At 47.1% G+C, this 72,089-nt stretch overlaps 1 pseudogene; it reads left to right on the top strand.

Moving 5' to 3' along the window:
• The first annotated feature begins 41,836 nt into the window (after window positions 1-41,836).
• LOC140913311 (up-regulator of cell proliferation-like) lies at window positions 41,837-46,545 on the top strand (annotated as a pseudogene).
• The last annotated feature ends 25,544 nt before the right edge of the window (window positions 46,546-72,089 follow it).

Raw genomic sequence — 72,089 nt, 5'->3', positions numbered from 1 at the left:
AAGTTACAAAAAGACACAAAAACAGGAATATACATTTCCTTCAAAGTTAGTAACAGCCCGTTTGTTGAGCCATTTATGAAACAGATTTGTTATTTGGTTTACATAAGCCACATTAGGTCAGGCCTCTTTTTAAGGGTTTGAAATTTTACTTTGTAAGTTTTAGGTGTAAATTGAAATTGGCAATTTGGCTGTATTGCGCTACAAATGGCCTGTAATATCTGGCCAAGCCTAAAAAGGATTGGACCAGTTTTTTTGTTTTTTTTTTACTTTGGGACAGGCCACTTTTGGATAGCATTCACTTTGGCCTGTAGGGGGTTGATAGTTTCTTGACCCACCTGATGTTCAAGGTAAGCTACTCTGTTTAGGCCTATTTGACACTTTTTAGTCTTAACAGTTAGTTTTGCCTCCCTTATGCGCTTGAAGACTTTTAATAGGTGTTCCAGGTGTTTTGCCCAGTATTCCAAAAATATGGCCACATCATCAAGGTCTGCGAGTGCACATTTTTCCAATTCCGCTAGGAGACCATCTACAAGTTTTTGGAAGGTGGCGGGCGCATTCTGCAGCCTGAAAGAGAGCACATTAAATTCATACAGCCCGACATGTGTGATGAAGGCTGACCTTTTCTTGGCGGATTTATTTAGCGGTACCTGCCAGTACCCCTGGGTTAAGTCCAAGATAGGGATGAACTGGGCCCGTCCCAGTTTCTTCACTAGTTTATTTGTTCGTGGCATTGGATAGTTGTTTGGGAGCGTTACAGCATTTAGCTTATGGTAGTCCATGCAAAAACGTATTTCCCCATTTGGGTTGGGAACTAGAACCACTGGAGATGCCCATGCACTGCCAGAGGGGCGGATTACATCCATCTGTAACATATCCTGGATCTCCCGTTCTATAGCAGTTTTAGCTTGAGAAGACACCCGGTAAGGTTGGGCTCTAATTGGGTGAGCATTACCTGTGTCAGTGGAGTTGTATGCCTGTTCAGTCAGTCCTGGGTGGCTGAGAACGTCGGCGTGTAGCTAGTGCACAGCTCCTTGATTTGCTGTCGCTGCATATGCCCAAGGGTCATGGAGAGGTTTACCTTTTCCACACCACCGTCACTTTTTCCTTTGTAGTAGACACCTTTAGGCCACTCAGCGTTATCTCCTCCCTGGGCTGTAAACTGACAAATCTTTAATTCTCTGGAATAAAAGGGCTGTAGAGAATTAATATGGTACACTTTAAGCTTTCGGTTGGAGGTGGGGAATGCTATGAGAAAATTAACAGCTCCCAGGAGCTCTTGGACCATTAATGGCCCTTCCCACAATGCTTTTATTATGTGGGCCTAGAGTGCCTTCAAGACCATGACCTGGTCCCCTACACTGAAGGAACGCTTTCTGGCATGTTTATCATACCAGGCTTTTGGCTCTTTTTGAGCATCCTGTAGGTTTTCTTTAGCAAGGGCTAAAGAGGTTCGGCAGGTGTTTTGCAGGTTAGTTACAAAGTTCAGAATGTTAGTTCCTGGAGAAGGTGTAAACCCTTCCCATTGCTGCTTTACCAACTGTAATGACCCCTTAACCTCGTGGCCATATACAAGTTCCAATGGTGAAAACCCTAAACTGGGATGTGGTACAGCTTTGTAGGCAAAGAGCAACTGCTGCAACACTAGGTCCCAATTATTGGAGTGCCTATTTACAAATTGACATATTATGGCCCCCAAAGTTTCATTAAACTTCTCCACCAGGCCATTTGTTTGATGGTGGTAAGGAGTGGCAACCAAGTGGTTCACCCCATGAGCTTCCCAAAGGCATTCCATTGTTCCTGCCAGGAAATTAGTTCCTGCATCTGTAAGGATGTCGGAGGGCCAACGTAATTACACTGGCAAAAATGTCTGCTAGTGCCTGGCACACACTTTTAGCCCTGGTGTTGCTTACAGCTACTGCTTCTGGCCATCGGGTGGCAAAATCCATGAAAGTCAGTATGTACTGCTTTCCTCTGGCTGTCTTTTTTGGAAAAGGAGCCAGAATATTTACAGCTACTTGCTGAAATGGAACCTCAATGATGGGGAGTGGCTGGAGAGGGGCTTTGACCTGGTCTTGGGGTTTTCCCACTCTGTGGCACACCTCACAAGACCGGACATGGGAAGAAACATTCTTGCCCATTCCCTCCCAGTGGAACGACTTTCCCAAATGGTTTTTGGTTCTGTTCACCCCAGCATGGCCACTAGGATGATCGCGGGCTAAGCTTAATAGCATTACCTGGTACTTAGTGGAACTACCAACTGTCTCTGAGGATGCCAGTTTTCCTCGTATCCACCAGAAAGAGTTTGCTTGTATCAAAGTCCTTTTTTTACAACAAGCCTGGATTGATTCAAAGAGTTGAGAGGCGGTGGGTTGTTGCGTGCCGCCGTCCAAGCTCTCTGGAGGCTTTGATCTGCTTTCTGTTTGGTCTGGAACTGTTCCCTTGATGCTGGAGACGTCAGTTCCTGATTGGATTGTGGACCTGGGCTTGGACCCTCTGGAAGCAATGCAGGTGATGGGGCTGTTTTAGTTGACTGTGAACCACTCTTGGCTGGTGCACTATGTTGGGGTTTAGGCTCTGGCTGAGCCTCTTGTGTAGGGTTATTTGCTGCTGCCAGTGCAGTTGGGTGGGGCCCTCTGGTGTTGGGGTTGCAAGTACTGGATTCAGTGCTGGCATTGGTTCTGGTGCTGTTTTTTTTGCCAGTTCCAGTTCTGGGACTGGCTCTGTCTGGGTCTCTGTGACTGGATTCACTACTGCTGTGGCAGACATTTGTATGGGGTCCGGTTCCAACATCTTTGAGTGGGTCCTGGTAGAAGTCTCCGGAACAGAGCTAGGTGTGACAGCTTGCTTAGCCTGGCTGCGGGTGACTATTCCCACCTTCTTGGCTACCTCCACATGATTGGCCAAGTCTTCCCTCAACAGCATGGGGATGGGATAATTATCATAGACTGCAAAAGTCCACGTTCCTGACCAGCCCTTGTACCGAACAGACAACTTGTCTGTAGGCAAGTCAAAACAGTTGGACTTGAAGGGTTGAATCGTTACTTGGAACTCTGGGTCGATTACATTGGGGTCCACTAAGGAAGCATGGATAGCCAACACTCCGGTGTCCCTCCATTTTGTGACCTTCTTCCTGCCCACACTCACAGTTTCCCTCCACTCTGAGGGTGTCTGGGAGGCATCTGGGCCTGAGGACCTCTGGTGTGATTTTGGTGCAATGAACTGTAATTTCCAGGGGTTCTTGGGGCAGTTGGCCTTTACATGTCCCGGCTTGTTACATTTAAAACTTTGCCCAGCTGACTGGTCACTGGGGCGAGGTGGGTTGCTGGAGAACGATGTGGTGGGACGACAAGGTGTCTGGAGTGTTCCTTGGAGTATAGTTGGGGCCTTGGGCTGCCCCTGGTAGTAGGGTGTGGTCTGAGGGTGTCCCTTCTGGTATCCGCTCCAACTGTGACCAGGGTTGTTCCTCTCTCCTCCCTCCACCCGTTTTGTTCCAGTTTGCCCCGCCTCTCTGGCAGTCTGGGACTGCTTGTATTGATCAGCATAAAAAGCAAGACTTCCTGCTGAGTCCATTATTTTTATCCCATAAACACTGCTTTCTATCATCCTTGGACATATTCAGGAATTGCTCCTGTATTATCAAATCCCGTGTTCCTCCAAAGCTAGTTACATCCTGTCCATTGAGCCATTTCTCAAACAGATCTGTTCTCTGGTTTACATAAGCCACATTACTTAGTCCAGGTCCTCTCTTAAGGGCTTTCACTTTTACTCTGTAAGCTTCAGGTGTAACTTGAAATTGTTTTAAAACCAAACCCTTGGATTTATTATAGTTCAAAGCCTCCTCAATCGGCATCTTATTGAATATGTCCAGAGCTCTTCCAGGCAATTTTGCAGCCGATCTGGTCATCTTGTGAGCTTCAGGGATTTGATAGAGTGTGCACAGTCTCTCAAAGGTGAGAAAATAATCAGCAATATCACTGGATTCATTATACTGTGGACATAGTGTAATGGATAGTTGGGGAAGGATTGTTAGGGTTATTTGGTATATTCTGCCGAGCCTTTGCCTTCTCCATCTCCAGTGTATGCTTCCTCTCTTTTTCCTTCTCCTCCTCTGCAAGCTTCCGTTCTTTTTTCCTCTCCTCCATTTCTTTTTCTTTTGCCTTCATTTTCTCTGTCTGAGTTCGACCCATCTTTTATGTTCCTTTTGTTTTTCCTCAGCCTCAAATCTGGCTAATTGCAGCTTCTGTTGAACATAGCATTCTGTCCTCCTAACCTCTCTGTTTTTAACTCACTTTACACCCAAGAGTTAGAAATAAAGCAAAAAAACCAAAAACCCTGACTTGTAAAATGTTGCTGTGCTGTAACCTGATACCTTTCTTCTTTGATAGCTGTTCTCAGCCTACAGAAAACTCCTACAGAAAAATTAATTAGGTTTTTAAAAGAATTTTAATTAAAGTAAAGGTAAAAGAATTACCTCTGTAAAATCAGGATGGTAAATACCTTACAGGGTAATCGGATTTAAAACATAGAGAATCCTTCTAGGCAAAACCTTAAATTGCAAAAAGTCACAAAAACAGGAATATACATTCCCTCCAACACAGCTTATTTTACCAGCCATTAAACAAAAGAAAATCTAACACATTTGCTAATTAGATGACTTACTAACTTAACAGGAGTTGGAAGGTTTGCATTTCTGATTTGTCCCCAGCAACAGCATTACACAGACAGACAGAACCCTTTATTAGCCCCCCGCCCCCCTCCAGATTTGTAAGTATTTTGTTCCCTCATTGGTCATTTTGGGTTAGGTGCCAGCGAGGTTATCTTAGCTTCTTAACCCTTTAGAGGTGAAAGGGTTTTGCCTCTGGCCAGGAGGGATTTTATAGCACTGTATACACAAAGGTGGTTACCCTTCCCTTGATATTTATGACACACCCTGTGCCCATTGGCTCACCAAGGTGCAAGGACTGAGCCACGGGAGCCCCACTGACACCAGTGGGAGTGGCCCAGCCACACTCCATGGCAGGAGATGCTGGGCAGAGTTGGGGGAGCTCCAGCCTCCCCTGATAATGTTGGGCGGGGGCTGATGGCCACGGGGCCCTGAGGCTGATGTCATCTCTGGGAAGGGCAGGGTGGGGACCTCGATGCCATGGGGTTCCTTGTTGAGGATGGGGGACATTGAGCCATTTCTCTACCCTGCATTCTCACAGCAGTAGCATAAATGATGCTTTTCTCCTTCTCTCCCTGGTGCAGAGACCCTCAGTGCCCAGCTGGAGGATGAGGAGGAGAAGGATGTGTCCCCTGAACAAGACACCATCAGGGTCATCCAGCAGCACCTCCAGGGCAGAGTTGAGGTACAAAAATCTTCCAGCTGCACTGCCCCCAAGACTGTCCTTCCCCTTGTTCCATCCCCACCCACATTCGGGGTCTTGTCCCAGAGAATCCATCACCCGCAATGGGGGGCACTTCTCCCCTGTTACCTGGCACCCCAAAGTGGGGGTGTTCATCTCATGCAGGCCAAGGTGTCCGCTCCCCGCAGACACTGCCCCAGTTACAACCCCAGTCTGTGAAGGGTGACACTGGTTTTGGGAAGAGGGGCGGCTTTCCCTGTCCAACTCCAGGGAGGTCCTGAGACCTGGAGCTTTTGTAGGTGGGGTGGGGAGGTCTCTACCTGACAATCTCTCTCTCTCTATCTCCCCCAACCCCACTCTTAGTGGGTGGAGGACAGGGCCAAACAGCTCCGCTTCCTCCATGCTGTCCCACGTCTGTGCTTCTCGGCACAGCAGCAGGGGTGGGACACTCTGGAGCTGCACTTCTCCAAAGCGGCCCTTGTGGAGAGCATTGCGGTGAGTGGGACCCCATGCCCGGCTCCTGGGGTGAGGGAGCCCAACATGGGAGGAAGAGTTAGTGGGGCTGGAGGGGGAAGCAGAGGACAGGGCTTCCTGGGGCTGAGGGCTGGGGAGCAGGGAAAGAGGAAATTCTGACACTGATGGGGAACTGGCAGTGGGGAAATTGTAAGGCCGGAGGGGCAGCTGAGGCTGAGGGGAGGGAAGAATTGGGTGGGAGAGGGGGAAGGAAAGAGTAAGTTTGATGGATGGGAGGAATGGGGAGGCCAGCTGGTTGGGGGTGGGGGTGCCACTGACTGTTTCTGCAGAGCACTTTGGCCTCCTCCCTGGGAAGCGCCTGTGGGTCTACAGGGCCTGAATCTCACATGCAATTTTATCTCCTTGGGGTCTCTCAGGAGCTGATTGAAGATCTGCCCATGGTGTCTGAGCCGAGCTCCATCATCTCCAGCTCCATGGCCGCGGTTTGCAGCCTCAGGTACCAGGACCCTCCCATCCAGCTGCCCTAACCCTGGTGCAGATCCTCTTGGGCCTAGATTAACCCCAGCCGTGGCTGTTTGCATCCCCCAGCAGAGGAGGTGGGAACATCCCCTATTTCCTGGCTGGGGGTGATTTCACTCCCGTAACGTGACAGTGGCCATAGGGAGGGATCATTGCAGGGGAGGAGGGTCATGTGCATGACACTGCCAGCGCTACTCCGGTGCTGCCAAGCATAACACGGGCTCCTCTCTCCCGCCAGCAAACTGAAGCCACCACTTGCCCTGGAGCTGGAGTCACGCCTCCTGCGGGCTCTGCTCTACACCATTTTCACCATGGGCACGGGGCAGGACACCACCCACTTCCAGGTAGGTCATGATCCTACTTCTCTGTCCCAGGAGCAGGAGCGGCCTCTGGTCCCTGCTCCCTCGCTTTGATGGAGCTGCTGAGAATAGGGGAGGGGTGAGCAGAGCGGGGGGCAAGCCCGGGCAGGGCGTGTGGGTTGTGGGGGGATGACACAAACTGCAAGGGAGGGCCCCTTCCCGCCAGTGAGGATTGCGTTACCCCTCTGTGGCTGATCCCAGCCTTCCCTCTTCTCCTCATTCTGTGCTCTGCTGCCTGGACTTTCCCAGGGATCCTACCTCCCACCCATTGCGGTTTGGCTTTTCCATATTCTGCTGGGTACCAGGCCCTGCGCAGAGAACTGCTAAGGGCAAGGATTGAAGAGCCAGCAGGCATCCAGCCATGAACTCTTGCTAAGTGTCCCTGCAGTGATGTGAATGGCAGAGGCCAGGATGTACCTTTTGGGTCTGGCCAGGGCTCCCCAGAGAACCCTCCTGGTCCCCTGAGAGGGGTAGCCCCATGTCCCATGACTGACGGGTGCTCCCTCTTCTTGCAGGCTGTCAAGGTTCCTTCCCCACTCTGAACTCTAGGGTACAGTTGTGGGGACCTGCATGAAAACCTCCTAAGCTTACTTTTACCAGCTTAGGTTAAAACTCCCCCAAGGTACAAACTATTTTACCCTTGGATTTCCACTACCCCCACCACTACACTTTATCTGGGTTTACTGGGAAAACGTAGTTTGGACACGCCTTTCCCCCCAAAATCCTCCCAACCCTTGCACCCCACTTCCTGGGGAAGGTTTGGTAAAAATCCTCACCAATGTGCATAGGTGACCACAGACCCAAGCCCTTGGATCTGAGAAGAATGAAAAAGCATTCAGTTTCCTTACAAGAAGACTTTTAATAGAAGTAAAAAGAAAAGAATTACCTCTGTAAAATCTGGATGGTAAATACCTTACAGGGTAATTAGATTCAAAACATAGAGAATCCCTCGAGGTCAAACCTTAAGTTACAAAAAAGACACACAGACAGGAATAGTCATTCTATTCAGCACAGTTCTTTTCTCAGCCATTTCAAGGAATCATAATCGAACACATACCTAGCTAGATTACTTACTAAGTTCTAAGACTCCATTCCTGTTCTGTCTCCGGCAAAAGCATCACACAGACAGACACAGACCCTTTGTTTTTCTCCCTCCTCCCAGCTTTTGAAAGTATCTTGTCTCCTCATTGGTCATTTTGGTCAGGTGCCAGCGAGGTTACCTTTAGCTTCTTAACCCTTTACAGGTGAGAGGATTTTTCCTCTGGCCAGGAGGGATTTTAAAGGGGTTTACCCTTGCCTTTATATTTATGACACAGGCTCTGCACAACACCTACTTAGAGAGCCTGGACACCATGCTCGGGGGCCTGCTGGCAGAGACCCCCACCACGGACAAGCTGCAGCACCTCTTGGAGGTGAGCAGAATGGGAGGGTCTGGGGGGGAATTTACCATGAACCCCGTGGGAGGGCTGCAAAGGAGAGTCTAGAAGAACCATGTTTCCATTGTGTTCTCCCAGCTTGGACCCAGATGGCCACGCTTTCCCAGAGCCATCAGTGCAGTTGAATGTTGGGACCCTTCCGCCATCTGGGGTAGCGGTGGCGGGGAAGGGACGGGGGAAGAGGGAAGGAGCTGGGACTGTCAGCCAGAGCTCTGCACAGTTCCATTGAGCACTAACAGTGAGCACCAGGCCTGGCTGTGGACTGACAGATTGAAACCCCTGAGCGATCTGGGACACAGGCCTCTGAGAAAAGTTACTGGCTCCTTTCTAGGGAGACCCTGAGATACAGGAGAAGACTCGGGGAATCAGCTCTTCTGTCCTAGGGACACGGCAGTTCCCAGAGTGATTGTCCCCACGGCCCCTCCATCCATCCTACCAAGGCCTCTGGAGCTGGGGTCTGGGGGCCCAGGGCATGTGCCTCGATCCTGATGGGCTGTTGATGGATCAGGGGTTCAGAGCAAATAGACCAGCCCCAAGGCTGAGCTTTGTCCCAGGCTGGAGAGACAGTGACAGCTTGTGCCCAGCAAGATGTGGGCAGTGTCATGAACCCCCACATGAGGAGTCAGATATTCCACCCTGAGCACAAGTTCTCCGCCCCATGTGGAGTGGGAGAGGCTCGTTTGTAGAGCATGTAAGCCTGCCGGCTGACCCTCCCCTGCCTTCTTCTCCCGCAGCACCTCCATTTCTGGCTCGACTCCAGAAACACCCAGGAGAGAGCTAGGGCCATACGGAGCAGCGCTGCCCTGCTCCGATTTGCCACCTCCCTCTCTGGATTTGACGTAAGTGACCTTTGACCCCAGCATCCTGCAGAACCAGGGCTTGAGTCAAGTTCCTCATCCCCTGGTTAAGTGGTCCCCCCTGGCTCCGTAAGGGACTGCGACATTCCATAGGCCACTGGCTGGCAGGGTCGTGCCTGGCCTCAGTGCCCTTGTTACTCTGGAGAAGCCTGGCAGCTGGTGCTCATAGAGGGCCCAGGCCGTGGGTCCCTTTGCTTCAAGCTCCCTTGGGGGCAGAGAGAAAGAGGGCTCTAGTTCCTCTCCCCCAGTGCCTCCTGCAGATGGATGGGAGCAGAGCTCTAGCCCAGGAGAGCTGGGGAGCTGAAGGCAGAATGTTGATGGATTCCCCCCTTCTCCTCCTCCACCAGACCTCCTCCGATTTCCCCAAGGCGGGCAACTTTGTGCTGCGGCTGGGTCTCTACATCTCTGACCCAGCCGATGACATCAGCCGGCAAGCCAGGGATGGGATCTATTGGCTGCAGAGGCTCCTGCTGCAGAGGAGGGGTAAGAAACCCAGCTGGGCAATGGGACCCCATAGAAATGAGTCCCTTGGAGACTAGCTCCAGCTGGCCATTGGGACACCAATAGAACTAAGGCCTCTGCTCTTAGACCAACTGCAGCAGGGCAGAGGGCCCCCAATGGAAAGAAGGCCCCTGTTTTGGGCCCCCCACTTACTGGCCAAGGGACCCTACAGAAAGAAGCTCCCTCCTCTGAGACTGACCCCAGCTTAGATGATGACTCACACTCATCTCCCTAATTCAGAGAGAGAGGAAGGGGACGAAGATGCCAGGGAAGTTGGCTGCTTTACCTCATAGCCTGGCTCTGTCCTCCAGTCCAGAGAAATCAGCCCCCCCCCCCAGGGGGCTGCCGGCTGGTGGGGGGACAGGAACGGACCTATTGAGACACATGGAGGGAAAGAGCCCATCATGAAGGCAGGGGCAGGGACCACAGGGGATGGACACAAAGCTTGTAGAATGTCACCAGTTGGGTAGCTAGGGCCAGATCCTGAAGTCAGTGGCTGTGGGGCGTTTTCAGCATTAGCAGCCACCATTAACAGGCACCCATGCCCAGAGCACAATGACCCTAAGGGTCACCTGATTACTGTGATGAATGAGACAAATCCCCCTTCAGGTACTAAACCACCTGGTGGGGACCCTGCGAGTCCATTGGGCCGTGGATGCCATGAGAACCCCAGCCAGTGTTCACCCAGCAAAGGGAAGAGAAGGAAACAGGCACTAAAGCCAGATGCCAAACCTCCCCAATGGGTGTGTCTTTCTCCCCCAGGGCTGAACATCAGAGAGGAGAGCGATCTGTGGTGTCGGGACGGGCTCCAAGACACCGAGCGCCTGGCGTACAGGAACATGGCCAGGGTGGGGGAGGTAAGGACTCTCCGCCAGGGCATTGCAGTAGCTCAGGTGTGGAGCTGTCTCCCCCTGCAGTGAGTGTGTTCTGTAGGGGGAGGGATAGCTCAGTGGTTTGAGCATTGGCCTGCTAAACCTAAGGTTATGAGTTCAATCCTTGAGGGGGCCATTTAGGGACCTGGGACAAAAATCTGTTGGATGATTTAGTTGGGGATTGGTCCTGCTTTGAGCAGGGGGTTGGACTAGATGAACTCCTGAGGTCCCATCCAAACCTGATATTCTATGATACTTATTTCCAGCAGACAGTGTTTGGCTGCAAGAGGCCGAGGAGCCTGGGCTGGACCCTTGCTAACGATCCAGGCTTGTGTGTGTTGCATGGATCCATGGTTACATGGCATAAAAGGGATCCTCTGGTGGGTTGAGTTAATGAAGGATTGTATCTCCAGGAATCTGGCTCTGCTCACTGCCTCCCTGGCTGACACCCTGGTGTCTGAGAGGTGAGCCCCTGGGTCAGTGAGTTGGGAAGCTCACACCAGCAATTGCTGGACCAGATCCTTGTTGGATTCCCTGCACCTCTGGAAGCACAGGCAGGGTGTGGGGTTTACCGAGCACCAGGGCGAATCAGGAAGCACAACCTGCCCCTGCCCTGGGCGTTGTGTGAGGGACACTGAGCTTCTTTCCTGGGCTGAGTCACTGCAGCATATGTAATCCCGCTCGTGGGATTGTCGGTGGGATGGGGAGCAGGAATGGAAGCAGATGGAAAAGGCCCCTTACCTCTAGCGGGTGAGCTGCAGGAAATAGCGCTGCTGGAAGCAGTAGCGGGTCCTTTGTTGTCTTTGTGAGCTGGGTTCCAGAGCGCGCAGACACGTTCCCAGCATGTCATGGCACCTGTGGTGACTCCTGCTCCAGAAAGAGCTATTCCTCAGTGCCTGCAACCTCTTCCTGAAGGGGGTTCCTTGGTCCATGGGACCCCAAAAGTTGGCTGCCCCAGGACTCTTGTCCACCTTGTGAGATACTAGAGGGATTTGGAGCCTGGTTCTGGACAATTGACAAGGGCTCTGGTGCTGTTGGTTTTAGGTCTTTGGAGAGATCTTCACGGAAGGCCAGAAAAGATCTTTCCTCCAGGCAGCGCTTCTGGCCATACATGACCCCCAGCTCCGTGTCAGCCAGGCTGGGCTTGTGCTGACATATTCTATCCTGGGGGAAGCCGGCCAGCTGATCGGGAATGAGGTAACCAAAGAAGGATCAATTGGGGAGGGACACCCAGGGCCTTTCACCTCCAGGCCATTGACAGTCACTCCCATCCCATCTCATCCCCTTGCACTGACCTGGGAGCAAGGAGAGGATGAACCCGAGCAGGTGCCATTGGTAGGTGTCAGCTTCTCCCCTGAGCAGCTCAAAACAGAGCAGACCCAGCTCGGCTATTTCCTAACAGGTGTCACATCAACATGACACGCTGCTATTGCTCATGCTCGGGGCTGCCAACTCCCCCTGTGAGAGTTTCATACCCCTCCGGGCCTCAGGCTGCTTCCTAGGGCCCTAGTATCATGTTTTCATGTATCATTTTGCTGGCTCCCAGTGCCGTTCATGCCCTTCATTGCCATGGGTGTCGGAGGCTCTGACCGATCCTTGTTCCCTTGCAGCAGGAGGACGTGACAGCGGCGATCATGGCGCACCTGTTCTACATCCGGTGCTTGCGCCAGGTGCCCAAAGCGCTGCAGGGGCTGTGCTCCGTGGGACAGCCTTGAAGGGCCCCCCCTTCCCATGCCCAGAAGCTCCCACTCCCTGCCGCAGGTAATGCTCTTTCTTGCTGTGCCTGAGGGAGAAGGGTTAGGGGGAGGGGCCATAAACCCCACAGCACTGAGAGAAACCCAGGCCGAGCAGCTCACTCTCACCACCCTGCCCCACTCTGACCCCTGGAGCTGGGGCCAGGCCACATACGGTCCCTGCCCCCATGCCCAGAGGCCAGTTTCAGAAGCATCAGGCTTTCAGGGCCATGGGACTGGCCCAGAAATGGGAGCATGGAGAGCCAGGGTTTATCCTCAGGAACCATTGCAGTCTGGGAGGGGTGGCCCGATGTGGAGCCCTCCCCTGTCGTCACTGCTCAGACCTCCACATAGCCCATGTTACCCCGTCGCAGTGAATGTCTGACCATCCCCCACCTGGCTCCCAAGCCACACACATGGTATCTGAACCCTTCCCAGACAGGAATGAAACTCCCCCCTAACACCTTGGGGCAAGGAAGGATCCTCCCCATCTGGCAGGTGGGGACTGAGACACAGAAGAAGGGCTGTGAACCTGGTCACACACTCCTGGGGGTAGATCTGGGAACTGGAGTGGATCCCAGGCTAGTCCCTTTCCCCAAGAGGCAACTTCACTTTCTGCCCTTTATTCTCCCCTCCTGCTGCGGGGGGCGGATCTCTGAGTGTGAAATGAACCAGAAGGTTGATGGGGTCCTGGCACAATGCTTGGGTGGGAGCTCCCCTTGGCTTGGACCCCAGGGTCAGAGACATCTTTGTCATCTTGCTCTCCTTCTTTTATTCCCAGGAAGGGAGTCCCCCGATGAAGGGTCTCTAGGGATCCAGCTGGGCAGTGCCTAGGAGAACCTGCAAGTCATCCTGGTTCCCGCCTGCATGCACCACCCTGCCCTGCCCTGCCCTCCGGTTCTTCATTGTTGACTCTGGTTTGACCCTTGGCTCCGGTCTCTGATTATGACTTTGGCGTGACCCTTCTTGGCTCCAGATGTTGCCTGCCCACCTTGATTCCATATCTCCTTGCCCTTCTTTAGCCCCGCTCCAGGCCCTCCACTGACCCGCTCCAGCATTGCCTTCTCCTCCTGATCTTCCCCAACCACTCGGACGTTGACTACCCGGCTTTGACCCTCGGCCTGTATCTGGACTCTGGCTTGACATTGACTTGGCTGATCTTTGCTCTCTGACTACCCGGCTATGACCTTTGGCATGGATTTAGATTCTGGCCCTGGTTCTACTTCTGCTTTGTCAATGGACTCTGATCTCGGTTTTGACCCTGCTGTGTCCCTGGACCTTGATTCTAATAGCACTCTTAGCCTCGGCACAATCCTGCACCTTGCTGCGACCTGTGCTCCCACCCCTGGGCATCATTATCAGATGCAGTACGTGACATTAGGTGGTGCAACTTTTTGGAGAAAAGCAGGATCTCTGCAAGTCAGTGGCCTGTATGCAACAGGGACACACCACACCAGGTGTGAACCAGGGCCTCACTACATGAGCCTGGCCCGATGAGGTCCCTGCTGGAGCTGCACAATGGAAATGACTGAAAATAATGTCGGGGTTCCTTGAACCAGCCTCTGCCTCTGGACCTACTCCACCTTCTTGACTCGGACACCCGGCATTCCTGATCAATACCCGGATTACATGGATACCTTTGAAAGAAATGGGGACTCGTTGCCTCTGCACCAGGACTATGACTGCCCTCTTGACCTGCAACCTTGGTTGAAAGTTGCCTTCACCAGTATTTACACATTGGTGGAACCAGAATTAGTGGCTCTCCCTGTGTACAGGCTTGAAAACCGGTTCTAAGAGTTTCTGAGCAAATTAGCGTTTCCCACGGGTGCCCAGGACCTTTTGGGGAAGAAGAAATGTGGGACTCTACTATGTCTCTCTTTAGACAATCAGCCCCTGAAAAAAAGGATCATTTGGAACCATAACCCCCTGTTGGGAATCCCACAATTGTTGGCTCGCAGGAAATCTGCAAAGTTGTTCATCAAACTTCATCTGTGAGGATTTCCAATCTAACACTCATTTGGGCAGGGGACAAATGGAAGGCAGATTTCAAAGCACACTATGGACATTTTAACTGTCAGACATGCCATTTGAGCTAACTAACGGTCCCCTGCCCTTGCAACACTTCATCAGTGATGTATCTGGGGCCATGGTGGATCTGCACAGTGTCATCTATTCACGTGACAGACTTCTTTTTTTTGGAGAACCAAGAGCAGCATGCGCACCACACCTGAACCTGGAGAGGTTTCGGCAGCATGGTCTCAGCACAGAATTGGAAAAGCGTTCCTCCGTCCAACTCTCCACAGAGTTTTTGGGGTACATCCTCTCCCCGGAAAATGTTACGATTGATCCAAATAAGGTGGAAGCCTTTCATAGATGGGACAAAGTTTGAAGTCCTCAAGAAGAGCAGCGCTTCCTTGACTTCACCCGCTTTACTGCTGCTTCGGCCTAGGGTTCTCAGAGCCAATAACCCCCACGAGAGCTCTCCTCCACATAATGGACACGTTTGTTTGGTCACCCAAGTTCCAAAAAGCCCACAAACAGCTCACAACTGCCTTCACTACTGCACCTATTTGGAGGCTCAGTGCTCATCCTGGAAGTAGACGCATCTACTATGACCACCAGGGCCTGCTTCATTTGCTGGTGCCAGATGTGGGCTGAAATACAGACTTAGCTTGACTGATGTGACTTCTGTGCTTTCACCAAGGCACCACGCACCAAACTCCTTGGCATTTCAGGCCTCTGGAGACCCTGCCCTGGCCATGGGCAGCCATTGCCAGGAATTTTACCTAATCAAATGGCCACATGATGGAACTGACTCTCATAGATCACCACGATGGTGTGCTTCATCCTCTTCTGAACATGTACCGTTGATTGATAGGACAGATCAGTTCCAAATTTGCAAAGGCCAATGAAACCTTTATTTTGCTAAATGTAGATTTCCCACTGATTTCATGTCATGCTACAAATGACGTCTCCGAAATTCCCACCTATCGACCTGGGTCAACGAATCCATCACCTGCAAGAAGAATGAAGGGAGCCCCTTCAGGACACTTGGAAGGAGTTCAGATACTGTATGGACTGCTGATGACAAGAGGGAAGCCATTTGCTGAAGGGAGGTACAAAGTCCCCGGCACTGACCAAATCCCTAAGCTCTGTCCATGGCAGCAGTTCCTGGCCCATCCCCCATTTTACAGACAGGGAATGAAGGTGAGGAAGTGACCTCTCCAAAGTCACATCGAGCAATGTGGGGGAGAGCTGGGAACTGACTGGGCTCTACAGGAGTGCTCTCGCCACAGGAGCGGCTTCACTTTCTGCCCTTCGTCCTCTCCTTTCCTCTTGGCCCATCTTCGAAGGGGGCTCTGAAAGAGAAATGAGCAAGGGTTTCCTCCCCGCTCTGTCTTCCAGGCTCTGGGATCTGTCCATGTCGCCAACAGCAATGCAGCCTGCAGCTGGCCCGGCTTGGGGAGCCATGACCGCATCCTGTGAAATCGAGAAGTACTGGCTCTCAGTGATGCTGAGATGGAAAACCACACACCCCACCCGGAGGTAGGAGCCACCCATTCCCAGGTTGTCCTGAGGAGCCACAATTCCTCCAGGAGCTGGGGAAGGGCACAGTGATCAGTTTATCAAAAGGTAGGGAAGGATCGTGTAAGAAGAAGGTCTAAGAGAGAAGGAGCATGAGCTACTCTCTGTATTTGGGCATGGCAGGGATCAAGAGAAGGGACAGGGGCTGTTAGAGGGCAATGGTGAGGTACAAGGGGTGTCAGAGGTGGGGGCAAGGCCTGAAAAGTTCAGATACATTAGAACAATTGTGCCAGAGAATCACCGGTTGAGGTGACTGAAAGCTCTGAACTAGGGCTGCCCAAAATCATCCTCCTCAGATGGGAACATCCCAAAAGTCTGCAGAAGCTCAGCCTCTGAGGTGAACGTTGTGGCCCCAACCTCTCTCTGCTCTGTACCTCACAGGATTCCCACTGGCTGTTCCAATCCAGGATGAAAACTATGCCACCGAAGACTCACAGCACCTGGGCAGTGAAGTGGCCACTTAAACCCACTGTGATGCACAGACCTTGCCCTGGCTGTCTGCACAGGGCTGAATTTCACCCATTCAGAGTGTAAGGAAATAATTGGCTGAAGGCCTTTTTCTGCTCGGATGTGGTTCTAGGGGGAAAGAACCATGGAGATTTTTAACCTGTATTGCTCCCGGGACTGGTGCTGCAGTGATGCAGAGAAGTGCTGATGCACTGGATTTTTTTGGATCCCTCCCCTGCCCCGCTATTAATCCACTCTCTTCCTCTCTTTTAACTGGTATTCTAAGGGCACCCCATGCTTCATGTGGGTATTCTTGGGTGGGCAGATTGCATCAGACCTGCACCACAATAAATACTAGTGAATGACATATGCAGACACTAAAGTTCTGCAGCCAAATTCTCAGAAACTTACCTCTTCAATGTAGAATCAGGATTTTGTTTTTAATTTATTTTTGAAGATGCTAAGCAGATGCTACCCTGTAATAAGAGGAAACAGAAGCAAAAACTGAAAGAATGTTACTTAAACCAATGAACAGATGCAGAGAGTGGAAACACAGGAAAGCAAATGAATGAATCCTGTGAGTAAATAACCTGGAAGCAAATGGGGGAGAAAACTTCATCCGGATAATTGTGGTTCTTGGGATAAACATCAGGTTCTGGCTGAGATCCTGCCTTTTCCCTGGATCCCAGACCTGGGCTTCACATGTCATTCTCCTTATTTTATTCTGAGGGAAAAGGATCCCCAAAGGAGGTGTGAGGATCTTCGACTCGAATGTCTGCAAGAAGCTTCAGCCACCTTCACTGGTAGAAGTCACTTTCTTTCCTACAAAGCCACTAGTGCCCTTTCTGCTCTCCAGGCCTGCTCCCTGCAGCAGGACAGAGACACCCCATAACTTCCCGAGTCCTGATTTCCTGCCATTCAAGGGGCTGGGGGATTGCATTTCCCCCCCTCCCCCGCCATCAGATACTTTTCCGATGGGAATCTCCCTAGAGCAGGAGAGAAATCTGTTCTTCCCTTAGAACCAGTCTGCTCAGTAAGTCAAGCCACACTGACCTCATCTTGGCTGCTTTGTTTATCCACGATTAGTGGTATCTTTGGAAATTCCTTCGCATGCGGGGGAGTGAGGTGGAGTGGGGGACACGGGAGCTCCAGCAGATTCCCCTGAAGAACACCACCCTGTCTTTCTCTGGTCAGGGTCGGACTAGCCGTCCATTGCAGAAGTGAAGACCAGATGGGAGCTGCTGGATTGACCTTGATATGCCATGTCCTTGTGTGGATGAAGGACCTACATCTCAGGGATGGCCAGCAGCAGATGTACCATGTGTCCAGGAATAGTCTGAACAACCTACACTGACAGGTAAGTAAAGTCATGGCCACATGCAGTGGTGAGCTGGAGCCGGTTCGCACAAACCGGTTGTTACATTTTGAAGCCATTTTAGAACCAGTTGTTAACCCGCTTCCCTGCAGGGGGCGCTGAGGCTTTGATGGGCTCCGGCCGGGAAGTGATGTAATTCCTCCTCCGGCCGCCGGGGGCGCTGCACTGTGGGAGCCATGTGGGCTGCCCCCTGGCCCTGGGCACGAGCCCTGGGGCTGCTGATGCTCCCCTGGCCCTGGGGCTCCCACTACTGCCTGCTGGGTCCCTGGCTGCTCTGCTGGGCCTGGGCTACGTCCTGCTGCTCTCCCTGTGAACACCCACCACCCTGCCCGCAGCCAGGCCCTGCCTGCAGCCACCCCCTGCCGCACCCCCTGCCCGCAGCCAGCCCGTCTCCAGCCACCCCCTGCTGATCCCACCCCACATCCACTGGTGCCCTGCTGTTCCCAGGGCAGTAACCCTGCACACCTGCTTCAATGAGGGGGGCAGGGAGCAGCTGGGACCCACACATGTGCACACCCTAGGGTGACCAGACAGCAAGTGTGAAAAATCAGGACATGGGGTGGGGGGTAATAGGAGCCTATATAAGTAAAAGACCTCAAAATCGGGACTGTCCCTATAAAATCAGGACATCTGGTCACCCTAGCACACCCCCAGGGAGTGGCAGGGACCCGCACATGTGAAACGGAGCTCATTTCTAGTACAGGCCCATCTTTTTTAAAAAGAACTTTACGCAGGGTTAATATAAATCCATATTTTCCCAGACAGGTCAGGCTTTTGGTTCTGAAATTGCCGTCTAGGAGGAATTTTTAAATTTTAAAAATTAGTCCCGGGAAAATACAGACATTTGGTAACCCTGCTGGTACAAAAAATGCATACTGGGGCACATCCCTTAAATCAGAACTTTTTATAGGGAACCGGTTGTTAAGATTTTGGCAGCTCATCACTGGCCACATGTAACCAGGGTCCTTCAGCACAAGCTCTGCTCACTCATTGTCAACCAATCCAGCTCTACCCACTAGACCTCGCCCCCCTTCCAGAGTCACAGAATCCAGGAGCCCTAAGTCTCAGATCCATGCCTCACATCACAAGGCCAAACCTCCTCCCATTATGGGTGCTGCAGAAGGGACCATCCGCAGAGACCCCTCTACATTCCCCATCAGAGACTGCAGCCACGGGTGACCAGTGAATGAGCAGAGATCTCCCCTGTGGGAATCAGAGGGGCTGCACATTTGGGGTTTCACAGGGAAGGCGTCTGGCAGCCATTAACAGAGTGACCCTGTGAAGAGATTTTCCATCTCTAACAAAGGGTTTCTGTTCCCCCAGATCTCAGCCGCTCAGCAGAATGCAGGAGAGCCGAGTGCTGATGGGCTAGAGGGGTCACAGGAGTCACCGTGCAGCAGCTGTGGTGTCTACAGTCAGCATGGGCCAAACCCTGTGCTCCAGGCTGTTTCTCTGGATTGCGAAGGGGAGTTTGGCTTGGGGAATCGGTTGCTGGTGCCTGTGTCCACAACTGGGATGTTTTCAGGAGGCTATTCAATGGTCCATGAAGCGCCATCCAAGCAAGTGGAGAGTGGACATTAAAGAGCGAGGCTGGAACCTCCGCAGAGCTGCTGCAGTCCAGCATCCACAGCCAGAAGAGAGACAATGGGAAAGGTACTGAGATGGCTGGCCACAGCAGTAGCCGCCATCTCATAAACCTCTGCTCATGCTCTACACAACAGAGGCAGGACAAAAAGCCACACAGTGAGAGCTTGGGTTGCAATGAGCAATACACGGTTTTTCAGTAGATTATGCTGCCCTGACAGTCTACTGTCTGTAATGTGCACATCCAGCCTCCCAGGCTGACCTCAGTGGGAGTTAGGTGCTCTGTGCCCACAGGAGGTGGACTTACTAGGAGGTGAACTGAGGTGGCCGCCTCAGGTGCCAGACTGTGGGGGGCGCCACTAGGACCCAGAGTGTAGAAAAGTGTGTCTGCTGCTGGCGCATGTGGATTCTCTCTGCTCGAGATGCACAGAGAGGGTGGAGTGCTGTGCTGGAGGAAGGAGGGCACAAGAGACATAACAGGCAGGCAGGAGAAAAGGTGCGAGAGAATGACAGCAAGCAGCAGGAGCTGCAGGGAGACAGAGGAGGAGGAGCCTCTTATGTACCTCTCTAGCATCCCCAGGAGCCTGGACTGATTAACCCCAGCTTCTCAGGGAGCTTCCTGTTTCCTGCTGCTTCCCTGAACCCACCTGAGGAGAACAGGAAGTCAGCTAAGGTAGTAGGAGCCAGTTAGGCCCTTAAGACGCTGATATCTTCCTTCACTCAGGCCCTGATACCAGCCTGCTTATTTGTCCCCTTCAACTGAGTGTTGAGAGCCACTATAGCTGGTACAGAACAGCAGTCGTGAGTGAAAGAAGAAAACGTCCCTCTGAGGCAGCATTCAGAAAAAGAGAAATGCTTCTTTTGCTTTCTTCATCTAAGCAGGAAGGAGCTCTCCTGAGATACGTAGACACAAATGTTCACGGAAAGGACTACTCCTTTTCTTTTTGCGAATACAGACTAACACGGCTGTTACTCTGAAACAAATGTTCACAGTGAGCCTTCCAGCCCAGTGAGGATGTGAGTGGTGAGGAGATGCCTGATCTTCCAGTTAGTCAGTGTGCAGGTGACCTGGCAGCTACTGCAGCATCCATATCTGCATCTCCAATGGATGTAACCATGCACGTTCCTGAAGAAAAGTGTAGATCAGAGAAGAGTGTGCTGGAGGCGCAAGAAACTGCTGCTGCTGAGTTGAATTCCTTGAGTCTAGATGATCCAGGACTGTGGACCCACTTGAGCAGTAGCCTGAGGGACTTCCTTGTACTGCATGGGCCACAGCAAGTGAAAAACTTCATGTTCCCCAAAGACAATGAAAAGAGTAGTTCCCATCCAACACATTACTGGCGTGAAATCCCCAATGGTGAGAAAGTGGAGAGGCCACGGCTTATGTATTCAAAAATTGAGAATACTGCATTCTAATGTTCCAGCCTCTTTGGGCTCTACAGAAACAAAGGACTGGAAAAATCTGGCTAGAAATCTGGCATGCCATGAGAAGGCAGCAAATCACCAGAGAGCATTCCATAGGTGGAAAGAGCTTGAGATGAGACTAAGGTTAAAGGCCTCCATAGATGATCAGCATCAAGAGAAGATTGCATCAGAGTCTCTTTCCTGGCAAAATGTTCGGAAAAGGCTCCTTGCCATTGTGAGAATGCTTGCTACCCAAAACCTAGCACTGCGTGGCATTTCAGATCAGCTGTATGTGCCAAACAATGGAAACTTCCTTAAAATTGTGGAGCTGATGGCTGAGTTTGGTGCTGTACTCCAGGAGCTTCTAAGAAGTGTCATCACCCAAGAAATGTATACACACTACTACCTTGGAAAACCATTCAAAATGAGATCATTCAGTTACTGGCAACAAAAGTCAAATGGATGATTGTGGGAGATCTTACGGCAGCAAGATATTACCCTGTTATTCTGGACTGCACACCTGACATCAGCCACACGGAACACACGCCTTTAATGGCGAGTGTTGTGTGCAGGCCACAGAATCTCACCCACCCACTCCCACAAGAAACCTCTCACCTGCGTCTGAGCTATTGAAGTCCTCAAATCATGGTTTAAAGACTTCAAGGTGCAGAGAATCCTCCAGCAAGTGACCCATGCCCTATGCTGCAGAGGAAGGCAAAAGAACCCCAGAGCTTCTGCCAGTCTGCCCTGGGGGAAAATTCCTTCCTGACCCCAAATATGGCAATCAGCTGAACCCTGAGCATGTGGGCAAGATTCACCAGCCAGATACTACAGAGAATTCTTTTCTGGGTAACTCAGATCTCATTCCATCCAACATCCCGTCCCAGGCCACTAGGCCCCATCTACCATAAATAGTCAAAGATCAATTAATTGCCAAAATCATGTTAACCCATCATACTATCTCCTCCACAAATTTGTCAAGCTTAATCTTGAAACCAGCTAGGTCTTTTGCCCCCACTGCTTCCCTTGGAAGGCTGTTCCAGAACTTCACTCCTCTGATGGTTAGAAACCTTCATCTAATTTCAAGTCTAAACTTCCTGTGGAAGTAACAAAAAGGGATTTAAGTGCAGCCATCTTAGTTCTGTTGAAAAGAAAGCAAAAGTCAGGCTAACTCTAATGCAAAACTTGTAAAGGCAAAACTGGTAAGCGTATAAAAATTGCAAAGCAAAGCTGGTTTTAACCTTGCCTTACAAGAACAATAAAATGTAATTGTTTCACATTTTTTGCTACAAATAAAATATAAAAAAGTATAAACAAAACAAAGCTTTATTATTACATAAATAATAAAAAGCTATAAATACTTGCTTTACATTTTTTATACTTTAAAAATTTGCGTAAGGACACTCTGTCCAAACGGACGTCTTCCTTCTTGCAATTGGCTAAAAATAAAACGGTCTCTAACTTGTTGCATCCAAACTAAAAGTAAGAACTTGTTTTCTTCCACAATTTGGTGCCGTGACTCGGATAACGATGTGCGGCTAAAACAGCAGCAACTACTACAAACCTTTCCCCTTCAAAGCCCAAAGCACCAAACAAAAGGTAAAAAAAAACCTATAAAAATCGATACTGGGGTATCAAAAAAAAAAATCCTAACCATGGGACTGTCTGTCCCTTTGGGCTCACGCCATGCAAACTTATTTATTATGCAACAAGGCCAAATGCAAAGTGGTGCTGAAAAACTTTTTTCCGCACCCCCAATATGAGGTTGAGGTCAAACCTAATCAAAGCTAAAAATTTTTGCTGCCTCAATAAGGGTGTATTACGTCCAAACATAAAACATTAAGGTTATAGATTAAAAAAATGCATCTAAAGATAAAAGTAAATAAAATAAAAGTAAATAATAAATGTGTAAAAAGTAAGTGCCGTTATCGAGGTCTGGGACTTAAGCTAACTTCAGGCACACCAGGGCCCTCACTCTCTAAGTAAAAAAGTTCTAAACATAAGGGGGGAGGGGTCAGCCAAACCTCATGACCCAGCAAACAGTGCAAAAAAGTAAAAGCCTTTCCTACTTATAAGCTGCTACCCCGCAAACGCTTTCCCTAAAGTATTTAAAAATCTTTTTAGCTTTTAAGCAGCTAACACAGCAAACAAAATAAACTGGGGAAACTATTTGATAAGCCGCTAAGTGAACAAAATACTCCCTTGTGTAATTAAAATTTTTACATAATAATCCCTCTAAACAATTCCCACTAAAAGGTACCTTCAATTTAAATAAAATCATACACGTCAAAAAAAAAAAAAGCTACAAAAACCTCCATAAGTATCAAGTGCAAAAGCCAAAAAACTCCCTCCCCAAATTAAAAACTCAAGTACAAAATTTAAAAACTAAATGTAATGCAACCAAATGCCTCCCTACCCAAACTATATTGTTAACCCTCTCAGCTCTTTCATATCCCCAATTAGTTAAAGCTAAATGAAAAAAAAAAAATAAAGGGGGGGGAGGGTTAATTTAAAAGTCAGTTTAGCCTAAAAATAAAAAAAGCTGCCCTGCATTCAAAAATCAAAAAACAGAGACCAAGCCAAGTAGAAAAAAACTGCTTTCACACCCAGCTGGCTGTAAAAAAAATATAAACACACATAAAACAAAAAGCAAATAAGTTGCAAAACTAAAATTACATTTGCAAAGATTGGCTGCCCGGTAAAACCCAACAGTCTGCCTTTGCAACCCTAAAGCCAGAATGGTTTGAAAACGCTAAAAAGGCCACAAACAGCCGGCCTAAACTAAAATACCAAGCAAAGATCCCTAAAAGGAACGCCCCAAAAAACCCAGGGCATAAAAATCCCTCCCCAAAGGAAAAGCAAGTTACAAAATTTTGCAGCGTACCTCTAAACAATCTATACACAAAACAACCTACCATCCACCTCTCTCTCTCTATCTCTCTCTCTCCTACCCCCAGGGCTGGCTAGCCCGGGCAGCGTGTGTACATGTATAAAAGTGGGTCAAGGTTTAAGTATTAACATTTTTTCTTCCTTTAAGTAATGTAAAAGCAGTTTCTACACTCACCACTGTGTTAGTTTATTAATGAAGATTTAAAATTCAGTCACATGGTGTGTGCTCTTCATCTCTGCCCCTGCGATCCTGTGGTCTTAGCCTAATTAACTAAGGCACAGGCAAATTGGTAACAAAAAATCGGAGACAGTTTAAGAAAAAATTGCAAAGGGAAAAAGCCCTGAACAGTGCACACCATCTATCTGTTTTATCCTTGTTATTTTACGTTTGCTTTGTTTGGCACTGTTGGTATTATAGGTTAAAAATTGCATAATTAAAAATAAGCCCCACTCTCCATTGTAGTATGCCTAAAAACCAAAAAATGGTTTAGCATTCCTCTCTCCACCCCGGGCTGCAAACAAAGGGTGCAGGTGGGTCTACCCCAAGTCATAGCAAAACTAAGCAATAAAAAAAAATTAAAAAATATGTGTACCCAACAGCTCAAAAAAATGAAGCAACTAAAAGCATAAATCACTCTCCAAGCAGCAACTCAAACCTCCGCCCAAAACAAGTTGCAAGCCTTAAAACAAAACTTCCAGGCAAAAAAAGCGGAACGCACACGCCTGAAGCCCTGGCTAAGCAAGTACCAGCCCTTCAGGAACATGTGAAAATTTAAACATGTGTGCTCAGCATATGCTGCAATGGCCGTGTGTCTGCCGTAAAAAACATGAAACAGTGAGAACGCCAATTGGCCATGCATTCTGCCCAGGTGGCCAGCCTCACACGCCACCACCCGGGTAGCCCTTGGAAATAAAAATGTTTCCAAAAAAATAACCCAAAGGGGTGGGGGCTAGTTAAAAAGCCCACCCTCCTTGCTAAAGTGGTAATAAAACAAGGCTTGTACCCATAAAAAGGAACGGTTCCGCAAAAAAAGCAAAATCGGGCCCAAGCAAGCAACACACAATTTTTTTTAAAAGTTAAAAACTTTAAAAGCATAGCTAATTACAAGCATCAAAAATTTAAATCCCTAAAACAATTAATTAACTTAGATTTTACTATTTTAAGTGTCATTTTAAAAAATAAGTAATTTTAAAAAAACTAAAGTTAACTCTATAATTGCTAAAAAAATTAAGTAGTTAAATTTTACAAAATGCTGGGGAAAAAAAGAAATTCTTGGTTTCTTTGCAGCCAGTCAAAAGGAAAAAAAAGGGCCCTTTTCCAAAAAAAGGTCTGCAAATAAATCCAGGCAAAAAAATGATTCAATTAAAATCATTTGGCCATAAACATTTTAGTCAAATGAGCTAAAAATACATAAGGGGTTTTATTAAAACCTAACTGCCGCAAGAAAAAAACAGGGGCTTAAAATGGGTCCAAGCAGCCGTAAAATCTGCAGAACACTGCCAGGCATTAATAAAATGTGTTAGGTCTCTGTATTCACAGGTAAGACAAGTCCTGCTCCAAGAAACCTCAACCAACCTGCCATTGGTTAAAAAACAGGTAACTGGGTCTACGTACAGGTCCATCAACACAAAACTGCTCTGGCCCCACACTAAAAAGGCCCTTAGCAAGTCCTGCTAACTACCAACACTGCTGTAAAGTGCCAAGAGCTCACTGCCTGAACCCATGCTTCTTTCTGCAAAAAAGTCCCTTGGCCACAAAATAACTCTACTTCAACTACTAATCAGCCTGTCCCTCCTTCTGGTATTGCTTTTCCTCCTTCTGGACAGCAAAACTAACAAACAAACAAACAAACTGAAGTGCTAGTAACCGCTCACTTGTCCAGTAATGAAATTACCACACAGCCAGCATTTGCCAAAAAAACCCAGACCACTGCAGGGTAACGTGCTGGTCACTTCTCCCCTACATGGTACTAAACCACAACTGCTTCAAACGAAAAAAACCCGCTCTCTCTGCTAAAACTGCCAAAGTCCAAAAATTCCTAACTACAAAAAATATTAAAAACTAACCCTGGTAAAAAAACAAAAAATTATACACTGGCCAAAAAAGCCTTGTAAAACCCATGCTTAACAAAGTGGTATTAATTAAATGTGGGGCTTTATTCCACAGGCTGCGCCCTGTGTTTTTAAATCAGTATCTTCAGCATGTATTGTCCTTTCTGATTGGCTGTTAAATAACAAATACCAGAAACGCCTTGTTGCCACTGCCCCCGCCATTTTCTCCACTATACTATCCCCCCGTAACACATCCAAGTACAGACAATACCATATAGTCTAATAATAGCCAAGGCCTTCCCACTTTAGTAATTTATTGAAATATTGTTGAAAAAATATTTTTAATGTTCAAAATATCCCATATAAGCAAACAATTAAATAAAACAAACCGGTCAGTAAAAGTAAAGGTATATCACATGACTACAAATAAGCCTAAAAAATTTAAAATGTAAATTAGTGGGTTTTATAATGGGGTTAATAGAATGGCCATTCCAGGGGTCTGTAGTATATATATAAAAAAATGGCTCCTTCCTGTTTTTGGTGACCCAATTAGTAAATAATCAAATTCATATTTAAAAAAGGTGTGTTCTGCCACCAAAAATTTACCTGTACTAAAATAGTCCCAGTTATTAATAACCTAATCTGTACCATATTGCAATATACCCCTTCCTATGCTATTCATGTCAATGCTTCTTAAAGGTACATGAAAAATTTTAAACAAATGTGGTATCGTATTTATTAAAAAAAAGTTTTAAAATACTAATTAACAGTAATTAATGTTACATTAAAAATTGTAAAATTTGTTTGGCCCTATCTCGTTTCACGTCAATTTTATATATCCAAACTGCTCCAAGGGGGCTGCTGTTCTGTTGGCACAACAAAGGCCATGGGTCTCCTCTAGAAAAAGGAAATCTGGTAAAACACCTGTAAAATGGTGCCAGGAGTGCAGCAGCAATTTAAAACATTTCAAGGCCAACAGCATAATAAAAAATTAAAACAGCTAAAAAAGGCCACTGGTCTTATTACTAAAGGACAGTTAACCCAGGTACAGGCTAAAGTTGGTAAATTACATGTTATCTCCACTCTTAGTTCAAGGACCCAAAAGCGGTTAACAAAAATGGTATTAAATATCACTAAAGCAAAAAAAAAAATGCAGTAAAATCTGGCATGTTCAAACTTTCAGAATTTCCCAGATAACCAGCTAACAGCCATTCAAAGTAACCTTAAGCATCAGGCTTGGTCCACTGCCCTTACTAGTGCTTCCAAAGTGCCATCTGATCTGTGGCCGTAAAAACAAACTTAAACGTTTTCAGGGTAAAGTTGCAGGCACTCGCAGTGCTCCTTCCAAGCCTACGGGCCGGTGAAAGGGGTGTGGGCTCCCACATACCAAATCCTGCAGGTCCGTAAAAAAAAATGCATAGAACATGAAACAATTCACGGGAACATTAAAAAAATTCATTCCCCTGGTATGCCTAGCCAATTTATAGTCAGTGCTCCTAAAATAACACCTAATGTTTAAGTAAAAATAAAAAATTAATAAACACTTTGGCCTTTAAAGCTCCCACAGCTTCAGTGCGTACAAAAGCGAAAGCCAAAAAAAGTCGTCACTGTTTATAACAATGGTTGTTAAAAAGGTAGAAAACAGAAAAGGATCCGAACAAAACACCTAATTTCCCAGTTAGTAACAGCCGTGTAAATGTTGAGGCCACCACTTTGTAAAATATACATTTTAATCTCATCACTGCTGCCAACAATTCCATTATTGGCCTGCAAATAAAGTCCTACAATTACATCTTAGCTTTCAAATACCTTTGAATTAAACTACCTTAATACCAAACCAATTCCAAAACCTACACTCACTCCTACCAAAGGTTCAAAAAATCTCTAAATTACAAGGTCAAATTTATGTACTTCAAGTTATATTGTATTTATGTACTTCATTGATGTACATATATATTTATGTACTTCAAAGTATATTATATTATACTTCAAATTATATATTCAATTAAAAACCATGCATTCCACAGTTTATAAAGTGTCTATCATAATGTCATGTGTTATGTAACTAAGGCTATATATCAACCCCAGCAGATTGTTACAATAAAAACAGTAATGTTTATATTGTTTTTCTGTAGTTTAAAAATATGTTGTTGTAAAAAATGTAATAACAAAAATACCTTTCATGTTCAAACAGTGTGCTTTGTTGTTATATCCAGTCACAGTTGATAAGGCTAACCATTTAATCTAAAATCAAAAATACAAAATCTAATAAAAATAAAAAATTTAAAATGGTAGTTGTGCTAAAAAATGCACAAAAGTGGGGGGGGGAGTGTAAAAACAAAATTAAAAAACATTAAATGTCGGCCTCTCAGTTGATTGAAAAACAAAGCAACAGTCAGGCTAACGCAGAACCATAATAACGCAAAATTTGTAAAGGCAGACCTCGTAAAGCGTATAAAAAAACTGCAAGCAAAGCTGTTTAACCTTGCCTTAAAATAAATATAAAATGTAATTGTTAACAAAAAATTTGAAAAACAAATAAAATCTCAAAAAAAGTATAAACAAAGACACCATCTTATATAATAAAAGGGTATAAATACTGCTTTATATTGTTTATACTTTAAAAAACTACTAAGGCAAAGGTATTCTCCGTCCATTGTATTTCTTCCCTTGCAATTGCTTAAAAATAAACGCTTTTTGGCTTGTTGCATTCAAACTAAAAAATATATATATATTTTTTTCCACAGTACTAAACCACAATTGCTCCAAACCAAACAAACAAACAAAGCCGCTCACTCAGCTAAAACCGCCAAAGTCCAAAAATTCCTAACTACAAAGAACATTAAAAACTGGCCCTGGTAAACAACGCGTAGCGTTATACACTGGCAAAAAAAAAACCTTGTAAAATCCATGCTTAAAAGTGTGGTATTAATTGGGTTTGGGGGTTTATTCCAAGGCTGCGCCCTGTGTTTTTCAATAAGTACCTTCAGCATATATTGCCCTCCCTACTTCGCTTTCAAATAACAAATACCAAAGGTGCCTTGTTGCCGCTGCCCCCGCCATTCCCTCCATGATACTTCTACCCCCGTAACACATCCAAATACAAACAACACCAGATATTCTAATAAAACCCAATGGCCAAGGCCTTCACATTTTAATAATGTCTTTAAATATTGTTTAAAAAATTAGGTTTAAGGTTCAAAATATCCTATCTAAGAAAACAATTAAATAAAAAACAAACTAGTCCATAAAAAGAAAAGTATACAATATCACTACAAATAAGCCTCAAGAATCTAACATTAAAATTAGTGGATTTTATAGCGGGGTTAATATAAAAGCCATCTTAGGGGTCTATAATATGTCATAAAAAAGGTCCTTATTGGTTTTGGTTGCCCAATTAGTAAATAATCAAATTCATATTTAAAAAAGGGTGTGTTCTGCCACCAAAAATTTACCTGTACTAAAATAGTCCCAGTAATTAATAACCTAATCTGTACCATATTGCAATATACCCCTCCTATGCTATTCATGTCAATGCTTCTTAAAAGTATTTTAAACTATATAAACAACAAATGTGGTATGGTACTTTACTAAAAGAAATGTGTTAAAGGAATAGTAATTCATGCTATATTAAAAATGATAAAATTTACCCTCGCCCTATTTAGCTTTCAGGTCACGTATATATCTATCTCAACTGCTCCAAAAAAGCTGCCATTCGGTTAGCAGAGCAAAGCGCCAGTGTCTCCTCTAAAAAAAGATTTGGTCAAACACCTGTCAAGTGGGGCCAATAGTGCAGCAGCAATTGAAAACATTTATAAAAGCCAACAACATCATAAAAAATCAGGGCAGCTAAAAAAGGCCACTAGTCTTATTACTAAAGCACAGTTAACCCAAGTGCAAGCTGAAATGGGTAAATTACATGTTATCTCCGCCCTTAGGTTAATAACCCAAAAGCTGTTAATAAAAATGGAATTAAATATCACTAAGGCAAAAAAAAATGAAGTAAAATCTGGCATGTTCAAAATTTCCTAAATAACCAGCTAACGGCCATTCACAGTGACCTTAAGCACCAGGCCTGGCCCACTGCCCTTACTAGTGCTTCCAAAGTGCCATCTGATCTGTGGCCGTAAAAACAAACTTAAACGTTTTCAGGGTAAAGTTGCAGGCACTCGCACTGCTCCTTCCAAGCCTACGGGCCAGTGAAAGGGGTGTGGGCTCCCACATACCAAATCCTGCAGGTCCGTAAAAAAAATGCATAGAACATGAAACAATTCACGGTAATATTTAAAAAATTAATTCCCCTGGTATGCCTAGCCAATTTATAGTCAGTGCTCCTAAAATAACACCCAATGTTTACATAAAAATAAAAAGCCAATAAACATTATTGGCCTTTAAAGCCCCCACAGCCTCCGTGCATACAAAAGCTAAAGCCAAAATAAAATGTGTCACTGTTTCTAACAGCATTTGTTAAAAAAGTAGAAAACACCAATCCTAACAAAACACCTGCTCTTCCAAGCTAGTTACAGCTGTGTAAACGTTAAGGTCACCATTTGCAAAACATACATTTTAATTTCACCATTGCTGCAAAAAATCCTTATCTATTGGCCTGCAAATAAAATCCTATAATTAAACCTAAGGCTTCAAATACCCTTTAATTAAACCACCTTAATACCCGACCAATTCCAAAACCTACACTCACTCCTACCAAAGGTTCAAAAAATCTCTAAATTACAAGGCCAAATCTATGTGCTTCAAAATATATATCAAATTAAAAAACATGCCTTTCATACCATCTATAAAGCATTTATCTTATGGACTAATTATAATTATATTGTGGTATGTAACTAAGGCTACAAAATAACTCCAGCATATTATTACACTAAACACATTAATGTTTGTATTGTTTTTGTTTAATTAAAAAATATGGTATTGTTGTTATAAAAAACAGAATAACAAAAATACTTTTCATGTTCATACTAATTATGCATTATCGCTACATCCAACCAAAAGTTATGGGGCTGATCCTTTTAATCTAATATCAAAAATACAAGCTCTAATAAAAATAAAAGTTTAAAAATGATGGTTGTGCTCAAAGCACTGAAGAGGGGAGTGGGAAAGTAAAAAAGGGCATTGAAGTGCAGCCATCTTAGTTCTGTTTAAAAAAAAAAAAAAAAGCAAAAGTTAGGCTAACTCTAACCCCTAAGAACTCAAAACTTCTAAAGTCAAAACAGGTGTAAGCGTACAAAAATTGCAAAGCAAAAACCTTACCTTAAAATAACAATAAAATGTAATTGTAGCAAAAACATGTTACAAACAAATAAAATATAAAAAATGTAGAGACAAAGCAGAGCTTTATGTAAAAAAAAGGTATAAATACTTGCTTTACATTGTTTATACTTTAAAAATTTGCATAAAAACAGACACCCTGTCCAAACGGCTGTCTTCCTTCTTGCAGTTGCCTAAAAATAAAACTGTATCTAACTTGTTGCATGCAAACTAAAAGTAAGAACTTGTCTTCTTCCACAGTATCCATTTGTTCTTGTTTCCACATTGGTACTGAGCTTAAAGAATTCCTCTCCCTCCATGGTATTTATCCCTCTGATGTATTTCTAGAGAGCAATCACATGTTCCCTCAGCCTTCTTTTGGTTAGGCTAAAGAAGCTAAGCTCCTTGAGTCTCCTTTCATAAGACAGGTTTTCCATTTCTCGGATCATCCTAGTAGCTCTTCTCTGTACCTGTTCCTGTATCCTTCTTAAACGTGGGAGACCAGAACTGCACACAGTCTTCCAGATGAGGTCTCACCAGTGCCTTGCAGAACGGTACTAACACCTCCTTATCTCTACTGGAAATACCTCACCTGATGCATGCCAAAACCGCATTAGCTTTCTTCACGGCCATATCACATTGGTGGCCATAGTCATCCTGTGGTAAACCAATCCTCCAAGGTCCTTCTCCTCCTCTGTTACTTCCAATTGATGCATCTCCAGCTTATAACTAGAATTCTTGTTATTAATCCCTAAATGCATGACCTTACACTTCTCACTATTAATTTTCATCCTATTACTATTACTCCAGTTTACAAGGTCATTCAGGTCTTCCTGTATGATATCCCGGTCCTTCTCTGAATTGGCAATACCTCCCAGCTTTGTGTCATACACAAACATTATTAGTGTACACTCACTTTTTGTGCCGAGGTCAGTAATAAAAAGATTAAATAAGATTGCTCCCAAAACCGATCCCTGAGGAACTCCACTGGTAACCTCCCTCCAGCCTGACAGTTCACCTTTCAGTAGGACCCTCTGTAATAATTTGTATTCTTGAACTAATAATTCCCCATGTGGCACCGTAACAAACGCCTTACTGGAATCTAGCTAAATTAGATCCACTGTGTTTCCTTTGTCTAAAAAATCTGTTACTGTCTCAAGGAAGGAGATCAGGTTGGTCTGGCACGACCTACCTTTTGTAAAACCATGTTGTAATTTGTCCCATTTACCATTGACCTCAATGTCCTTAACTACTTTCTCCTTCAAATTTTTTTTCTATACTACAGATGTCAAACTAACAGGCCTGTAGTTACCCGGATCACTTGTTTTCCTTTCTTAAAAATAGGAACTATGTTAGCAATTCTCCAGTCATGTGGTACAACCCCTGCGTTTACAAATTCATTAAAAATTCTTGCTAATGGGCTTGCAATTTCATGTGCCAATTCCTTTAATATTCTTGGATGAAGATTATCTGGGCCCCCCATTTAGTCCCATTCAGCTGTACAAGTTTGGCTTCTGTCTCGGATATGGTAATCTCTACCTCCATAGCCTCATTCCCATTTGTCATGCTACCATTACCCTAAGATCCACATTAGCCTCATTAAAGACAAAGGCAAAGTACTTGTTTAGATATTGGGCCATGCCCAGATATTCTAGGATTTGATGATTCTCCTTAACTTCCACTCAGTCCTCAGTGTTTAACTGTCCCACTTCTTCTTTCTTTGTTTTCTTCTCATTTATATGGCTATAGAACCTTTTACTATTTGTTTTAATTCCCTTTGCAAGGTCCAACTCTACATGGCTTTTAGCCTTTCTCACTTTATCCCGACATGTTCTAACCTCAATAAGGTAGCTTTCCTTGCTGATCCCTCCCATCTTCCACTCCCTGTATACTTTCTGCTTTGTCTTAATCACCTCTCTGAGATGCTTGCTCATCCAGCTTGGTCTACAAGTCCTGCCTATGAATTTTTCCACCTTTCTTGGGATGCAGGCTTCTGACACCTTCTGCAACTTTGACTTGCAGGAATCCCAGGCCTCCTCTGCCTTTAGATCCATAAGTTCTTCAGTCCAATCCACTTCCCTAACTAATGTCCTTAATTTTTTTAAAGTTAGCCCGTTTGAAATCAAAAACCCTACTCACAGATCTATTTTTTGTTATCCTTCCCTTCAGGTTAAGGTGAATTAGCTCATGATCACTGGAACCAAGGGTGTCCCCTACAACCATTTCTTCTAGGAGGTTCTCACAGCTTACCAAAACCAAATCTAAAATGACATCCCCACTTGTTGGTTCAGCAACTACTTGATGAAGGAAATTCATCAGCTATCGCATCTATTAAAATCTGAGCCCTATTCTTATTACTAGCACTTGTCCTCCAGTCTATATCTGGGAAGTTAAAGTCTCCCATGAGCACACAGTTCCCATGAGTATTTACTTCATTAAAAACATTAAAGATGTCTCTATCCATAGTGTGGAAGAAAACATGAGGTTTTCATTGTGTCCTCCACCGCTTGGGTCACCACCACTGCTGCCTCTGTGTCCGTCTTTGCCTTCTCACCTCAGTCCTTCTCCTCCAGCAGAACTCCCCCTCAAAGTCCCATGTCTCCAGCTCTGTTGGCTGGCTCCTCTGCTGCTGCAGCCACCTACACTCCTTCCGGCCAGATGAGGGGTTTCAAAACATTCTGAAGAGTGCGCAGAAATGGGTAGAGGAGCTTCACACTGAAGCTATTTCCCCACCCATTCAAGAATACAAGAGTCACCGAAGAAGACGACATTTTGTATATGAGGCACAGGATAATCTCATAAGAGGCCCCAAACAACAATTCAAAGCTGAATTCTTTAACCGGGTGCTAGACTGTGTGATACAATCAGTTGCAGAAAGTTTCATGCCGCTCAAGGATCACAGCAGCATATTTGGGATGTTGTAGGATGTTCCCAAACTCCTCACTGTACCTGAAGAAGACCTAAACCAGCAATGCAGGGCACTAGAGACCGTGTTGACACATGATGACATGTGCGATATTGATGCAAGTGATATAGGTGATGAACTGAAAGCCCTTTTCAGATACATTCAACAGGATCAACTCCAAAGGCTGTTCTGGAATATACATGCACAAATAAGATGACCACCCTCTTTCCAAATTCTTTTGTTGCTCTGTGCATACTTCTAACACTTCCTGTAACAGCTGCCAGTGGAGAACACAGCTTCTCCAAGCTGAAATTAGTAAAAACACATCTACGCTCCACAATGACCCAGGAGAGGCTAGTCGGCCTTGCAACCATCTCAATAGAGTATGAGTTGGCCCAGACTGTGGACCTTCAGGAAGCAGAAGCAGTTCAAGTCTCTGCAACCAAGAAGGCACGGAAGCACCACTTTGATTATTCAAACATCAAAATGCAAGTGTTAACTTTCAAATGCCTGAACAGCAAATGTAACTTTTCTTGTCTGCATAGTAAAGTGTACTGACAATTTTTGAACAAGGCATTTAAAGTTGTTAGTTCTCCTTTATTGGGGTAGGTAGCAGAGCAGTACCATGGGCAGAGTAGAACGGAAAGAAGGCAGAATTGAGACCTTTCAAAGTTTTGGCCCAAGCAAGGGGGCATGGGGGTGTCATTTGAGCTCCGCGCCTGATAGGGTGACCAGACAGCAAATGTGAAAAATCAGGACAGGGGGTGGGGGGTAATAGGAACCCATATAAGAAAAAGACCCAAAAGTCGGCACTGGCCCTATAAAGTTGGGACATCTGGTCACCCTAATGCCTGAGGTGCCAAAATGCTGTGGGCCGGCCCTGGCAGCAGGTGCAGTGTATTGAATAAAACAAACACATACAAAACAGGATGTGATTGAAGAGAATTAGTCATTAAACAACTTATTTCTCTTCTGTTTATCTTGATGGAGGTATTAAATCAGGAATCACAGACTCTGCAAGCCCCAAAGCTGTGGGAGAAAGGTGGCATAAATCCTGAATTGGAATTAGACTTTCAACAAACCAGAGAGCCGGAGGAGACAGACCTTCCCCAAGACAATGTCCTCTTATCGCCCTTTGTTCTATAGTGGCAGTGAACATGGTTAGAAGAGATTGGCACTGCCAGGTGTGAATGGGGCTTGTGAGAGTGAAGTATTTTCATTGTATTCTGCAGATAATATTGCTCAGATTCAAAAGGAGATGCCAAGTTAACTCGAGCTACACCTTATGCATTGCCCTGACTTGACTCCTGTCCACACAGAAAAACCCTTAAGATGTGCTGCTTATAACTCAAGTGAGCTGGCCCCTCGGGGCACAGGCTAAAGACTAAGTTAGCACAACTCACCAGCTAACATGATCTTTCTGTAGTATGGATGCAAGCTAGCTGCACTTGAGTGCTTCTAATTCTCCAATGCCTTCCCACCCTTCCCCCTGTGTCCCAAGAAAGGACAGACAAGTTCTCCCACCATCCACTGGGAAAGAATCCATAGAGTGGCTCAGCTCACTGCTGTGCAAAGAGCCTTGGGATGAGCTCCTAAAAGTCTTAGTGCCCCACCTGAGTGAGTGCAGTGCCAGTTTGGACACAGCAGGACCTTTGTTTATTCACAGTGTGGCTCTTCTCATGTGAGAGAGGCTGACTCAAGCGCAGTAACTGAGTGTAGAAAACTCAAGACAAAGCCTCAGCTCTTTCGGCTGACAGGGATCTATTCTACCACAGTGGTTCTCAACTGGGGGGTCTGTGGCCCTGTGGGTGACGGGTGTCACAAGCAGGCTTCAGAGGATCTGCCCAAATAAACCAGAGAGCATGGCTGGCCTTAGACTCGGAGGCTTCTCTATCAAGCCTTAAAACACACAGATTGTGTTAATCACTCTTATTGATGGACCTGGCGATTCCACAGGCTACTGCCCACTACCTCCAACTGTAAGACAAACTTTAACTGTGACATCAGCAACATTAAAATAAGCTTTCTAGAAATGTGAAGATACATGATCTATTCTTTTCGTGCGAGGGAAGTATGAAGTCAGAGTTAAGGTTTTGTGTTGCAGTTCAAGCTAAAGGCATTTTTTGTGTGTACTGTATTTCTTTATAGTGTTGCCTCTAGGCCCAAGGGGTTAGCAGTATTCGGGGCCTCTCCAGGTTGTTTCCATTAAGAGGAGAAATTGATTATAAATGTTCCATATTTCTTGGTACAATCTTGTTTACTTAAGAAGAAGGTGCACACAGCTCTGTTTCCCTGAACACAGTAGAAATGCAAACTTGCTTGTAGCCAGTCCTGTGCCCTAACAAAGGGCTTTTTCTTGGCTTCCTCCACAGCCACATTACCAAGGCTTCTCTGGGTTTCTGCTGGCGTCCTTATTCCTTTCGATAGTTATCTGCAACATAAATCCATTCCCCAGCCCCTGCATTTTTGCAATCAGTCCTAGGGTTCTCCTCAGCCTGCTTGTCTCACCAACTACTCAGGCCATGCTGGTCCATGCCTTGGGTGGTGGGTTCTGTTGTTTTTGCTCCCACTAAACCATGGGGTATTTAATTGCTCCCATATTTAGCCTAACTGAAAGGGTGCTTTGTCCACACCTGAACTTCAAAGGTGGCTATCAATGGACGGGATATATTTGACCTCCTTGTAGGAGGTGGAGAGAAGAAGAAACTGCTGTCGTAGGTGGGGAGGGAGAAAGAGCACAGATCCTAGCTCAGCTGCAAAGGCCTCCTTTGCCTTTCACAAAGATCATCAGTGATGGGGATCCCCAGTGATTGAACGAAGGATCTCTTGTACCATGGGCCAATCATCAGGGAGAGAACTCCTGACTAAGGATGCGTGACATTAATGATGGGGGCATTTACAGAGGTTATAGCTGCCCCCACCATTCCTTCTCTCCCATGGTCCTCCCAGATATTCCTGCTCCCCCAGTCCTTCCATAGCATAGGCCAGAAGGGCCTCTCCTTGTCCCCCAGTAACCTCCCTTTGCAGCTGGGGAGGTGTCCCATCAGCACTGGCCCCTCAGAGCAGGACATCCCTGCCCGCAAGCCGCAGGAGAAGCTCTCGGAGAGCAGAACTGGCACCTGAGCTCTGGAAACCGCTTCAGGGACAAGTTTCCTCTCTCTCAATTTGACAAGGGGGCAGGAAGAAGAGGCATAAATCCCTGGAGCTGTGTCAAGAGCTGGAGGAAAGGACTGTGTGTCCATGGCTGAAGGTGGGAGGAGAATGGATGGAGATGTGGTTCTCTGCTCTCTCACACGGAACATGTCAGCCAGCACAGCTGAGCCATCGTGGGGTTCTGCTAATTTTCTGCTGTTAGATGCCTGCCCTAAATTACTGCCTCCCATCTGAATGAAGGCAAAGCAAGAGGGGCACTGTGCCCTCACCCTTGTCTGGACTTAGGGGATGTCTTCACGACCAAGCGTGGCAATGCTTTAACGTGGCTGTGTAGTCGCAGCACCAGCGCTGGAAAAGAGCTCTCCCAGTGCTGCAAAAAAACCCACCATGACCAGGGGAGTAGCTGCCAGTGCTGGGAGCATTTCGCCCCCCTTGTGTCCCACCCAGCTACCAAGTAGCGGGAACTTTTACCAGCAGCGGAGGGTGGGGAACCCTGGTGGGCCAGCTTATATTCCATCTTAGTTCTGTTGAAGACTTGCCACATTTAGGTCTGTAATCGAGTGACCAGAGAGATTGAAGTGTTCTCCAACCAGTTTTTGAATGTTATAATTCTTGACATCTGATTTGTGTCCATTTATCTTTTACGTAGAGACTGTCCAGTTTGGCCAATGTACACGGCAGAGGGGCATTGCTGGCACATGATGGCATATATCACATTGGTAGACGTGCAGATAAAGGAGCCTCTGATAGTGTGGCTGATGTGATTAGGCCCTATGATGGTGTCCCCTGGATAGATATGTGGACACAGTTGGCAACGGGCTTTGTTGCAAGGATAGGTTCCTGGGTTAGTGGTTCTGTGGTGTGGTGTGTGGTTGCTGGTGAGTATTTGCCTCAGATTGGGAGACTGTCTGTAGGCAAGGACTGGCCTGTCTCCCAAGATTTGTGAGAGTGATGGGTCGTCCCTCAGGATAGGTTGTAGATCCTTGATGATACGTTGGAGAGGTTTTAGTTGGGGGCTGAAGATGATGGCTAGTGGCGTTCTGTTATTTTCCTCATTGGGCCTGTCCTGTAGTAGGTGAAGTCTGGGTACTCTTCTGTCTCTGTCAATTTGTTTCTTCACTTCAGCACGTGGGTATTGTAGTTGTAAGAATGCTTGGTAGAGATCTTGTAGGTGTTTGTCCCTGTCTGAGGGTTTGGAGCAAATACAGTTGTATTGTAGAGCTTGGCTGGAGATAATGGATCGTGTGGTGTGGTCTGGGTGAAAGCTGGAGGCATGTAGGTAGGAATAGCGGTCAGTAGGTTTCCGGTATAGGGTGGTGTTTATGTGACCATCGCTTATTAGCACCGGAGTGTCCAGGAAGTGGATCTCTTGTGTGGACTGGTCCAGGCTGAGGTTGATGGTGGGATGGAAATTGTTGAAATCATGGTGGACTTTCTCAAGGGCTACTTTTCCATGGGTCCAGATGATGAAGATGTCATCAATATAGCGCAAGTAGAGTAGGGGCAATAGGGGACGAGAGCTGAGGAAACATTGTTCTAAGTCAGCCATAAAAATGTTTGCATACTGAGGGGCCATGCGGGTACCCATAGCAGTGCCGCTGATCTGAAGGTATACATTGTCCCCAAATGTGAAATAGTTATGGGTGAGGACAAAGTCACAAAGTTCAGCCACCAGGTTGGCCGTGACATTATTGGGGATAATGTTCCTGACGGCTTGTAGTCCATCTTTGTGTGGAATGTTGGTGTTGAGGGCTTCTACATCCATAGTGGCCAGGATGGTGTTTTCAGGAAGATCACCGATGGATTGCAGTTTCCTCAGGAAGTCAGTGGTGTCTCGAAGATAGCTGGGAGTGCTGGTAGCGTAGGGCCTGAGGAGGGAGTCTACATAGCCAGACAATCCTGCTGTCAGGGTGCCAATGCCTCAGATGATGGGGCATTCAGGATTTCCAGTTTTATGGATCTTGGGTAGCAAATAGAATACCCCTGGTCGGGATTCCAGGGGTGTGTCTGTGCGGATTTGTTCTTGTGCTTTTTCAGGGAGTTTCTTGAGCAAATGGTGTAGTTTCTTTTGGTAACTCTCAGTGGGATCAGAGGGTAATGGCTTGTAGAAAGTGGTGTTAGAGAGCTGCCGGGCAGCCTCTTGTTCATATTCTGACCTGTGGCTTTTCTACAATTTTCTTTAGGGTGGCCAACTCCGTATGTTCCTTTGAGCAAGGTTCCCAAAGGGAGAGATATTTATTAAAGTAAATAGATTCATGTGGAGGGATTAGTGGGTGTACATGTTGCTTCACACACTCTACCCTCATAGCATCATCAAGTGTTTCTGTTTCTCCAGTAGCCTTTGTGCACTTCTGGAAACAAGAGGATCTTTTCATCCTTAATTTGGTTTTCCAGTTTCTGAACAGACCTGAACAGTGATGACATTCAGATAGGGAATGAGATAATTTCCATACCAAAATAGTTATTCTTCTCTATGATTCTCAAGTGGTTGAACATCAAAAACTCTTTTTACAAATTGCTGTTGGAGTGGATCTTACACCTCCAGTTAGTGTGTGAATTGCAGATGACTGCACAACATTGATCTTGGCAAGGTTACTGAGAGCACTATGTGACCAGACAGGTAAGAGTTATTCAAGTATTGGATGAGATATTGAGCAGCATGTTGTTTTCAGTGTTCAAACATGTGAACCCCAGTTGGTACCTGGAATACATTATAGAAGAGCCAATCTCTTCTTTGCTTTGGCTGCCAACTTTTTGACCTGTGGTCCAAACATGAGTACAGTGTCAATGTCACTCTAAGGTACAGCAGATTTTTCTCAACAGCAATACCTTCTCCAGCCAGTGTGAAGATTGGACTGTAGTTGAACCTCCTATAATTATGGTAAAGTAGGTGGACTTTGTTTTTGCTGGATTGAGCTTGAATTTATGTTGCGTTGCCCATCTAGTTACGATTTCTAAGTCCTCATTCAATCCATTCTCCATATATCTTTTTCAAGACCCATGGTATGAAGTGCAACATCGTCTGCATAGGTGTATTCAAATCATTTCAGGTAGTCTGACAGACCAGAGGAGAGCAGCAAAAAAACACCAGAACTTAATACTGAGCCCTGAAGAAATCCTGGCCTCGTTGTCTTTGAAGGAGTATAACTTAATCTAAGTGGGTTTTTTTTCCTGTATGGTAGGAAACCTCTTATCCAGAGGTGCATTTTACCAAACTCCCATCTCACTGCCTATTACACCAGACTCCATTAAATGTTGCACTGAGTTTAAAAACAGACTCCTGTTGATGACTGCGGTGGCTTTTTCTGGAAGCCATTGCTAAGAGGCTGCCAGAAGGCCACCAGCAAGTCTGTCATTGAGTGCAAAGGCCCATAAGCCATTTGGGTAGGTTCTACCTTTCCTTCTTTTAGAAGCCACCATAGAAGCCTTGACTGTACTGTTCTTTCCATTATATTGCAAAGGAGACTGGTTAAAGATATAAGCCAATAGCTGCCTGGAAAAGAGGGATCCTTGCCGGATTTCAGAGAAACAGTAACTGGTGATTTCCATCAATTTAGGTACCTTCCTTTTTTATGCTTGAGTAATTTCTGATGTCCAACAACCTGGCTCTAGCCTTCTTCCCAAAGTGCTTTAGCTCATGGTCACAGATGGGGTCCAGCCCAGGGGAATTGCTTGGTTCAAGCTTCTCTATTGCATCTTCTCGCTCAGGTATGAGAAAGATCTCTCTGAAGCCATGGTACTGAATTCTATAGGCACATATTTAAATGATCTTCGCCTTTCTTCCTAAATACTCCATCTTGCATGTTTTTGCAATGGCTCTATCCTCATCACCATATATGAGCCTGGTCATCTTGGCATAATGTTCGAACAGCGTACTCACAGACTTTGTCATCGAATGCTTCTACACCTCTAGTGTTCAGAATATTGGTGTTATTTAAATTATACGCCTTTGTCTGTTTGTTCTCAATTTGCTTCAATATCATCCATCAATCTTTTCCTCTGTCAGGATCCAGTCTTATTAAACTAAGCCAGCCCTTTGTTCAAGCAACTATTTACAGAGCTGCAGCACTTGGAGCTTAGCATTCGAGCCATGTGCACACAGACTGACCTGCTGGTGCTTTCTCCATACTCTTCCCTCCTGCAACTTGCGACCCTCCCTCTAAGTTCCATGCTGGTTGCTACGGTTTCTAGTCATCATTCAGCCTTTGTAACATTTGAGGATCTGTCTCCTGGGTAGAATATGCTGCTAGTGTGGGCCAGTAAGCTGACTGCATATTCATCCTCACTTCCTGCCCTAGTGTGATGTACTGAGAAGAAAAGTGGTGACAAGAACACCATCAGGTGAAGTAGTAAACAAGGGAGGTGGAAAGAAGGAAGAATTTATGCATTGCCTGAAGGATTGCCTGCATTGCAACTGAGCAGAGCTGGATGAATAATTGTTTGTTTGGTTTGGTGGTGGTTCCAAAAAAAAAACATGAAAAAACAATATTTAGTTTGCGTCAAACCAAATCTAAAATATTTTGAAATTTTTGGTGACTCAGAAAAGTTAATTTGGGGCCTGTTTCAGAGCAGGATTTCAAACTTGGCTTTCCCACATCCACTGGGCTATATGTTATGGGAGGACTGGGGGAGGGAACAGCAGCACCACCTCCTCCTTCTTCTCTGGCCATTTTATGAATGGCTGAAACCTCTCATATCAAAATTGCAATAATTTTAGGCCAACCAAAACCACATTTCTAGTTGAATACATGACCTGTCTGAAAGAATTTCCGTAGCTCTCCATAAGTGTGGCATTTCAGTTAGGATGACTGAGAGTGTGACAGTTGGGTCAAATCTGTGAAGGTTGCACCAGATAAATGGTGCTTCAGTACTCCAGCTACACGACCCCTCTAAGTGGTTGTCACTTATAAGGAGCATGCAGACCTCCATGATTTTTGTTTAATAATTGCAATTCCTTCACATTATGGCCCTAATACCAAAGTAAGAGTTCTACCTGAAAACATTTTCAGTTTAACAAAGTGTTTATGTTGTATTACCTTTCTGCAGAGAGACCAAAAGCCCTTCATTACATTGAGTCAAAGTTAGAAATGGAGAAATACAGAAGCAGGAAACTAAAGCTGAGAGATGTCCTGGAAATCACACCAGAAAGTCTAAAGAACTGCCCTCCTCAGACAACAGGAGATTTACCTTGGCATTTCCTCAGGAAGCTCATGGCTCTGAATGGGATGGCAAGAAGCACAAGCCTTGAGCACAGGGCACCCACTGATCAAACACTAACTATGGACAAAGAGGAGCTGGATATTCCTGAAGATTTTTCTTTTCTCAGTGACACAGACACCAGTGATTCCCTGCACCCCCTTGATGTTCTCTGTGCCATTCTGCTTTCCTCAGACAGTTTCCTACAGCAGGAGATCCTGTCCAAAATGTCCATGTGCCAGTTTGCCCTTCCTCTGCTGCTACCTGCCCTCGACACCCCCAAGTGCACCCTACTGCTGTGGGCCATGAGGGACATTGTGAGGAAGTGGAGGCCGCACTCCCTGGCAGAGAGCAGAGGGTTCAGAGAGGAGAGCCTGGTGCTCACGTCAATGCCAACCATTTCCTTTGTGCGGATGGGGAGCTGCAGCTTCTCCAAGTCCCACCTCCTCAGTGAGGTTCTCAGCCCCTCCCAGCAGCACCACAATTTCTTTGTCCACTGGGACATGGAGTCTGGGAACGTCCCACGGGCATTCGCAGATGGGCTGGTTGAGATTTCCTGGTATTTCCCTGGTGGGATGGGGAATTCAGATCTTTTCCCAGAACCTGTCGCGGTTACAAATCTGCTTGGAGATATTGAGTCGCATTGGGTGCAGTTTAGCTTTTTAACAGAGATCTCCTCAGCAGTGTTCATAGTTACTGAGAGCATCAGTGAGAGAGAATATGCGCTGTTATCATCTCTGCAGGGATCAGCCACTAAATACTGCTTCACTTCAATAATCAGGCTGGGAAAGCCAAGGAAACGCTGGAATTCCTGAAAAAGTTAGCCTCGATGCTGAAACTGAACAAGTCACATGTGCTGTGGAAAGGAGGTACCACAAATAAGGCACAATTTGTAAAAGTTCTGCAGTCTGCAATAGCAGCCATAATGAAATCTTCTCCCAAGAGAGTGAGTATAGAAGCCATGGCTGAGACAGCACGTCAATTAGGCATCCAGGTAGATGAGGATAACAAGGAATGTCAGACCCCAAACACATATGCAAAGGAAATCACTGCACAAATCAAAGATGTGGCAAAGTACAAGAGGGAAAAGCTGAGACTCCAAGGGGAGACATGGAGAAACTTGGCTGAAGTGGAAAAAGAGCTGTGCAGAATGAGAAAGCAAGGAGACACCCCACTTGAGAAATATAAATCTCAGCTGAAAAAGAAATTAATGGATTTACATGCTCAGCAGAATAAACATGACCTGACTGATGGTTTGATTACATTTATTACTGGAATAAGACTACTACCTCCCATGGAGAAACATTACTTCCTGAAATGGATGAAGTTTGGCCTGGATCACATTACTAGGGAGAATCTTTCTAAACTGTGGGATCAATATAAAGAGAAATGCAAAAACTCAAAAGATGACCCTAAAATGTTTGCAGAGTTAGACAAATTAATCTCTGCCAGTTCCTTAGGAGTGCAGCATTTCATGTGTGAGTTGGGGCAGTTTTATGAAGCGGAATGCTCAATGGTTAAAGAAGGTAAAATGGCAGAAAGCCAAAGGCAATTCACCCATCTCCCAGGCATAGCAGCTGACCTCATGCTGGAAGGGTTTCCCATGGAGATCATTGATGGAGACGTTTCCAACATCTCACTGCAGTGGGTAACAGATGTTCTGAGTCAGCTTCATGCCAAGCTGGGGGGAAGGTCCAAAATCCTGGTTCTGACGGTGCACTGGGAAATCCACCCTCCTCAACACCATGTTCGGCCTGCAGTTTGCAGTGAGCAGTGGCCGATGTACACGAGGAGCCTTCACGTTACTCATTAAAGTGGCAGAGAACTTTCAGCAGGAACTGGGCTGTGATTTCATCCTGGTGATAGACACAGAAGGCTTGAAAGCCCCCGAACTGGCCAAGCTGGAGGATAGTTATCAACATGACAATGAGCTGGCCACCCTGGTGATTGGACTGAGTGACATAACGATTCTTAACATGGCCATGGAGAATGCCACTGGAATGAAAGATGTTCTGCAAATTGTGGTCCATGCATTTCTCAGAATGGAGAAAATCGGGAAAAAAACCAACTCCCAGTTTGTGCATCAGAACGTCAGTGATGTGTCTGCACATGAACAAAACATGAGGGACAGGAAACACCTCCTGGAACAGTTGAATGAAATGACCAAAGCTGCAGCCAACATGGAAAAGAAATGCAAAGAGATGAACTTTTCTGATATTATGGATTATGATCTGGAAAAACACAATTGGTACATTCCTGCTCTGTGGCACGGAGTCCCCCCCGTGGCTCCAGTGAATTTGGGATACAGTCAAAAGGTTTATGAATTAAAGAAATATTTGTTTGAATTTCTGAAAGATTGTTCACAAGAGAGAACTCCTAATGACATTCCCCTATTTCTTGCATGGGTGAGGAGCCTGTGGAATGCTGTAAAACATGAGAACTTCATTTTCAGCTTTAGAAACAGCCTTGTTGCTGAAGCCTATAACCAGCTGTCTGTGAAGTATGCAGAGTGGGAATGGGGTTTTCGGAAGGAGATACATTTCTGGGTATCTGAAAAGGAAACTTTTATCCAAAATCAGCCACCAGATAAACTAGACACTAATGTTTCAATCAGACTAAAGAGTGAGGCACAGGAAAAACTGAGGCAAGAAGCAGAGAAGATTTTGAATCATTTACAACAGTATTTTGAAAGTGGAACAGCAAATCTGCACCTGATAGAAAAGTACAAAGAAGATTTTAGAAGAAGTGCCAATAGTCTCAGGAATGAACTGGAGAGTTATTCATTCAGCAAGTGGCAAGAAGCGATTCATATTAAAAAAGGCCAACACAAAACAGATGCTATGCTGTCAAAGTACAAGAGAAAAATTGAAGAGAAAGTGGATGGGCTTCTGAACCATTGCAGGAAAAGCAACTGCAAATTAAATAATGATGAACTGGAGAAGAAATTTGAGAACATGTGGACAGAAACATTGTCAGAATTATCACTTATTCCTTTATAGAGACGCAACATATTTGAAGATGTGGAGTTCCAGCTGAGAAGAGACCTAGCAGACAGGGGCAGTGCAGTCTGGAAGATGTTACAGGATGCCAAAAGCTTGTGTGCTTATTAAACAAAAAATTTCAAAATGAAAAAGGAATACTTAGACTTAGAAGTGTTCAGAGGTTACAAACTATAAATATCAGGTGTGAAAGAATTCTTGACACAGGAATGCTGGCATAAAACAGAGGCTTTAGCTAAATCTTTAATAGAAGAGTGCAATAGTTACACTGATGGAAAAGTAAATGGCAAAGCAGATTATGATGAAACTTATTGCAGAGAGTTGTTGCGGATGATTAACGAGTGGCTTCAGCAGGCTGATGTTCAAAACCTTCACACCACCGCCTGCTTTGCAGTTGACCTGAAGCTTCACATTTTGGGGGATGAAGCTCGTGCATTTCAGACGATGCATGAAGAATTCATTAAAGAAAATGATCCTCTGCAGCGTCTGGGGAAACTGAAACCTCAGTATCTCTCCACGTTCAAAGCTCTGTACTTAGAGAAGATGAGTGTCAGGACAGGGCCTGGAATTTCTGTGATCAGTGTCTGAGACCTGCCCTGGTGGACTATGTGAACAAGAGACTTGGGACAGAAATCGTGGATGACATTTTCAGCAGTGAACGGTCTGTTGAGTACAGCACCCGGAGATTTTTCCAATTCTTTGTTCTGAAGCAGCTGTTGGAAGAAAATGACTTTAACACTTATGTGCAATACACAAGGAATTATGTAGATTTTATCAAAACCTGGATACAGAGACACTTGTTAATGCTCTACAAAGAGAAGGCAAGATTGGGAGATTTGGAGAAAAGGATTTTCTCCCCAATAATTAATAAATTCAGCCATGTTCTGAAATACTCCAAAGGTGAGAGGACTAAGACAGTCTCTGCCTTTTTAGACAATTTGTGTGAAAAGCTGCAGCAGGATCTAGTCATTCCCAGGGATAGCTTAGAAGTGATACTGTTTAAAAACACAGCAAGTGCAGACCAATTTTCAGCTTTTATAGAACAGTTTATTCCTGATCTGGAAAAACAAATTTTATCCACTTTTGAAAATCTGGAAATTCAGTCAAAACTCTCAAAACTTGCAGTGAAGCCCCAGGATGAAATCTTCAAGCGAGTGTTTGGCTGTGGGAAGCAGTGTCCGTTCTGTAAAGTCCCCTGTGAAGCAGGAGCTCCTGCGCATAACGAGCATTTTGCTTCAGTGCACCGACCTGAAGGACTAGGGACATATCGGTGGAATAAAACAAGAGTACTTGTCTCTGATATATGCTCCTCTTCTGTGGATTCAAATAAAACATTCAGATGTTTGGAGACAAAAGGGGAGTTTCATCCTTATAAAGATTATGGCAAATTTTTTCCAGACTGGCTTATCCAGCCAGATCCCAGCATCACAGCTTCCGATTACTGGAAGTTTGTTTCCAAGGAATTCAATCACCAGTTTGCTGAGGAGTTTGATGCTCTCCCTGCCCATCTCCCTGAGGACTGGGGTGAAATAACCAAAGAACAGGCACTGGAGAGCCTAAAGGAAGTCTTTACATTGAAATCAAAAACAGGCTGAGAAACTCTTTTGTGAATGGAAAGTTACAGAAGTTAATTTCCATTAAATGTAATGTTGATTCTCTTTTAATATCAGACACAGGTTGCAGCTTCCAAACAGATAAAGAAACAATGCTATTTCACGTTTCACATCACATCACATTTCACATCACATATCGATGTATGGCAAAATTAAAGAAGGAGGGAAAGACCCAGATGTGGAGATTCTGCACCTCTGTCTTCAGGAGCAAATCGCCAAAATCCCAATTTGTCCTCACCACTGCATTTTGCTGATACAGTGGTACCATCCAGTGACCTGCAAACCTTTCCCACATGAGTGTTCCCTCCAAGAGCCCCCGAATACCAGCCATCCACTTCTGCTACTTAGAGGATCAATATCCTGTGCTTTTATGGCTAATCTGACACCAAACAGCCTGGCCCTGATGCTCGCCTTCTCTGGGGTAACACATGGGCAGGAAAAAGTACTTCAGAAACACCAATGAGGGAGGTTTGCAGCATAATGTAATGGGGAAGGGAGGGATGCAGCCGGCAACCCCAAAAGACCCTGAGGTTTCAAAGGGAATCCCCACAAACCCAACAGACACTGAGGCTCCATGGGAAACCCACCCCATCCCTGGGAATGGTCTTTCCCTCTGCTCTGCTCACTGCCCCGCACACATCTCTCATCCAGGGTAGTAAGGCTAAGAAGCCATGGTGCATTGGCTATTTGCCCTGTGATTGCCTGCTACCCTTCTGCATGGGGGTGCTGTGGGGAGAAGCCAGGGAAGGCAGTTAGTGGTGCTAAGAAATCTGTGGTCCCAGCTGGAATGTCACATACTGCCTTTTTGGCTAATGCTTGCCTGGGTTTCCTCCCCCCTGCTCGCATGGCATGGTTTGGCCCAGCTCTGTCTGTAACATCCAAATGGATCCTTCCGGATGAAAGTGTCTATAAAGATGTGAATGAACATTTCAGTAATTCCTGGTGTATCCAAACGTGATTTTAAAATTGCTTTAAGTGAGCTGTGACAGCCAAGGCTGAGCTTCACAGCCCTGACTTTCACTGACATATAAATGCCGATGATTTGACTATTTACTGTCCTATGATTTTTGCCTGATCTCATTTGCTTGTTAGCCAGATACTGTATAAGTCCCAGTTCAGGCCAACCAGGAGCTTCATAAAATGAAATTCTAAAATGCCATGTTTGACTGACGTTGATTTATTTTGTGTATAAATGATCAAGAATTTTCAAAGAAAATTAAATGAGAAATGGTTTACAGGAGTGTGAGACGAGGTTTTGAGAGAGGAGCATCCTAAGTACAATTATCTTTTCCTATTGATTTTTTGTGAATAAATGTTGCCCCAGGTAGCTGCCATAGATAAAGTTTAAAACTGATTCTTATTTTTATTCTCCTTTTGAGGATAACATGGATAAAAGAGACATTTAAGTGCACATTGTTAGACAAATAAATATGTACGTGTGCCCACAAGATATATAGCGCAGCCCTCCACATTTCTGTCTAGCCCACCTCAGTTCCCACCATGGGGAAGAGGCTGCCCCTGTGCATCCGTACTGAGCTTTGCTGGCTATTGATGAGAGAAATTTTCTCCATTTACGCTGGGGGGATGGGCAAGGAAGGGAAGTGGTGGATGCTGCCCTCTCCAAGGGATAAAAAAAAAAAGGCCTAGAAATGTCACTTTTTGGCCAAGCATGTGATGCCCTTACACTCCACTTGGTGCCATTTCTCTGTCTGTCTCTCTGTCTGTAATGGGATAACTTTTAAATGCCTCATCTGATCAATTCCAAAATTTCAGGTGGTGCCTTGGGCACCAATGGCCAGAACCCTTTTGATTTGAGGGGAAATCAGTCAACTGAATATGAGGGACAAATGAAGTTCCTGGCATCCCAGTGGAGTTTAAGATGTTGGCCACCTGAATGACTCATCTCCCAGAAAAAAATAATATGGAGGAGGGATGGTAGAGGGAATGGGGATGTATAGATAGGGGCATGCACACAGCCCATGGCATGGGGGGAGAATGCGGGACCCTGGTGTGAAGGGCTCACATAACTCCTGGTAGCAGGTGTGATGCTGACAAAGCCAGGCCAGAGCCATAGGCCCATTCACTTGTGTGTGACTATCAAAGGAGTTAAATGTATTAGTATATATTCAGGCCAATTCACAAGTGTGTTAATAGAGATCAAAGGAGATGTTAATTGCATTGTTTTTGCCTAACTAGATCTTGTTGTTTACTATTACATTACATTTACATTAAGCATGCCTGGTAATTAAATAGACCTAGATCAAAGTGTGTGTTAATCTAAGAGTGTATTCAGATGTTAGAACTTCATGAAACGAATGGAATGTTACTTGTATTCTTTTCATGTATCTATTCTTATTATAATGTAAAGGCAGGCAGTTATATTATGTCTAAGCGTGTAATTAAATAGCTCATTGAATGCAAATGAAGAGTGCTAAATTCAAAGCAATTGGCCATTGTGTGAGTAAGAACATGTCTCTGACTGTTGTGTGGAGAAGAAGCTATAAGTACTGATTCAAAGGAAGATCCTTTATCTCTGGACTGTTTGGATTCTAACAGGGTGGAATAACTAAACAAGAAGACGGAGATCCCCAGAGCTATTCTGGGTGGCCCTGAACTGGCAGATTACTACATCCCTGTTATCCTTTGGGGTTCACAAACTTTGACTCACCTGTTAATGTAATTTACCTGCTTTAACCTCTCAATAACACATTTATTTTTCTCAGCTAATAAACCTATAGTTAGTTCACTATAGCATTGGCTACCAGTGTTGTCCTTGGTGTAAGATCCAGAGTACCAATTGATGAGGGGGAAGTGACTGGTTTCTTGGAACTGGGAAGAACCTGATGTGGTGTGATTTTTGGTTTATGTGACCATTATCACTAAGTGCAGTTTGTTTGCGTGGTGAGATGGGCTGGAGAGCTTAAGGAGACTGTCTGTAACTCCATGGTAAGACTAGTCCAGTGATCCAGGAATTTATATTTGTTGCTGGTTTGGTGAAATATAATTATAAATAGGGTGACCAGATGTCCAGTTTTTAAAGGGACAATCCCGTATTTAAGCTGTCCTGACTTTTTCTTAAAAACGGGCAAACTATCCCATATTTTCAGTCTCCCCGCATGCATCAGTACTACTGAGTCCTGCTGCTGGCCGGATCCTTGCTCGCGAGCCATCCTCCCACCAGTGCGAGGGGGGTGGGGTGGGGGTCCAGTGACCAGTGATGGGGGTGGGGATGAAAAGCTGGTGGCAGGGATAAGATGCAGTGCGCAGGGCCAGCTGCTCCCCCTGCTGGTCTGTCAGCACAGCCCCTGCTGCAAGCTGGCTCTCAACCAGCAGGGCCCTGCTCCCAGTCCCGTTTCTGGCCAGCCCTAGATGTGTGCTGTGAGCTGCAGTGGCTGGAGAGTGAGGGCAAGTACCAGGCAGTGGCTGATTATAGGTCACTTCTGCTGTCCACCCATCGGCCCTTTACATGCTCCGCCTCTCACTGTCCTCTCCCTGCTTTGCCCCTTCACCCCCACAAGTCCTGCTGCTCCTCTATATCACCCCCCCCCCAGCAGGACACATCCCATTCACAGCGCTGTGCGGAGAACCAGCTCCTGTTCGGAATACTACACTTATCAATAGTCTGGCCGGCAGACTCCTTCCTTCCCCCACTGCCTCTGGCTGGGCCAGCACCCCGGGAAAGCCCAAGACCCTCCGGCCCGGGACGCTGGCCAGGAGGAGCCGAGCCCTGTGTGTGCCAAAGCCCTGTGCAATGCATGCATGGGGAAGCCGCTAAGCTCTGGACTGGGGTGGGAAACAATTTCCAGCCTGTTCCCAACCTGACCCTGCAGGCTTCACCGCAGCCCCCGGACAGGGGCTTAGTACCCTCTTTGCCCACCCCACCCCCTGCGCTCGGTCCAGCCCCCAGGGAGCGTGGGGCTGCTCTGTCCTCTAGGCACCCTCCCCTGCTGAGCGACCTCTCTGGCAGGGTTCTCTGAAGCCTCTGCAATCAGGTTACCTGGGCCCTGGTGCACAGTGCATTCTTAAGGCTTAACCCCTTCCTTCCCACGCTGTAGCCGGGGGGGACAGAAGGCATCTAGGTTATGTTGGTGGCCAGCAGAAGCATGGAGGTCTTAGCTGATTTATGATACTGTGTGGACAGGAAGGGACAAGCTGCTTCCAGCCACGGTGGGGGGAACAAGATGAGATGAGCTCTGCAAAGACAAGGGCCAGGTCATCACTTCCCCTCTACTCCTCCCCTGCGGCTGGAAGCCGCTCCTATCCCTTCCCTCCTGCACAGTGCCAAAAGGCTGCTGGTGGCCACATGCCACATTCTGGTATAAGCCCTGGCAGAAATGGGGGGAGGCATGTGACCCTGCGTGCCCCCATCCATGTGTTGCCTTGGTAAGATGTGGCACCAGGTACCAGGAGAGGCAGGTCTGACCCAGGGGTCCAGCCAGATGTGGAGGGCAAAGAGCACCAGGCAGGGAAAGGGTCGAGTCCATCAGTCACACACACATACACCCATGTGAGAGAGGTGTATGGGCGTGTGTGTGTGTGACACCTCACCCTGCAGGTGTGGGAAGGTGTGTGTGGGGGGTGTCACACACCCCTAAATGGGAACCCTAAAGCCTTCAAGATAAGAAGGTAAATAAAAAGAATCCAACTAGGCAGTATTTCTTTTTAATGGAGGCTCAGTCAACTTGATGTTAATTTGAAGGTTTGTACTGCATAGATCTGATTGATTGCCAGTAAACTCACGAGTAATTTTATGAGGTGTTCATATCCAGCATAGGGAAATATGGTCACCCTAATTATAAAACACACCACCATGTTGGTCTCTCTGCCCTATTTTCTGACAGTCTGCCCTGAGATTGGAACTCACAGTTGTGAGCCACTCCAGACAGCATGAAATTAGGAGAACCTGGGATAGGGGGAAGGGGGCACATAGAACCCCTAGCATGGAGGGAAGTTGGGAATGGGGGGCAGACAGAGCTCCTGGACTGAGAGTGAAGGGAGGCCCTGGTTTAGAGGGAGGGAGTAATGGAGGGCACACAGAGCTCCTGGTGGGGGGAAGACTAGGGAACCCTGGTATGGAAGGAGTGAAGGAGAATGCGTGGGGGGGTAGGGGAATGGGAGCACATTCAGAACTCCTGCTATTGGGGGAGGAATGGGTTACACAAAGCCCCTGGTATGGGGGGAATGGGAGTCACACAGAGCTGCTGTCATTGGAGGGGAAAACGGGGGGGGGGGTTAGTATGGAAGGAGGAGGGACTTTGGTGGGCACACAGAGCCCCTGAAATTGAGGGGCATGGGAGCGTGGCATGCAGGAAGCTTGTGGGTGGGAATGGAGGGATGTGAGGATCCTCTGGGGTGTGAAATAAGTTCACCCGACAGTAGCAACCTAGTGTGTGACCCCCTTCGACACATACACTAAACCCAGAACATAAAGTTTGCAACATCAGCCTTATCCACAGGCCTGTGTCGGGGTACTGCTATGGCAGGATGTATGAGGCTGCACAGGTTGACTGTTGAAAAAAATGAGAAAACTGAATGAGGTGATGGGGCTGGCTGCCTAGATAGGGAAAGGTACCTTGGACAGAGCAGTGCTGGGGAAGTTTTGGGGGAGCTGGGGGAGTTTTGGCCTGACCAAGTCCCAGGCTGAGGGCCTGATACAGGGCCTTGAGGAGGTATTAGGGCTGTGGAGGGGCAGCCAGGGGAGAAAGAGGCAGCAGGTCTACCCCCTTGCTGATGATGAGTGGCCAGTTCAGACTGCATTGTGGCCCTGAGGAAAGGGGCTAGGGTGAAGAACAGCAGTGGGTCACAGAGGCGAGTGGTGGGATTAGGGGTAGCCAGTTCCCTGGAGGGGCAGAACCCAGAGAGTGGGGTACCGCCAGAGGGCAGTATCCCAGGAAAGTACGCCATTGTCTGGGAGGGATGTAGGGCCTAATGTGGTGGAGCTTGGAAAAGGGCAGGTAATTGTGGGCAAGACACCACCTGCAGAGGGTGCTCCTGAGTGGCGAGAGCTAATTCCCTAGGTTGGCCAGCCTAGTATCTACCTCACAGTCTGTGTGAGAATCTAAAGAGATCCCATCCCCCAACGAAGTGTCTGTGTTATGCAGTGGATGCTTATAGTAAGTCAGACATTTCAATAAGTGTTTTGGGGAGAGCCCCTGGCCGGTGTCCCTCTGGGTTTACAGGAAATTGGCAGAAGAGAAGAAGTCACATCCCTAAAGAGCGCATATCATCCCCCTCTCCTGTGACTCTTGGCACCGTCACAGGCTCTATTTGTATCCAGTCATGAACCAAGAAGAAACTGAAAGGGTTTGAGCTCAGGTTCAGACTGTCCTTCATCAGAGAGCGTGACTGGCAGGGCAAGAGCAGCTGCTTCGGGACACCGATATCTTTCTGCTCTCCCCCTGCTCCCAGGGACTTGCTCCCAGCCAGGATCCTGGTATGGCAGGGCCATGTCACTACTGAGCTGTGACTGAGTCTACAGAATTAACAGTGGTGATCCGATTGTGTCTGGCGAAACTGAACTGAGTTTATCAGACCAGGTTCAATCCAGATTTAGGCCAATCACATCACTCCCTTTCCCCTCAGGCACAGCCCTGGACAGTTATTAGCAATCAGGTTAAAGTCCCACTCTGGGGAGGGGAGTCATTTATTAGCCTAGTCAGTCACTAGGGTTGCCAATTGTGGTTGGATGTATTCCTGGAGGTAGCCTCCTCATGTTACATCATTTTTAATTCAAGATTAATCTTGAATTCCTGGAGACTCCAGGGCAATCCTGGAGCGCTAGCAACCCTATCAGTCACTCTGTAGCTATAAGGTGCTGACACACCTAAGAGATGTGGGGAGTGTTTGTTGCCCATATTTCTAGTCACATGCCATCATGCGGTGAGGCAGAGAGTCCTCCTTACTCTGGCAGTTTTCAGTAAATGACCTGTTCTTTTATCACTCAGATTTAAACTTCTTCCCCTTTGTTATTAATCATGTGTGTTACAGTTGTACCTATTGGCCAACCAAGATCGGGGCCCCGTTGTACTGGGAACTATACAAATAGAGGGTGGTAGACAGTGCTGGTCTGAGGAGCAATTCTAAATAGACCAGACAAACACAGGGTCAGGGGAAGGGATATAACTCACAAACAGAACCATCGGGGGAGTGGGGTACATGAGTAGGACTTAGATTTGCTCTCTAGCTAACACCTATACTATACATTTTTATTGGAGGTTGTTGGGCTTCTTCACAACCAATATTATCACAAGCAGTAAGGTATAAACCCTTATAACTGTTACAAAATCTTCCTCTCCAGTCACGCACAAGGGAGAAAGCTTGGAAGCTATACAGGGTAAAATGGATTTATTTGTGGTTTGGACCCCATTGAGAGCTGGGCATCTAAGTTCTGGAGACAGGAGCACTTCTTAAGCAGTTTTCAGTTACTCCTGCAGTTTTGGGGGGTCGTAGTTCAGAACTAGGTCTGTGTTTGTAGCAGGCTAGCGTGTCTGGCTTAAACCAGGCAGGGCACTGAAGTCCCAAGTTGTCAGGGAAAACGGGCTCAGAGGTAGACTCGGCACATCAAAGGGCAGTCCCAAAGGGGGTTTCCGTGATCCAACCCGTCACACCCTCCCTCTGAGCACCACATGCTTCCCAGCTCGGGTAGACGGTGTCCAGGGGTTCGGGGTGGGTCTATACTCTGGTGACCAGCTTAAGCCGCTACCAGTCTACCCTCTGCGATGCTGCTATTTTTAGCATGATAGCTCCAGCAGAGCTAGCATGTCTGTCTCCATAAGCTGGAAAGCTTGCTCCCAGCTCCAGTGTACATGTATCCATACGGGGAGCAGCAGGGACTGAGGGGAGCTCCTGTTTCCAGATAGGGCCCAGCTCTGCTCCTAGCTCCCTATCCCAGGAGCCCCCAACTCCTGTCCTCCCCTTGTGGCTGGCTCTAGGCACCGCAACCTCATGCTGCCCCTGAGTCCCCAGCATCTACCTGGGGCAGTCTCCCCCTTCTACTGACTGGGGCCCTGCCTGCTCTGTGACTGGGCACGAACCCCTCCCCAACCCTGTAGCCAGGGCACCCAGCACAGGCACCGCCCTGCCCAGGGGTCTGCGTGCCCTGAGCCCTGGGGAGCCCTTCATAGCCTCTCCCAGCACCCAGTCTGGTCCCTGATTGGCTGCTCCAGCCTTCTCTAGGCAAATGAGCCTCCACCCCCTTCCACTAAGGTTAACGAGGGCCCAAGAGGCCCCAAAGGGGAGAGGAGCTCAGAGTGTCCCTGGGGTGACAGTTAAACCAACAAATAGTGTCACCTCTGTGAATGCAGATGGGGAAGAATTAGGAGGCAGTAATAGAAAGTCATTTCACCCATTTGCTGCATTCAGCGCCAATCAGGTGTTACACCTCTGTTCCAGTACTTAATTCTTACCATCACTTCATTTGTAAGTTGCTAGGATCACTTTATGTAAGTGTTTCTGTGCAACTGCCTATCACACCATCAGAGCCCATGGTCATTTACACCTCCTATCACATTTGACGGATTTGTTCTTCACAAGTGCTTCTCGGCATACCAGTTGAATGTATTACCTTCATTAGTATAAAACAGACACCTTGTTACAACTTGAACTGTCAGTTTGATCTGTACCTGTGTCGAATATCAGCATTTTGGAGAGAGGCAAGAAGTGATACATAAACAGCTAAACATAGATAATGTATGTTCCTTATAAGTACATATGGACACTTCTCTCTCTCCTAGAACACTTCATGTTCAGATGCTCAACACTGTCACCAATTACCATATTAAAGGCTGAGGAAAACTTCTAAGTAGTGTAGTCACTGAAAAGGAGCTGTTGCACAATTAGATAGGGAAACGTGTAAATACATCTGTTTGGCTATGGGTAGGTTAGTATGAACTCAGAGTTAAGCCGTCCCCTCTGGACGTTGTGACATGTTCATTTACCTGCCACTTGCAGAAGAATCTTTCCAGTACTCACATCCTCATCTTCCATTATACACCTGTACATCCCGCTGTCTGAAGGTCTCATGTTGCTGACAGTCAGAAGTTGCCCCTAGACTGAGCTGCTGGAGAAAGAGCTGAGTTCAACCTTTGAACTCTTCTTTCAGGTCCTCTGGTCTGTCTGATCCATTGTAGTAACAGTGCACTCTGGCTCTCTTTTCATGTCTGAATAGGAGCCAGACAAACGGTTGTGTCTAGCTAGGTGCAGACAACTACAGCAGTCTGAGTCTGTAAGTTTGCTCCTAGGAGGTTCCTTAAGTCTTGGGTCCACAAACTACAGGACTCAGGAGTCACCACAAGAAAGGGAGGAGACAGGACGGTGAGTGGGAGAAGGAAAGGATGAATGGGAGCTCTGAAAGAGAGGGGGAAAGAAACCTTACCTTTGCTGTTATTAGGCTTCCTGAGTTTTCCTCACAGGGGTTCAGGTACAGAAAGAGCCTCATTTTCTGGAGCTCAAAGCTACAGTAATCTTGAATCTGCAGTCAAGGGTGACATCCCCTCCAATTTTTGAGTCAAGCTCTTGCCTTTCACTAATCAGAAGAGGAGCAGCTGAGAAAAAGGCTTCAACTCAGCCTCTGGAAACTTGGATTCAGGCTCAAGCAGGTCATGGATAGACCACAACAAGTTTAGAATTTCAAATTGCCAGCAGCAATGCCCACCAAGCTAGCTGGGGTATCTTTGGAGAGGGTGCATTCTCATGAAAATTGGAGCGACAGCGTCTGTTCAGAAGAAAAATATAAATTCTCCGTTCAATGGAGGACAGATAAAAGTATACAAATGCTCCTCTTTCTAATTTATTTTTAAATGCTGTTTGTTTAAAGCGCTATGTTTGCAGTATTAGGATGCAGGTAACAGATTGTTGCAAATATTCATTTGCGAATGCATTTGTTCCTTGTGATTACAGCGAGTCAGAAAATGGGGGGAAGCCACTAACATTTTCAAAAATAGCTTTTTGTATGAGGCTGCTCTGTTGATTGTCTCAGTTCTCCCCCTCCCCATGTCTTTGGATGTCCTTCAGGGACCTTCCTCTCCTTCCCACACAAACTTTAGGGAGCTTGTTCATTTCCAACACATTAAAATGGGATGGTCAGCCACGCAACAGACTTAAAAAGGGTCAGTCTCACAGCAGTCCTAACTAAGCTGTGGCCAAAAGAGCTAATGTGATCCGGGGAAACATGACCAGGCCAATCTCGAGTAGGAGCAGAGAGGTTATTTTAGCTCTGTATTTGGCACTGATGCGACCACTGCTGGAATCCTGTGTCCAGTTCTGGTGCCCACAACTCCAAAAGGATGTTGGTAAGTTGAAAAAGGTTCAGAGAAGCGCCATGTGAATGATTAGAAAACATGCCTTAGAGTGATTTAGCTTAACAAAGACAAGGTGAAGGGGTGACTTGATTACAGTCTATAAGTATCTAAATGGGGAACAAATATTTACTCTATCGGAGATGGTATAACACACTCCAATGCATGGAAGTGGAAGCTACACAAATTCAGACTGGGAATAAGTTGTACATTTTTAACAGTGAGGGTAAATAGCCATTGGAACAGTATACCAAGGGTCGTGGTGGATTCTCTATCACTGATCATTTTTAATTCAAGTTTGGCCATTTTTAAAAAAAAATCTGCTCTATGAATTATTATGGGGCAGTCCTCTGGCCTGTGTTATACAGGAGGTCAGACTAGACTAGATGATCACGATTGTCCCTTCTGGCCTTGGAATCAATGAATAAGCCCTTCAGGAACTGACCAAATACTTAAGTTCCTGGGCAGAGTAAAGGGACGTGCAGTAGGGAGAGGGCTGATGGGAATTGTTGTGCCCTTATTAGCAAACCCATCATACTTGCAAAATATCCTTTTCCCGTGTGCATCTTTCACAGTTCCGTTAAAATTCTCCACATCTCCTTGCTGATGAAGAATGTAAGCCATACTTACAGGATGGGGGACTCTATCCTGGGAAGGGTACCGATATCCCACCTTCATTAAATAAGTCATTATTGACCAGAGCCTAAGCTACGTACAGTTTTACTTAGGGTACATCTACACTTCAAGCTGGGGTCTGATTCCCAGCTCAGGTAGAGATACACACACTAGCTCTGATCCAGGTTGGGCACTAAAAATAACGTTGCTGCAGCAGCGTGACTGGCAGGAGAGACTAGCTGCCGGAGGATGTGGCTAGCATCGTAGATGGGTGTTTACACCTAGCCACTTGTGCCCCTACGACTACACTCTGTTTTTAGTGCACTAGAATGGGTTAGTGACACTGTGGTTCAGGGCTCCCTGGAGCCTTTTTACTGCCCCAGCACCCCCGTCCCCTGTGCTGAGCTGCTCTGAGAGTGCAAACCTTTGTCCTAGACTGGATGGATGTTCTTCAAACTGTTATTAACATGAGAGATCAGTGAACAGAGGGTGTGTCTGTGTCTCTCCAGCCTCTCGCTCTCCAATACAGAGGACTGTATGTTTCTGTGCGTGTCTCCTCTTAGTTCGGAGAGGTTTCTTCATATTCCCAGGCCAGGCCATGTCGGTAGCAGACAGAGGGATGGGGGTCGATGGCAGCAGGAGAGGACGGCTCTCTTTCACTGGATCAGAATGTGGGAGGCTTGCAACCCATGAAACAAAGAGCTAAATATAATGAGGTGTTTTATGAAAGGAGCCCCTGCTGTTACCCCAGCATTATGACTGAGACTGGGGTATGAATGAAGCCCAGTTTGTCCTCCCTTACAGGGTGGATCCCAAGCGTGTGACAAATGGCTCCAGACCTCTCCCCCAGAGCCCCCCAGAGGGGGAGCTGCAGTGACTAGGGCCTCTTGTACCCAGCTCTTGCCCCACCCTGCGCAGCACCAGAGCCTCCCGCTTCCCCTACCGGCTCTGGGGCTGGGCCCAGACCCCTCCCTGACCCTGCAGCCCAGGCTCCCAGCGCAGCCACAGCCATGCCCAGGGGTCCACAAGCCCTGAGGAGTCCTTTATAGCCCCCCCCGGCACCCAGGCCAGCCCCTGATTGGCTGCTCCATTATCCTCTGTGCAAATTAGCTCCACCCCCCGAAGCTAATGAGGGCCCAGGTGGCTGTAAGGGGGGAAGGGAGCTTGGCATATCCTGGGGTGACAGTTAAACCGACACAGCAGAGTCACCCTGTGGAGCTGGGGGTCACTAGGGAAGGGAGGGGGTAGTTCAGGGGGGCTGAGGTGCAGGAGGGGCTGCAGGGGTCAGGAGGTGGGTTCAGGGGAGCAGAGGGGGTTGGGGGTTCAGACAGGGCTCATTAGGTGGACTGAGGAGGGAGCCAGGATGGGGGAGGGGCAGAGTCCAGGCATGGGGTAGATTTGGGGGGCAGAGTTGAGGGGATTGTTGAGGAGGGGGAAGTTCAGGGCAGTTTACAGGGGTCAGTGTTGGGGGGAGGTTGGGGAGGGGGAGAAGTTCAGGCTGACCCCCTCCCTCCCCAAAGCAGGGCTGCAGGGCACAAACTGGCTTTATTAGCCAGCAAGGACTTTCTCCTCCTCCCAGCCCCATGCGGTTTGGGACTGGGGGCACGGAGGTTGGAGCAGGGGAGGGGCGTTATCAAGCCAAAGGGTGGGGGGTTGTTTGCTTCAGGGCAGGGAGCAGAATGGGGGGGGCGCCGTTCAAAGGGCAAGCGAAGGAGATGGAAGCAGGAGGTGGCAGGTGGCAATTCAGGGGGCACAAGGGGCAGGAGGGGGAAAAGGCTTTTGGGGGGGGACTGAAGGGCAGGAGGTGCAGGGCGAGGCAGGGTGTCAGGAGGCAGAGGCAGGGGAGCAGAGAGGATTTGGGGGGGTTAGTAGAAGACCCATGGGGAGATTTGTGGGCCCCTCTGCCCTGGGGTGGGGAACTCGCAGGATGGAGCTGCTTGCACTGCAGCCTCAGCCCCTGCTAGGGTGCCCAGATAGCAAGTATGAAAAATCGGGACAGTGTGTGTGGGGGGGTAATAGGCACCTAGACAAGAAAAAGCCCTGAATATCGCGACATCTGGTCACCCTAGCCCCTGCAGCGTCCCTGCCCCAGGAGACCTGCTGCCCCATCACCTCCAGGCCAAGCTGTGGGGAGGGAGCCCTGAGCCACCCAAAGAAGGAGGCCGGAGAGCCTCAGTGCAGCAGCAGCAGGGGAGAAGAGCCCAGTGCTGGGAGCAGCGGAGAGACAGAGCCCATATGTGAGGTATAAGAATTGGATGGGGAGAGGTGGGAATTAATGATCACCTGCAGCGTGGGAGGCCCTGAGTGGCAATACGAGGATTGGTCGTGTTCTGTATGTTTATTATTGACCTGGAATAATGGACTAAAAACATGAGATAGGAAAACTTGCCCAGGCCACTGAATTCTTTTGTTTGGGTGGATTGTGAGAAATTTCAGAAAGAGCTTGATAATGTTAGGCAACATTCAATGTGTCTGTGCAAGGTGCTGCCTTTCAAGAAGGCTGACTTAAGAAAATTCAGAGAGTTGGTAGGTAAGATCTCAGGGTAGCAAGTGTAAAGGGAAAAACAGTTCAAGAGTTTGCAATTTTTCAGAGACATTATTATGTGCCTGTAGCAAGGCGAAGGCTCACCGGCACAGCGCCTCCTGCTGGTCATCTTGGAAGTTAGCTCTTCAGCACTGGGAGCACCCTCTGCAGGCTGGTGTCTTGCCTGTCTTAGGGCCCCCATATTCCTCCTGGACCTTGGTGCCCTTGTACCTTGGGGTGCTGCCCCTAGCTGTACCCCCACACTCTGGGTCTCCCCTCCCAGGGGAACCCCCAACCCTCTAAACCCACCTTGCCTCAGTGGCTACTGCCAGTCATCATCTAGCCCCTGCTCACTGGGGCAAACTGCACTCTGTAATGGCCACTCATCATTGGCAAGGGGGTAGGACCTGCTGCCTTTGCCTATCCCCAGGCTGCCCCTCTGCCTCCCCAGTACCTTTCTTAGGCCTTCAACAAGGCCTCAGCCTGGGGATTTACCAGGCTGCTGCTCCCCAGCTCTCTTTGCCCTTCCCCAGCACTGCTCCACTTCAGGTACATTGCTCCCAGGCAGCTAGCCCTTCTACCTCCAGGACTAGAGTGACACTCCTCTCACTTCTGGCCCCAAGCCCTCTTATAACGGCCAGCTGGACCCTGATTGAGCTGGCCACAGCTGTGGCTGCTTCCCGAATCAGCCTAGCCCAGCCACAGCCCTCTCCAGGGATGCTTTTAACCCCTGTTTTACTGGAGTGGGGCAGTTGCCCCACTACAGGGCCTAAAAGCAAACTATTCCACTGCATAGGAAAGATAGGAAGTATAGCCAGAGACCATGCTGGCTTAACCAGGAGATCTTCAATGATCTAAAAATCAAAACATTGTTGTACATAAAGTGGAAACTAGGTCAAATTACAACAAAAGATGAACATAAATAGCACAAGTTTCTAAGAACAAAATTAGAAAGGCCAAGGAACAAAACAGATCATAGCTAGAGACATAAAGGGTGACAAGAAAACTTTCTACAAATACATTAGAAGCAAGAGGAAGATCAAGGACAGGGTAGGCCCATTACTCAATGAAGAGGGAAAAAACAATAACAGAAAATGTGGAAATGGCAGAGGTGCTTAATGACTTCTTTGTTTCAGTGTTCAAGAAGAGGGTTAGTGGTAATTGGACATCTAGCATGCTGAATGCCAGTGAAAATGAGGTGGGATCCGAAGACAACATAGGAAAAGAACAAGTAAACAATTATTTAGACCAATTAGATGTCTTCAGGTCACCAGGGCCTGATGAAATGCATCCTAGAATACTCAAGAAGCTGACTGAGGAGATATCTGAGCCATTAGTGATTATCTTTGAAAAGTCATGGAAAACGGGAGAGATTCCAAGAAGACTGGAAAAGGGCATCTAAAAAAAGGGAAATAAGGACAACCTGGGGAAATACAGACCAGTCAGCTTAACTTCTGTACCTGGAAAGATAATGGAGCAAATAATTAAGCTCTAAATTTGCAAACATCTGGAAGATAATAAGGTGATAAGTAATAGTCAGCATGGATTTGTCAAGAACAAATGGTGTCAAACCAACCTGATAGCTTTCTTTGACAGGGTAACGAGCCTTGTGGGTGGGGAGAAGCAGTAGATGTGGTATATGTTGACGGTAGTAAGGCTTTTGATGCAGTCATAGAATCATAGAATATCAGGGTTGGAAAGGACCCCTGATGGTCATCTAGTCCAACCCCCTGCTCGAAGCAGGACCAATTCCCAGTTAAATCAGTCCCAGTCTCATCTGACCTTCTCCAAAACAAACTAGGGAAAGACAACTTAGATGGAGCTACTATAAGATGCGTGCAAAACTGGTGGAAAACCATTCCCAGAGAGTAGCTATCAATGGCTAACTTCCTGTCAGGGTGGTTAAGCACTGAAATAAATTGCCTGAGGGGTTCTGGAATCTCCATCAGTGGAGATTTTTAAGAGTAGGTTAGACAAACACTTGTCAGGGATGATCTAGATAATGCTTAGTCATGCCATGAGTGCAGAGGACTGGATTAGGTCAGTGGTTCTCAGCCGGGGGTCAGTGACCCCTTTCCAGGGGGCCGTGGAGACCCACGGCTGAAACCTGGAACCCCAGTGCTGAAGCCTGGGGGCCCCCCCTTCCTCCTAAGCCAGGAGCAGTGCGGGTCTGAAGCCAGTGGGCCCCCTGCCCTAGTTAGGAGCAGCGCGGGGCTGAAGCCCGCGGTGCCCTCCCCATCCCCCACAAGCCAGGAGTGGCGCAGCCAGAAGCTAGGTGGGGCTGAAGCTGGCAGGGTCCCCACATCCCCTCCAAGCCAGGAGCAACGCGGTGCTCGAGCCGGCAAACCTCCCCGCCCCCACAAGCCAGGAGCAGCAGGGAGGCTGAAGCCGGGAGTCCCAGTGCCTTGCCCCTGAAGCTGGGCATTGCACTGGAAGCCCCCCTGCCTGCATACAGTCCATAGCTACCCCCTGCCCATACACAGCCCTTAGCTATCCCCTCCCTGTACCCTGAGCTACTCCCCTCATTTCACACAGCCCCTAACTAACCTCCTGCCCGCACCTGAGCGGTTTTCAAACTTTTTGAACTGAGTCCCTACTTTCAGTTATATTTTTGGTTGCATCCCCCCAGAGCCCAGACAAGCTGGGTGCCCTCCTGAGTGAGTCAGGGGGTGGAGATGGCACATCCTCCCTGGACCCTGCTGTGTGGAGCTGGGATAAGCCATGCCAGGCCTTCCTTACCCCCTCCCCCACCAAAAAAGAAAATAGAAGTAAAACTATGCCTTTGCCCAAGTGTGTCGCCCTGGCCTGGAACCCACGCTTCCCCCCTGCCGGGCCCTGTTGTTTTTATAGGATGTTTTTATAGGGGCCTCAGCAGGAAAAAGGTTGAGAACCCCTGGATTTGATGATCTCTCAAGGTCCCTGTCAAGGTTCCTCCCCCACTCTGAACTCTAGGGTACAGATGTGGGGACCTGCATGAAAAACCTCCGAAGCTTATCTTTACCAGCTTAGGTCAAAACTTCCCCAAGGTACAAAATATTCCACCCGTTGTCCTTGGACTGGCCGCAACCACCACCAAACTAATACTGGTTACTGGGGAAGAGCTGTTTGGACGCGTCCTTCCCCCCAAAATACTTCCCAAAACCTTGCACCCCACTTCCTGGACAAGGTTTGGTCAAAAGCCTCACCAATTTGCCTAGGTGACTACAGACCCAGACCCTTGGATCTTAAGAACAATGAACAATCCTCCCAACACTTGCACCCCCTCCCCACTTTCCTGGGAAATGTTGGATAAAAAGCCTCACCAATTTGCATAGGTGACCACAGACCCAAACCCTTGGATCTGAGAACAATGAAAAAGCATTCAGTTTTCTTACAAGAAGACTTTTAATAAAAATAGAAGTAAATAGAAATAAAGAAATCCCCCCTGTAAAATCAGGATGGTAGAGATCTTACAGGGTAAGTAGATTCAAAAACATAGAGAACCCCGCTAGGCAAAACCTTAAGTTACAAAAAAGATACACAGACAGAAATAGTTAGTCTATTCAGCACAATTCTTTTCTCAGCCATTTAAAGAAATCATAATCTAACACATACCTAGCTAGATTACTTACTAAAAGTTCTAAGACCCAATTCCTGGTCTCTCCCCAACAAAGACAGACTCTAGAAAGACACACAGACCCCTTGTTTCTCTCCCTCCTCCCAGCTTTTGAACGTATCTTGTCTCCTCATTGGTCATTTTGGTCAGGTGCCAGCGAGGTTACCTTTAGCTTCTTAACCCTTTACAGGTGAGAGGAGCTTTCCCCTGGCCAGGAGGAATTTCAAAGGGGTTTACCCTTCCCTTTATATTTATGACACTCCCTTCCAGTCCTATGATTCTATGTGGAAAGGAACAATTGAAACCGGGTGACATGGGCAAATCCACTGAGCAGCTGGGCTGACAGATAGAGTACGGCAACTGCGTGGCATGTGGCAATGAAGAGAAGAGATTCCCCCGTGGGACAATAGATGGAGCCACTGCCCAATCCAGCTACACTCACAGCCCCACTGTCGAGAAGGGACACAGAGAGGGAGTGTCACGGGTTGGGGTCACTGCAGAGAGTTTGGGCCAGCAATGTTGTTACTGGGGATTTCTAACCCTACGTATTTCAGTCTGTTTTTGTGTGTGTGTATATAGTTATCTAATTTCCCTTGTAACTGTGGAAAATCCAGTCTTTGGGTTGCGGTTTAACTGCTTCACCTGGGGGTTGCTCCATTGACTCCAGATCTGGCCCCATGAAATTTTCTCACTGTTTAAATGAGAAAACAAAGCCCATTTTTCATGAGGTCAGTCATTCTTATCAGCATCAGGCCTCTCAGAAGGGCTCATTTAAATGTTAAGGGGTCCTGTATCGCTTGGGATCTTGGGTTTGTACTTTGGAAGCATCACATCTCCTGAAATGTTTGCTGACCTCACCCACTATCCTTCCTCTCAGGGCTAAATAAAACAAAAAGTTTCAAGGCAACATTTCAAAATAAATAAGCCACCATAAAAAAGTCTGTTCCCAAGTTTATTTTGTTTAACTGTAAATGGTTTTCTGTTGCTTCTTATGCGTGATTACATTAAAACAAGAATACTACTTTCTTAATGCACAATAGGGAGAGTAAATGACAGTCATGCTCTAAATATAGCAGTTTAATTGTCTTCAACGGATTCTTATTTGGGGGGGAGAGACTCAGTTTAAACACTCAACATACATGCCAATCATTTATCTGTGTTTACAGCCTATTCTAAAGTAATTACTTCCTACTATGTAATACTCAGGTCCTGAATCTGCCCTTGTCTTGAATAAAGAAAGTTTCACTGGTGTAACTTAGGCTATGTCTACACTGTCAGATGTACAGCGCCAGGAGCTGCAGTGCCCCTCAGAGAGCGCTGCAGGGAAAGCGCTGCTGTGTGTTCACACTGCCAGCACAACGGCAGCTCTTGCAATGGCCACAGAGAGCAGTGCATTGTGGTAGCTATCCCAGCATGCAAGTGGCTGCAACATGCTTTTCAAATGGGGTGGTGTTGGGTGGAGTGTGACAGGGAGTGTGTTGTGTGTATGTGGGGGGAGAGAGAGTGGGTTTTGGGGGGGCTGAGAGCATGTCAGATTTCCTAAAGAAACCTACAACATAACACCGAATGCACATTAGTGATTGTTCCACACACTTGCTAATTAGTAGCTGAAATTGGATTCAAAGTCCCGATGGCATGTTTAGAAACCAGTGTTCCAAAACAAGGAGAGACCTTGTAAAACAGAAAATTTGGATGCTCTGGTGTATTTGTGGTTGTGTTAAAATTGAATACTGCGACTTTACATTTTGAGCACGGTTCCTGGACCTACTTGCATGCTAAGCAGCTCAGTGGGGGTGTAGCAGCAGTCAGTCAGCAGGTACCCAGTGAATTGTGCCTCTCTGTTATAGGCAGAAGCTGACATTCTCTCCTTCTGACTTTGGGGTTCTTATGTGTTTTTGTTCTGGTCTTAAGAAACAAATTAGCGAGACATTGCAAACTTCCCGCAAGAATCATTTATGTTTTTCTCTAACTTCTCTGCTTGTGTGCCAGAAAACCTAAAAGACACAATCTCATAAAAAAATGAAATAAAATTCTGCAGCCAAAAGTCCTAACTTCCCCCATACTAATTTCCCCCTATTCTTACTGAAACCTTCTGGTCAACTGTTTGAAATGGGCCACCCTCATTGCCACGACAAAAGTGATTTTTCCTCCTCTGGTATCCTACTCTTAATTGAATTGTCTCGTTGGAACATGTCCATCTCAATGATATTTCATTTGCTGGAAGTCCCAACCAAAGTGGGATAGTGGGGGAGTTCAGAGGTTGTTGTAGGGGCGTTACAGCATTGCCACGCTCACTTCCGTGCTACCTTCAGACCTGGGCTCTGAGGGCAGCTGCCAAGAATCTTTCTGAAGTTAGAGGAGGTTCTAAGATGTGCGGATGGGTCCCTGCTGCTGAGAGCACCTCAGCTGGGGTCTCCTACCTACTAGTCCCCTGGCAAATTAATGCAAAGACCAATTTGGGGGCATCCTTAAAAATGAACCCCTGAGCCCCAGAAGGAACTGCAAGGGAAGCCCTGAGCCCCAGCTGCAGATGCCGGGCAGACACCCAGAGTGCCGAGAGCAGTGGGGAGGGGCATGAAAGTCCTGAGCTCAGCACCCCAGGCTTGGCTGCAGTCACGGGGGTCAGAAGCCCTGAGCCCAGACACCCAGAGACATGGCTGGAGCAGAAGTTGCCAAGGCCAAACCCCTGAGCCCAACGCCGGGCTGATGCAGTGCATTCACTTCTGCATGCCTCTGGTGCATCTGATATCCCCAGCCCAGCAGACAAACAGCTAGGAGGCCCCGACTGGGTTCTCCTGGCTGGAGGGAACCCAGCAGGACAGGGAGATCGGATTTCACGGGGCAGGGCTAATTCGATCTCGCCCAGAAAGGCACAACAAGAACCAACAGCTGTCAGTTGAAGCCAGAGAAATTCAAATGAGAAGTAAGGCACACCTTTTTGACAGTGAGGGAGACTAACCACTGGAACAAACAGAAAAGGACTTGTGGCACCTTAGAGACCAACACATTTATTTGAGCATAAGCTTTCATGAGCTACAGCTCACTTCATTGGATGCATTCAGTGGAAACTACATTGGGGAGATTTATATGCACAGAGAACATGAAACAATGGGTGTTACCATATGCACTGCAAGGAGAGTGATCACGTAAGGTGAGCTATTACCAGCAGGAGAGCGGGGGAGCAAAAACCTTTTGTAGTGATAATCAAGGTGGGCCATTTCCAGCAGTTGACAAGACCCTCTGAGGAAGAGCGGGTGGTGGCGGGGGGATAAACATGGGGAAATAGTTTTACTTTGTGTAATGACCCATCCACTCCCAGGCTATATTCAAGCCTAAATTAATTGTATCCAGTTTGCAAATTAATTCCAATTCAGCAGTCTCTCACTGGAGTCTGTTTTTGAAGTTTTTTTGTTGAAGACTTGCCACTTTTAGGTCTGTAATCGAGTGACCAAAGAGATTGAAGTGTTCTTCAACCAGTTTTTGAATGTTATAATTCTTGACATCTGATTTGTGTCCATTTATTCTTTTACATAGAGACTGTCCGGTTTGGCCAATGTACATGGCAGAGGGGCATTGCTGGCACATGATGGCATATATCACGTCGGTAGATGTGCAGGTGAACGAGCCTCTGATAATGTGGCTGATGTGATGAGGCCCTATGATCGTGTCCCCTGAATAGATATGTGGACACAGTTGGCAACGGGCTTTGTTGCAAGGATAGGTTCCTGGGTTAGTGGTTCTGTGGTGTGGTGTGTAGTTGCTGGTGAGTATTTGCTTCTGGTTGGGGGCCTGTCTGTAAGCAAGGACTGGCCTGTCTCCCAAGATCTGTGAGAGTGATGGGTCATTCTTAAAGATAGGATGTAGATCCTTGATGATGCGTTGGAGAGGTTTTAGTTGGGGGCTGAAGGTGATGGCTAGTGGCGTTCTGTTATTTTCTTTGTTGGGCCTGTCCTGTAGTAGGTAACTTCTGGGTACTCTTCTGGCTCTGTCAATCTGTTTCCTCACTTCAGCAGGTTGGTATTGTAGTTGTAAGAATGCTTGATAGAGATCTTGTAGGTGTTTGTCTCTGTGTGAGGGGTTGGAGCAAATGCAGTTGTATCGTAGAGCTTGGCTGTAGACAATGGATTGTGTGGTGTGGTCTGGATGAAAGCTGGAGGCATGTAGGTAAGCATGGCGGTCAGTAGGTTTCCGGTATAGGGTGGTGTTTATGTGACCATCCCTTCTTAGCACCGTAGTGTCCAGGAAGTAGATCTATTGTGTGGACTGGTCCAGGCTGAGGTTGATGGTGGGATGGAAATTGTTGAAATCATGGTGGAATTCCTAAAGGGCTTCTTTTCCATGGGTCCAGATGATGAAGATGTCATTCGTGTAGCGCAAGTAGAGTAGGGGCATTAGGGGATGAGAGCTGAGGAAGCCTTGTTCTAAGTCAGCCATAAAAATGTTGGCATACTGTCGGGCCATGCGGATACCCATGGCAGTGCCGCTGATTTGAAGGTATATATTGTCCCAAATGTGAAATAGTTATAGGTGAGGACAAAGTCACAAAGTTCAGCCACCAGGTTTGCCATGACATTATCGGTGATACTGTTCCTGATGGCTTGTAGTCCATCTTTGTGTGGAATGTTGGTGTAGAGGGCTTCTACATCCATAGTGGCCAGGATGGCCTTTTCTGGAAGATCACCGATGGATTGTAGTTTCCCCAGGATGTCGGTGGTGTCTCGAAGATAGCTGGGAGTGCTGGTAGCGTAGGGCCTGGGGAAGAGGTGGATTCTCTGTTTCCTGGTATCCTCCCATCACAACTGGTTATCATTCTGGAAGGTGCCATGGCACCTTTTTGTGAATTACAAGCAATTGGGCTTAATATGGTGGTAAGCGTGTGCAATGTCATAGCCAGTGAAATAGAGGCTGGATTAGGAGATCAAATAGTTTCACAACCGACGCCTCTATGAAAAACTCAGTGTGGGGTGAGGCATAGACTCTGCTGTTTTACTGGGTGGCCTGCTTGCTCCCCAGAATCAATAATGAGCAAGTGGGGTGATCCAGGGTGCAGCTGAAACATCCAGCCGGGCTGGCCAGGGGCAGACATCAGGCCTGCAAGGGAAAGGTGAGTGTGGCAGTGACTTCACAAAGGCCTTTGGCAGGAACTCAGCCTATTGGGCAAAGATGATGAGGCGGGTGTGACCCCACAGAGCTCCCTTGACAACAGCCCGGCAGGACAGGGGTGCGGGGCAGGGGGAACCTCGGAGACCCCTGTAGCCTTGCTGCAGCAAGCCTCCATCTCGCGGTCTCTCAGTGGGGACCAAGAGACGGTTGGTGTGGAGGAGATTCTCGGGATTATTTTTATTACTGTATTGATTGTGTGGAAAGAAATCGTCATCTGTGTAGAAGGTAAGAAAAAATATAGGCTCTAAGTAGAAGATGGGGGACCCTATCCTAGCAGATTCAAAGGCATCCCCACCCTCCCAGTGAAAAAGTTTTTCCTAATATCCAAGCCTTCCACACTGCAACTTGAGATCATTACTCCTTGTTCTGTCGTCTGCCAGCTCTATGAATGTCATGAGAATCAATCTTTCATTAGGAAAATAATTCAAAAATACAAAGACAAAAAACGTGAAGTGAAATCAATCCATCCTGTTCTTCAGTGTCTGGGGGGTGTGGGCCTCGGAGGCCAGACTGAGACCCTCATTGGCTAGGGACACCCAGGAAGCCAGTAAAAAAATTCCAGTCCTCTTTGCAACCAAGCCTCCATAATCCAAGGAACACCTGAGGGCTGTGGGAGATAGAGGAGTGCTGAGAATGTCTAACTCATGATTGAAAATACAGAGATGTGTTATTGGCTTTGGATGGGGGACAAGTATCAAATCCGTTGGGGTTCTTGCCCCAAACAACAATCACCCATTGTCCTTTAGAGCACAAGGGCTCTCACACGCCTGACGTGCTCAAATCTCTTGCCTGCTAGGACTTAGAGAATTTTCTCCATCTCCATGATAGAGAGGGAAAGAGAAAAGAAGTGACCTCTCTTTGGTCACAAACCACGGTCATGCTGGAGCTAGAAAGAGAAGCATAAGAAAAAAGTTGTATGGAAATGTTTTGCATTTAAAACTGATTTCTTAAACAAAGGAAATTTGAAGTGTGGTTAGTGAACTAAAATGATACGTTCTGGTTTTCACGTGTTTCTAGATTTATGAACTAGTATATCCATCCCCTCACACCTAGTTTTTATCCATAGATTGAGGGAGGAAAAGAAGTTTGCCTGTTTTGTGAACTCTCAATGGCTTTCTTGAATTTAACGAACGAGTCATTGAACTGAACTCTTTGAATAAACTGAAAAGAAGACAATAGTTTCTGCACCTTCCAAGGAAGCTATTGCTGTCCAAAGCTGGGTTAGCATTTCAACTAAGTTTGCTTCCAGGGCTTTAGCTATCATGTCAGTGGTGTGACTCTCTCAAAAACTTGGCAGTGAACATGTTCGATTTCATGTTATTGTTTCCTCTTCTATTTAGATTATTGAAGAGATTTTCATAAATTTTGTCCTTAATTTAAAATAGATGATTTTTTTTGTCAAGCTGGGCCTTACAAATCTCTAAGGATGAAGATTCCACCACCTCCATAGGTCACACTCAGAGCCAGGGAGACTGGGAATCGAGTCCCGCTGGCACTTCCCAGCTCTGGAAGGGAGTGTTCCTCTAGTGGTTAGTGCGGGAGCCTGGACAAAGGCTCCATCCCCGGCTCTATCCCTGAGTCCCTCGGTGACCCTGGGGCAGTGGCTTCTCCTGCCCAGGCCTCTGTTTCCCTCACTGGGGCTGGGGACACTCCCCTACAGCCCTTGGGTCATCACGCTTCAGGAATGTGCTTGAGGTACGAGGAGACCTGGAGATGGGAGGTGTGCTGCTGGCCATAGGTCAGTGTTGTAAACCCCCGGTTGCTAGGCTGAGTTTATCTATCCCCTGACAATAAAACGTCATCTTGTTTTCACAGCCACTTTCGATCTGCAGGCTTCTACTCCCTGCTCTGCTGGCAGGGCGTTGGGCAGCACCCTTTCCAGCCCACCTTGGTGCAGGAGATCAAGGAGGAGGGCAAGAGACTAGGCCTCGGTGAGTATCTGCCACCCAGCGCTTTCCCATCTAGAGCAAGTGAGTGGAGTTCTCCAGAGCCATCCCCAGTGTGGTGGGAATGGGCCAGCAAGAGGGCTCCCAGCCCTTCCCTTGCAGGAGATTTTTCCCCACGTCGAGAGTCTTTGGGGAGGGCAGAACCTGCCAGGTGCTGAACACCCACAACCGCAATCAGTGAAATCAGTGGGAAGTGAGGGCGACTCCTCCCTCCCAGCATTGGCACCTTGTGAACTTTTGCTGGGGACTGTCCGGGTGCTGCTCTTTCCCTGGCCTGGGAGGGAGCGGGGCCTTCTGGGGTGGAGGGAGCTGCTTGTCCAAACTAACAGAGAGCCCCACTGCTCTGAAAGGACGAGACTCCCCTGGTGTCACAGGGCCCCAGGGATGAGGGGGAACGTTGGGAGCAGCCTGTGCTGGGAGCTGCTGCCAGTGGGTGTGGACGGCAGCGCCCATGCCCTGGGGTGGGGTGTGTGGTGAGGAGAAATTGTCTCAGCGGAGGGGAGGTGGATGGAGGAACAGGCAGGCACATTAATGAGAGGCTGCCTTGAACCCAGACTCATGGCTGCTCCCCACTCATTCCCAGGATGCAGCGGCTGAGGCAAATTCTGAGGAGGAAGGCCGGGCTGGTGGCTCCGGAGCCGGTAGGGAGCAGCGTCCGGCTTTCCCAGGAGGAGAGCGGCCCCTCTGTCCCCGCGGGCGGGGAAGAGGCCAGTGGCCAGGCGAGGAGGAGGAGCTCCCTGGCTTTCTGGAGCAGGAGGAAGACACCAGCTCCCTTAGCATGCCCTGAGGCCCCTTCTGGTCCCAAATGGAGGTGGCCCAGGGTGATGCTCTGTAGGAGGGACCCAGGAGAGGGTGGGAGCCTGGGAAGGTGGCTCTGCAGCTTCCTTTACAGGAAGCAGAGGAGCCAGGAGCCGCACCCCAGTGCTCAACCGGAGCCATCCACCAGCCTGGCCACTGAGGAGCTCCCAGCCAGCCCAGAGCAGGAGCTGGGCGACTCTGGCACGGGGACCAGCAGCTCCTCCTTCTCCCGAGGGGCCAGCAGCCCCTCCGTGGGGTCTGAGAGCCCTGAGGCTGAAGGCTCCCTCTGTGCAGGTGAGGGGAGACCCACGGGACAGGGGGGAGGACAGGGGGGAGGACAGGGGCAGCGGGGGACTAGTAACACCCTGTCAAGATTTCTTCCCTACTCTGAACTTTATGGTACAGAGGTAGGGACCTGCCTGAAAGACCCCTAAGCTTATTTTTACCAGCTTAGGTTAAAAAAACTTTCCCAAGGTATAAACATTGCCTTGTCCTTGAACAGTCTGCTGCCACCACGAAGCATTTTAAACAAAGAAAAGGGAAAGAGACCACTTGGAGACGTTTTCCCCCAAAATATTTCCCCCAGCCCT

The sequence above is a fragment of the Lepidochelys kempii genome, chromosome 6, assembly GCF_965140265.1.
Source record: "Lepidochelys kempii isolate rLepKem1 chromosome 6, rLepKem1.hap2, whole genome shotgun sequence".
NCBI lineage: Eukaryota > Metazoa > Chordata > Testudines > Cheloniidae > Lepidochelys > Lepidochelys kempii.
The sequence above is the reverse complement of the archived record's forward strand: the minus strand, read 5'-3'. Positions and strand labels throughout refer to the sequence as shown.